Genomic DNA, 72,089 nt, shown 5'->3' with positions numbered 1-72,089 from the left:
GTTCTCAGCTGCAAGCCTGAACCCCATCATTATTGTGCACTGAGTGAGCAAAGCTGGGCTGAGCTCTAAATTAGTTTATGGATAATGTTCCTTTGCAATCCATTCCATCTTTTGCTCCATCTTATCTTAATGAGTACTTAACCTCTTCAAAATAGGTTACTGCCAGAGAGACTAAATACTGGGTATTAAAGACTTGAAAATGATAGGAATGAAAAGTCCCTGCTCAGGTAGCTCTGTCCCATTTAAACACAAATATTTTAGGGTGAAGCTTGCAAAGCTTTCAATTGCACTGGAGAAAAATAATTTCCACTTCAGTCTTTTTAAAACTCTTTGTGATGAGGAGGTAGTACTGGGTTTTTTTATAAATAAAGAGTGGAAAATTATAGTCTGAAAAATGTTATTTTCCTCTGGAAAACTCCATGGTCCCTGTACTTGCAACCTCACCGGGCTGGTTTTGCCTCCTTTTATAAAACATGTATGCTTAGAACCTTTTAAAATTGAAAATGCTACCTTATAAAAGTAGATAACATCTAAATCCCAGCTGGCACTTTTCTGACTTTTGATTGATTTGCATGCAGTGTGGGATAATTCCATCCCACAGCACCTGACCATGAATTGGGCACAGGTTTGTTGCCTGAATCCTACCTATAACCCCAAGCAACCCCTCTCTCCATCCTCTTCTGCTGGAAGGCCATAAATCTGATGAAACATCATTCTGTTTTCCCTGGAAGTCCTCCAGGTACCAACCAGACTGCACCTGAGAGCACCCAGGGGTGCAGCCTCCATTTCAGAATTCATCCAGAGATGCAGCACACCTTATAGAAAATAATTATATCATTTAATCCCCTCATATCCCTGGATAAAAATCCTATTTGAGGAGCTGAGGAACAGTCCACAGACCAGAGAGTTTGTGAGATTTGTGCCACTCCAGCAGCAACTTATAAAACTTAGAGCAGAAAGAAGAACTGGATTTGGGAGGGTACCAAAAGAGGTGCTACTCCCACTCCCTGTGCATCATTTAATGTGCTGCTGGATTAGAGGAAAAATAAATAAATTAGATTTTCTTTTTAAATTCCTACTTTCCTCTGCTTTTTAGCTAGCCTGTAATTCATCTTGGGAACTGCAAGAAAAAGAGGAGGATGGAGAAACTGTCCCCCACACCCTCTCTCCTCTGGAAACTCAGTGTCATGTGGAAGTAATTACTTACCTTTTTTTTTTTTTTTTTTCCTTTTTAAAATACATCTAATTTCAAGCTCAGGTTCCAGCATCTCTGATTCATAGTCATCAAGGTTGCACAACAACAGGATTGTGCAGAACAAAGGTTAATTTCATGCTAAAACATCCCTCCCCATGAAACAGGAATGGAAAACACATGCTGGTTTCAAAGACAGCAGCAAATGCCTGCAGCACTTATTGATCTTTAATTCCTCATTTCAAGATTTAGAAATTCCGGGTGTTCTGACGTCAGAGGAGGCAGAGAGAGAAAAAGCAAAGAGCTTTTGAAACCCTGCAGCTTCTGGCCTGTGATTCTCTTGAGATATTCCAGGCTAATTCTTCTGTGTCACATAACAGCTTTATGACACCTACACCTTCTTCACTTCAACCTCAGAGTTTTTAAGCATTAGCAAAACCCCAAAGCCTCAGATATTTAGAAGGCAGACCTAGATCTTTCCTTGGTTCCAAAACTAGGAGATAGCTTGAAATTGAATTTTTTAAACTGTTTTTTAAAATATTTTTTGATTATCTGGACAGCCTGCTTTCTAGTCCCAGCAGGGACTGGGAGCCTGGTGAACCCAGAGGTCTGTGATTTTGGGAAGAATAACATGTATAGCAGGACCCCAAACAATATTATTAAACATTCTGTAAACATATATTAAACATATAAACATATTATTAAACATAAACAGTGGAAACAGAAATGAAGAAAGATTAAAAACAGAGAACAGGACAGAAAAGCAACAGGAAAGGAACAAAATGGCATTTTCTAACCATGAAAAATTATTCCTGAAGTTGAAGCTAAAGCTGTTCCAGGACTATCTGATTAAATTCTGCTTTGTTCAAAAATGCTGACATGCTGAAATAAAAATGATTTGGGGAATATATCAATCTGATAGGACTTGTTCCTGTTGGGTCATTTGCCTACTTGTTTTACTAGAAACCTTGGCTCCCAGACAGCTGCTCAGATGGGCTATTAGAAAAGCCAGATTCCCAGGCTCCCCAGGATCTCAGTATTAAGAGAAATTAATTATTGATACAAGTCTCTGTTATGCATGTTTGCCTTATCAAATTATCTGTAGCTGTGCCTGTAGCATGGGAGTAGCACATCTGATATGCTTTAATGATGCAAAAATCTCCTTCAAGAGGCAGGGAAGCCAAGCCAAGTAATTCTCCTGCTCTCTGCTCCCTTCTTCCTAAAAACGTTTATATAAGGGGAGAAATTTAAAGTGCTAAACTTCCCCCCAAAACCTTATATAAAACTTTTAAACACTTAAAGCTTCCCCATCTCTCTTAGGCAAATGATTTGAGCCAAGAGCTCCGTCTGCCCCTATGAATGGTGACTTTGTAGTAGAATGCATTTACAGGGTGAAATCATAATATGCTGGGCATTTGGAGCTAGAAAAATGCTAGAAAAACGAAGGCCAGCTCCCTCCAGCTATTCCGTTTTGGGACTGGGATTTGATCTATGAAGTTGTGCAGGTTTCTTCTGCTGGGAGGGAGAGGCAGAGGAACCCAGGGCAGCTGCGAGCTCTGCATTTTGCACCGGAGCCATTAGGTGGTGCTTGGAACAGAGGATTGCAAAAAGGGAAAGCAAGATCTTGTCTTTCAGCTGCCCTGCCAGGGCTGCTTAATAAATATTTTAGTCGAGCAATAAAAAAAAAATAATTAATTAAAATTAAAAAAAAACATATAGAGGAAAACCAGGCACCTCGTCCTAGGAATCAGTGTAAAAATCTGAGTTTGTGTAATCACTGTGATCACTTTAAAAAAAAAAAAAATCAGTAAAAATCTGATTTCTAGGCCTTGGCAGAGCTGAGTAATTAAATAAATAAAATAGTCAACTTCCCTCCTGCCTCAAGCATCTCTGCTGACACACACACACACACACACACACTCCTTGAAATAAACCTTCAACAATACTCCAGTGCTCAGCCAAAGTTCTGCTCATCGTGCCCTTGATCTCTATCTCTCTCCTTGCTTGATAACTGGATTTCCAGTAAGTTTTGAGTCAGAGACTGAAATACTACTTAATGTGCCAGCTCCATGTCCTGGTTTGGGCAGGGGTTTCCAGGAAAAACTGTCCAAGAGTGGCAGGAATACTTTTTACTTGGGGAAGATCTCACTAGCAAATAGGAATAAACCCTGTTTCTGCATGGAAAAGCAATACTTTCCTTCCTTCCCCTTCTTCAGCAAACACCTACAGGCTGTCCTGGCTGATAGAATGCTCTCTTCAGATATATTTAGAAATTTTAATGGCTTCCCTTTAACATTACATTCGTGGAAACTGCTCTGTGATAAGCACCATGAAAAGGCCATCAATCAAATAACTGCATCCTACTGGAGAGAGCATGCAGCCCACAGCACTTTACCTTCATTTTCCCAAGTTCAGCAAGAAATCCTCCAACGCTTCAGTTGCAAAGCTTGCAAGACCTCAAAGCAGCTGTACTACATGTGATCACAGGTTTGCTCCAGCCTCCCTGACAGCTACAGATGAGGATGCTCAGGGAATGCCTGGACCACACTGACTCTTTTCCTCCTGTGTCCTTCCAGCTGATGCCAGCAGCCAGTGCAACCCACTATACCCAGAGCATCAGGTTTGGTAGCCACAAATAAACTCATCACTCCAATTTTTTTCTAACCTTCTCAGTTTCCACCACCACAGTTCATTTATACCTTGTGAGAATAAGCACAGCTTTTATTTCTTTTCAACCAGCTGCCTGAGAATTTCAATTCTTGCATTATTGAGTTATCACAAGTAACCAAACTTCATGTTCTCTGTGCCACTCTTGACTGCACAGCAGCTACATCTGAACAACCCTCACAGCAAAAGACAAAATGGCTGAAGGTAAAATACAAAAATAAACCTCCATTAAATGTTTCTGAAGCTATTTGGAAAACTAAAACTTTCTTAAGTACAGTGTGAAATGATTAAAAAAATACATGGAGAAATCTAAAGATGATTATTGTGCTTAAGAAAAGAGGTTGTTCTGTTTGTATGAGGACTTGGAGTTCCTAAATCCATGGAAGGGGACTAAGGAGATTTCTCACCTGTTCAGAAGTTCCCCTGAGTACGAGGAGGTGGGAGGGAGTTGGACAAGACATAAAAGGAGGCTGCTGATCTGTTTTCAAGTCTCTCTCATTCCTTCTAAGCCTTAGATTTCACATAAATATTTCTTCAAATGCATACATCTATGTACCAAAACTAACATTTGAGAAGCTTCCAAAACTTGGCTTTTAATTAAAGCCATGCAAGTATAATGCTCACATTGAACAAGTATCAAAAATAGAGACAAAACCGAGAAAATATGCAGGCATTTTTCTGGGGTTTTGTCAAGCACTGCAAAGACAATTAAGTTTCTTTTCTTCACTGTACATATAATGCTCAGAAGTGAAAGCTTAATTAACTTGTCAGAAACTCTGGCATCTCTTTTCTTGAGCTGCTGAACCCACCTTCCCCAAAAGACTTGAAGGGAAAAATAATAAAAAAAAAACCACCCTAAATGCTCTACTGAAATACCTGATCATGCATGACATTCCTGTCCTGGAACACAGTTTGTCTGTCATTACCAGAGGCTTTTTTATCCATCTGGGTGAGCACACTCTTCTTTCCATTTGTCTGGGAATGTCTCAGAGCAGAGAATCCCAATTGCTCCGACATGCCGGACGATGTGCTGAAGGAGTAAGACAGGGGGACACTAATTACACACCCATTTATAAAGCAAAATCTGAAAGTTTTGGCAAAATAGCCTCAGTCACACAGCTTCCCCTGCCAGCTAAAGGCCCTGAGGTCTCCCTCTGAGGAGCAATTGTGAAAGGAAAACTTTATTTTACCCCTAAACAACAGAACATCTCCGCTTCGCTGGGGAGACCAAGTGGGTTTCAGATGCTTGAAGAAGCAAGGTCCAGAAAGTAAGAAGCCCAATTTATGCTCCAGCAGCCTGGAGCAGCTCTGGTCTCTGCTGGCTGGCCTCTGGTTTTTTGGAGATATTTTGCATTTCTTCTGGCTGAGGCCAGTGGCAGCTGTGGCAAATAAGTCCCTGTCAGCAAGATCTGCCTGGAATGGTGCTTGCAGCAGCTGGAGGAGCCTCTGCAGCCCCAGAGCAACTCCTGACCCTACTTCCAAGAACCAGGAGGGTTTGGAAGGAGGGTTTTAACAAGAAACAGGGGCTTGGGAGCTGCAGAACAGGCAACACCTCACAGCCACCACCTGGCCCCTCACAGACCCAGAAACAGTCACAGAAGGTCCTTGCTTTTGCCCAAGTTAAGTTAACAAACCTAACAAGAACGCTGAAATTTGGGCAAGTGCAAGAAGTGGCTTTCCCATTTTCAGGCTTTTGATCCAACCTGAGCTCACTTAAGTCTGAAAAATCTTGTACTTTATCCTCCTGTAATCTCCTCTCCGAGGTAGGCACGGTTAAACAAAGTGCAAAGGTCCAGGTGCTTTGCTGTGTTAGTAATGACCCAACATCTCTTCAATAATGCAACACAGAGCAGAGCACAGCAGCTTTTTTGCTTTCTCATTTTAAAAATGTATCAACACTTTTCTCTGTGGGGCCAGGTGACAATGTGAGGGAGTAGAAATTGTGGGGGTTTTTTTGGTTGTTTTTTTTTTTCCAAGGCAGAAACTACTGATGAGGTATTCAAGGGATGATTTTTCACTTCCCATATAAATCACTACTTTTACTTGTCTACTAACTATGCCTCTGCCTTTCCAGCACTGGATCAGATTTTAGTGAGCTCTGGGATTTGGTGCATGTAACTGTTTGCTCAATAGACCTGAAGCCTCTGCAAGTAATTCCAAGCTCATGCAATCCCACCCAACATCTGATACTAAGGAAGCCTCTTCTCTTCTGGCAGATATTAAAAACAAACACATAGGATTCTTAACTGCTCAACACAAACTCATGCTTCAAGTCTTTCCTTTTTTTTGTTTTTTCTTAAAAATAAATTAAACTTTCACATTTTCTCTGTGACAGAGAGCTCCAGAGACTCCCACAGACCCAACCTGTGAGTTTTCAGATCAATCTTCATTAAGATATTTCTCTTGGTACAAAAGGAAACTTTCCTGCAATGCATCAGTGTATTACCAGGCCTCTTTGGGCACTCCTGGTAATAAAAGCTATGCTAGCCCAGTGGGGATTATATGTTATAAATCCCTCTCTCTGTCATTTCACACCTACATTTCATCCTAGTTCTTTGGTTAGGGGGGTGGCAGCTCCCAGCTCCATATAGCAGCCAGGACAAGAGAACAAGTAACTGATGAACACTGGAAATACATCTGCATTTACACCAAAAGAAGTCAATGGGATGAACTTATTGCAATAAAACCCACAGGGCAGACCCCCAAACCTGGAGCTGCCATCATATGAGCTGAGTTTAAGAGGAATGCTTGAAGGGAGAAGGATCTCCAAGGAAAGAGCAGGGTCTCCAGCTCTTCTACACAGGTTTCAGATGTGGTAACTGCAGCAGCACTTTTGTTATGGCCACATCTTTCTAAAAATTGTCATTTTATCTCTTACCTGCAAAAATCCCAAGAGAAAAACGAGCCTGTTTTTCCCAGATGAGAACAATCCCTAAGCCCTGGATGTTAGCAGGGAATTTCCCCCCCCCCTGCTCCTACAAGCTACCATTAGGGCAATAATCCTTCTCCCCATAACAGATTTAGATTAGCAATGCCAACAGTATTAAAAGGAGCCTTTTGAGTAGGGAAACATGTGCTGGTAGTCTGGGAAGGGTGTTTACAACATGTGTTTTGCAGGTATTAATGCTCCTGAGGTGGTTTGGGAAGGCAGAACACATCCTGCCATTTCCCTGGGGCCACCACTCTCTTCCCCACTGCTCGGGTCCCTTCTCTCTCTCTCTCTCCAGAGGCACAATTGAATTCTTAATTGTTACACTACAGGTACAGGCAAAGCCATAAAATACACCAGTTGGGACACAATTAGTGCTCTAAAAGACAGGAAAACCACATCTGGCAAACAAGTGGGAGAGCCCAGGGAGCGTTTGCTTCAAAACTGAAATCTCCACGGGGGGGAAGAAATATTTTCTTAAAACATGTCTGAGCTTTCCAGACGTGTTCTGGGCTCTCCCTCTCCCTTTCTTTTTATTTTTTTTTTCCTGAGAAAATAAACCAATCTCTCCCTGCTGAGATGCTGCATAAATCCTGGTCACATTAGGGCTGGCTCCCATCCCAGGCAGACAAATGCCAATCCCAGCGAGGTCGCTGTGGTCACTGCTGAGGTTTTTCCAAACAACCCTCAAGGTGTTTGCTCAGCAAAGCTGAAACCTCCAGCAAGGCCCTGCTGGAGCAGTGGAAACACATGTTTCCTAATAGTTCAAGCACCCAAAACATTGAAACCTAACCAAAGTAAACTTGGAAGTGGCAAGGGGAAAGTGTTCAAGGCTTGAAACTGAAATGAGCTGGCTTTGGCTGCCTCATATTTTAGGAAGATGGAGACTTTTTCTGCCTGTTGATGCTACAGTTATACCACTGGTAGGTGTGTATATGTGTATCCTAAAACTTTCCCCTTACTATCCTGACCTTCCAGCCTTTTCTCTAAGCTCAAAAGTTACATTTGGTCCAGGAAAAAAAAAAAAAAATGAGAAAAGAAGTTAGAATCAAATAGCTGAATACTGAAATGGAGTGACTGACCTGGATGACAAGGATCTCCTATTCACCTTGCACTGCTTTGGGCACCAAATTCAAGGAATTCAACCCCCAACTATTGCAAATCTGTAAAGAGATCACAAGGCACTTGGGATCTGCCATCTTACTGACAAAATACACACTTATAAAACAGTTTATCTGGGGCTGTAGTTCCAAAGGCTATAAAAGGATCTGTTGATGGAAATAAGTGATAACTTTGTACTCAGAATCTGAAGGGAAGGAGGTTTTGTTGATCTTCATGATTCAGAGGAGGAACAGGAAGTTATTTATAAGGAGGATGCAAAACACTGGGACAAACCATTTCACCAAGTCTTTCTAGTTGCTGGGTTGTTACTTTTTAACTTCATATTTGCTTATATCCACACACCACCTAGAAGCAGTCAGGTCCTGGTCCCCCAGTAGTTTTTTCCATGACAAGGTTTGATTCCTGTCTCTTTATCCCCTGGTCACCCCAGTTGTACCTCAAGTGCCACTCTCACAACTATAACTAAAGTTAAAAAAAAATGTAAAGACACTGTCCTGGGGAGAACCAACAAATCTTTAACCCCCCATGAGTATTTTAAAGAACATCTTTTCCATAAATAAATAAATCATTTCAAATTAAGCTGTCCATGATAACTGATCTGATCTATGGTTATTTATTGATGTGAACAGAATGCTGGTCTCATAACTGTGGTGAAGGAGCCCACAGAAAGCTGTGCTGTGATTTACAGTTCTTTCTGCTGCTGTTGACATCATCAGAAAAGTCCAAGGAGAGCCAAAAGTCTAGAAATGTCTTTTTTGTCTTCTTTTCTTCCATTCTTTAACAGATATGTCACTGAGATTGTGTCCTGGGCTTCAAGCAGTTACACTTTGGATTTCTGTGGTTAATAAGAACATCAGAAACCTTGCAAAATAGACTGACAAGTATCTAAAAATCTTGGTGACTCACAATGAATGTAAAAGTTTGACCAGCTCCTTCATTTCCTGACTCGTTAAAAATAACTGGAAAGAATGGACTTGAATTATTTGGGGCAGGAAAAACAGTTTAAGCCTGACTTTGATTAAACTGTTAGAAGTGATGACTGCACCTAAGTAGTCTGAAATACTGGTGATAAGATGCTTGACGTTGCCTCCCACAGAACTTGTTACAAAACACATACCAGTAAGAGATACACTGAGCTGGTGCCAGTGGAGATCTGTGATAAACAATTAATCCCCAGAATGAAGGGTGTAAAAGGACTTTCTCCATCATCCCTTTTACTGGTAAAAAAAATAAGACTTCAGTGTTCAGTTCTATGCTCTTTACCATCATTATATAGCTTTAGAACCCTTATAAATAGTTGTTTATATATATAATATATATAAATGCACAGTTTGCCTCTTATTGCAGCTGCACAATAGAAGGCAGAAAGTTCCACCTCAACATGAAGAAGAATTTTTTCACTGTAAGGGTTACAGAGAGTTGTGGAATCTCCTTCTCTGGAGACTTCCAAGACCCATCTGGAAGCATTTCTGAGCAACCTGCCCAAGTTTTGGTCCTGTTCTGGCAGAGGGAGCTCCAGAGGTCCCTGAGGAGCTCCAGAGGTCCCTCCCAACCCCTAAATTCTGGGATTCTGTAATCAAGATCCACCAGCCATAATATTTGTATCCAGCTTCTCAGTTGTTGTTCTATGAGTAAAGGTACTTGCACTGAATGATGCAAGAGAATAAATTCTGCCTCACTTGCAGAAAATTTATCTATTTTGCTTCATTTGCTATTGGAGATAAAGTGCTCTGGTTTTCCAGGGAATTCTTTTTTTTTTTTTTTCCTATGACAAGGTTTGATTCCTGTCTCTGTATCTCCAAGTTATTAGCATGCATGTGTAGAGTCGTCCTGGATGAGCTGTGCAAGAGGAAAGGGAGATAAACTTAAATACCTCATAGGAAAGAAAAATTTGTGCAAGCAGCCTATTTTCCCTGAAATAAAAGCCTTTGGCCCAAGCTGGTAGAAGTAAAAATTCCAACCAGCATAGACAATACAGATAAGGAAGAGTATTGTTCACATTTGTCCACAAAACATGTTGCAAGATGCATTTAAAATGCAATTTGTGTGTTGAAGGAGCATCAGGAGTTGCTGTTTGTCACTTCAGAAAACCCTCAACTGAACTGCCAGTTCCAGGCTGAAGAAATCTGCTTCAGACTCACAAAAAGTGACTGAACCAAGACTTTTAAATTGAATCTCAAGTGACTGGGTTTCCCTCAGTAGCCAGCACCCCCCATTCCATGTCGATGCAGTTGGTTATAGGTAATAAGATTACTTCTGGGTTACTGCCTGTAGCCTCTAAAACACTGCCAAGAGTGGATGTGCAACATGTTCTAGGGTTAAGGAAGCCTCACCCAGTGCCAACATCATACTGTGACATTGCCTGCAGAGTGTGAAAGGATTATATCCTGTCTTAACATACCATTTCCCCCATGCCAGAAAATGGGAAAGACTCTAATCACTGAGTAAGTATGCAAGTCACTAAATATAAATCCAAACTGGTTTCTACTGCTAGAATATCAGGTTTCCCTCAAGAGCAGCTCTCCTCTGAACAGTGGCTCTGAAAAGTTTGTGCTGCAGGTTCTCATATTTAGGGCATCTTGGTAATTTCCAGATGAAATCAAATCATAAGTCAAGAAGTAGAAGGTTTTGGGGTGTTGGTTTTTTTGTTTTTTTTTAATAGAGGCCATGCAAACTTACTCCACTTCTGGATTCCCTCCAAGTCATGCATTACTAAACACCAAAGATTTGGCAGCCAGATTTTACAGCTAATTTTTTCTCCTGGCTGCCTTGAGTCACAGCTGAATTCTAGCTCTGCTGTCCTTCCTACCTACTGGGTCTACAGAGGGAAAAGTAGGTCAGGAAAGAAAAAAACAAGCAAAATCAGAACAAAACTGTGGAGCTAGCAAAGGAAATGGCAAATCCCAACTTTACTGGGGGAAAGGATTTGTTGGTCATGTGCCAGAATGCATCTCCTGGGGAGGGGTGTGCAGGCTGCTCTTGGAGCTGAGAGCTCTCAAAACTCAACTCAAAGGTGATGCCAGACAAAGATAGAGATACACAGGGACAGGAGTTGGACTTGATGATCCTGGTGGGTCCCTTCCAATTCAGCATTATTTTCTGATTCTCTCTGATTCTGTGACATGAGAGCAGGTTGAGTGGGTTACAATGAGGCCATTTTTATACCTTTCAGCTTAGTGTTCTGCTCACTATTAAAAACTTTAAAATGGGCATTTTAAGTCATGTGGAGCTGCCTTTCCCAGCTTCTCAAAGGGATGATTCCCAGCACCAAAGAGACCTCATGACAAACCATGTCTAATCTTACCACAGCCTAGAATGACCCTGGTGGATCCTGAAAGACATCCCAGAGGATCTGAGTGGCCACACATCCCCAGGCCAAGGAGATGAGGATCATTTAGGATCTTCTCATGAATGCAGGATATGGGACTAGGGGTTCACCATGCCAAAGGACTGAGGAATTGCAGAGCATCCCATGGAAATGCAGGGAAATACAGCAGGAATCTCAGTGGTACCTCACTGAGAATAATTTAGCAGAAGAAAAGTGGCAGCTCTTTGGAGGACTGCTGAGGTTTACCTACCTTGTATCATGAAAACAAAGTTATTGTTAAAATAAGAGAGAAAAGTGTAGATTTTGTATGCCTTTTTATGCAGGTAAAAACGTTTGGCTAAGGTATGGCATTCTCTGCATCCTGATTTACTTAAAGAGTAAACTTTAAAAACTTGAACAAATTGTGCTAAGGAAGTTTTACTGTTATATTATAAAATGAGCAAACATGTGCTTAGGAAGAAGAAAGGAGACACCTTTTTTCCTAAGTAATGGTTAGCACTCATACTCTTTAATTCTACTTGTAATTCTTAATCATAGAATCATAGAATCATAGAATTAGCCGGGTTGGAAGGGACCTCAGAGATCATCTAGTCCAACCCTTGACCCACCGGAGCAATTGCTAGACCATGGCACTGAGTGCCACATCCAGTCTTTTTTTAAATGTCTCCAGGGACGGAGAATCTACCACCTCACCGGGCAGTCCATTCCATAGCCTGATCACCCTCTCCGTGAAGAAATTCTTTCTAATATCTAACCTAAACCTCCCCTGGCACAACTTAAGACTGTGTCCTCTTGTCTTGTTGAAGGTCGTCTGTGAAAAGAGTCCAGTTCCCACCTCGCTACAGCCTCCTTTCAGGTAGTTGTAGACAGCAATGAGGTCTCCCCTGAGCCTCCTCTTCTTCAGGCTGAACAGCCCCAGCTCTCTCAGCCTCTCCTCATAGGGCCTGTGCTCGAGTCCCTTCACCAGCCTGGTTGCCCTCCTTTGGACCTGTTCCAGGACCTCTACATCCTTCTTAAACTGAGGGGCCCAGAACTGGACACAGTACTCGAGGTGTGGCCTAACCAGCGCTGAGTACAGGGGCAGAATCACCTCCCTGGACCTGCTGGTGACGCTGTTTCTGATACAGCCCAGGATGCCATTGGCCTTCTTGGCCACCTGGGCACACTGCTGGCTCATGTATTTTAATTTTCTCCTTAAACCCATCTTATCAGTGTCACACTTTCTTCTCTATTTTTTCCTTTCAAGAATTAAGTGAATGTTCCTCAAAATGCTGCAGATTTGTACTCAGACTGCAGCTGTTCCTGATAACATCATTTCATTTTCATCTGACCTCTGCTCAGGAAAACAATTTTAAACAATGCCAAGGAATATATATTATAGCACAAAACAAAACAAACCCAATCAGAATTAGAAACTCAAGATTTAAGACCTCCAGCATTGCATCAGACATGTTTCTGTTTAATAGTAAATCAAAATAGTGTCTCCCAATCAGACTTTTAAGTCAAAATGAAATATCCTCAATAATTTGTACTTCTTCCCAGAAAGATTTAAGTTACCCACAAAAGTAAGTTAAAAAAAAAACCACCCCAACAGCTGCAGCAGCACAAAATGCCTGAAAAAGAAACCACAAAACCATGTCTGGATGGAAGGGAAAAAGGCAAATCAATGAATAGACAGACAGACAGAATAGAAAGGATAAAAAATATTGGTGACCTGAAAAGGAAATACACTAGAAGATAACTCTTGGTAGAGAAGCTTGCTACTAAATTAAGAATGGTAGCAAATTAAAAAAAAATCTCAGAAAAGGTGTTTTCATTCTTTGTGAGGTTTTCAAGCAGAAGAAGGATTTTTCTCAGGAGCAAAGTCCCCCTTTTCTCTACAAATCACTTTAAACCCCCATCCTTTTAGAAGCATCAGAGCGAGGTACTTATGCACACAAAGAACAGATTACATTTGTCAATTGTTAAGGTTACACAAAATGGACTAGATCCATTCTGGATCTTTTGGTACTAACCCAAAAGCCTACTAATTTTTTGCTTCAAAAGAGGCTTTCTAGAGATCTAGAGGCTGATCTGTGAAAAGACCAGAAAAAGAGAGGCCTGTTCCCCTCCTAACTCCTCCAACGTGCCCCACTGCTTCCCTCCAGCAGCTCTAAACACAACAAAACCCTCAATTTAAAAGTGATTTAACACTGCATTCTCTCAGTATTTTATCCTTACATGGTAGCAAATCTGCTTCATATTTAGTAACTTTAAAATTCTCTTTATTTTATAACAAAAAACAAATAAATTGAGTTGTTGGACCAGCTCTTGCCACCCAAGTGAAACTTCATCTCTAAAACTATCTCTGAAAAAAACCATTTCTCCCCCCAGAGATAAAGGCAGCTTATTCTTTGATCTTAGTGAAACCAATGACTCAGTCACTGAAATACAGACAAGCCAAACATAAACAATAAATTCAGGATTAATTAAAATATCAATAGCAATAACAGTAACTTGCAGCAACATGTATAATTTTCATGATCTTTTTATATTTCACAGTTCTTTATCATAACTCTTGGAGCCTATGAACAACAGCCAGATCCTTGTGCAAACCCTCACAAACACACAGGATGCAACAAAATTTAAAATCTCTTTTCAAGGATGAGCTGTAGGGGACTTTGGAACGAGTCAGAGACATGAGAAATGACAAAGGCTGCAACTCAACGTCCATGCAAGTAATGGCAGGAAGAGCAAAAAGAACTGCACATCACTTGAGCAGGGGGCCTGATGGCCACACAAGGACTTTATGGAATGCTGCTTGGACTTTAATCTTCTTTCTAGCTGAAGGTGATGGAGGGAGGAGTATGGAAATGTGGCAGCAGTGAGGGGTCCAGAAAATAGCAGGTGTTTGATCAGGGACAGCTTTGAGGTGGAAAAGGCAGATGTACCAAGTGATGGGGATGAGGGAAAAAGAAGTCATGGCTATGAGCAGGTGGTCCCCAGGGCCTGTCAAGTGACTGGAGAGATGTGGAGGTGACTGACAGCTTCTGTGCTGGCTGTCAGGGGGGCTTGCTTCAGCTGAAGGAAGATGCCAGGGACATATGGCAGGAAAGGGATAGCCAAATTTGAGGAGCACGTTGACAATGTAGTCTATAAAAATACCTTCTCTGGAGCTTCTGCTGCCTGGAGGAGCTGCAGGAGGGGTGTGGAGAGGGCAGAATGCCTCCTACTCCAGGGTCTTATTATAATGTGAGACTCAGGTGAGCTTCCAAAAGAGGAAAAACAAGCTGACAGTTCCCAGGGTCACCTCAGGGACTGCTCTGATCTCAGGGCAGCCCACACACATTCCTACATCCCACAGCCACCGCAGCTCAGGTCTGCAAGAGATCCTCCTCTCCCAACTAAAACCCACCTGAGATCCATTGCTGGTAGGGAAAGAGACACAGCAGAGGGTTCCCTGTACTTGGGGAGCCTTGAGAAACCAGGGGCAGGGGTAAAAACCTCCATCCCAAAGGGCAAGATGACTCCGGGAGGGCTGCAGAGAGCAGAGCATCCGTGTAGGACACAGCATCCACGGGGGGCAGAGGCATGGGTGGGATACAGCATCCACGGGGGACACAGCCTGACACTCCCTGGGACCCAGATGGAGAAGCAGGACAGCAGGACACAACCCAAAGCCCCATCCAAGGCCACGAACAGCCTTGCAAGGGGAAGTGGAAGGCATCCTCCTGGGCTGGTGCCAGGCTCCGAGCAGCTCATCCACCATCCCAACATCCACGCAGGCTGCACTCAACCACCTACCCCCCACACACTGAAACTCCCATGGAAGTAGAGACCAACAGAGTTTCCTATTTCTTTTAATTAATAGGATTTGCCCGCAGGCCCTTTTGGAAGTATTCAAAGAAAGGCGGGTGCTGCTCGGGTTCCCACACTTTCCCTTCCTCTGCTGCTTTTTTGCTGTTGCAAAACTCGGAGGCAATGACACCAAACAGTGCAAGCCAAAAAAAAAAAAAAACTTCAGGAATGTCATCATTTGTCCCCAAAGCTGGTGCAGGCCCCTCTCAGACTCTGCACAGCCAGCACCCTCAAGGCTTCCAAATGCCTCTGCAGAGCTGGCTGCTGACAGATCAAGCTGCATCTGATTGCAATGGATATTCTGCATGGATTTTGGATTTTATCAATCACCCAGAAGATAACATCCCAGCAAACAAGAAAGGGGGTTAATGATAAGCTCCACTGGAAGATACTGACTTGCAGATGTTAGATAAATGTCTCAGTGTTTGGACAAAGCATATAGAGGCAGAGCCAAAATGGGCATTTTGAAATTAAAAGAAATACTCATATTACCTTGGTTATAGGGATCTCAGTGGGTGACTTGCATGTAGCTATGACAATCATGTGAATACAGAGATTACATTCCAGGTATGGATCATATATTATTACAGTCCTTTAGGTCCATTTCCTAAGCCTCACCATTTCAAGGGCACATTGAAAATCACACATATATTAGGGGGGAAATATCAGTTTTCTCACTACTTTGTCAGCATTTTGAATCCCCAGACTAAACGCACCTAGCCTAAGTCTCAGAAAACTGGTATTTAAGTTAAACAAAACTCACCAATCCATTTCACTAATCTAAAGAAAGCAAAGCCTACCAATAAATTCTGAACACATGTACCAGGATATTTCACCACCACAGAAGCTGATGGGGGAGCAGTGGCTCAGCGTGACAGATTTATTAGAATGCTGCTGCTGAAGAACTGAAGGGTCTTTCCACCCATAAATACTGATTAAAATATTAACTACAAATAAATGGAGAGAAAAGCCTCTGTAGAGCTGAACATCATGGCAAAGAACCCACTGCTGGTACACAATGGGGGAGCAAACTACCAAGTTTCTCCCTGCAGGGTGTTGTAAAAATATTTCCTCCAGTTTCACTCCATGAGAAAGTCAGTTGAAGTCCCCAAGCCTCTCCTGGGTTCTTGCCAAAGCCATGTGAAAACACAATTGCTGCCTGATTTCAACATATAATATGACACAGACTTGATAAATCCTGGGCTCAAGTTCAGAGGCTTCAGAAAGCCATTTCAGTGCATGTTTAAGAGGCTTGATCCTCTTCCAGCTGAAGTCAATGGACGTTCTCTCATTTACCCCAGGATGAGGTCCCAAAGCCTTGAAGGAATCCAGCCTTGGAGTTATAAACCCCTGTCTCTGGTGGACAGAAATGTTCCAGGCTCATGAAAATCCCTCCTGCCTGACAAAATGCAAATCAGTCACTGGGTGCAAAACCCTTTCAGAGAACAATACAAAATATCTCGTTCCGTTTTGATCGAGTTTGGTTTGGTCTGGTTTCTCCCTTCTTAGATCAAGCATTCCCAGCATTTTCCCTCTGATTCTTTTTAACATCCTGCAGCTGGATCTGCTGGGAAAGGATTGCAAACCCCATGCACACTTAGATAACAAAAGCAACTTCTGAAGACAGGGTCAGGTACCAAGCACAGCAACGTGGCCCCAGTGGTTTGGATTGGATTGTACTTGGTGGGAGAGTTTTAAAAGTTTTAAAAAAAAAATAGATGCAATTTTGAACTGAAGTTAGTTTGAGCTCATTAAAGATTTTATTCTGTAATATAAGCCCATTACTTAAAACTTTAATTTTAGGCTCATATTTGTTGTGGAATTCTTTATGAAGGTCACTCCTATTGGGATGTAAACAAAATAAAACTTTCCTTGGGCCTGAACTTGCATGACACATCAGGTTTGTACCAATTTATCACAGTTTACTGGGCTGTGTTCTCATAATTAAGAAATAAAATTTCTAAAGTAGGGGTTAGTGCTAAAATGTGGTTCAAATAACTTTTGAGAAAAAGAACAGAAAATATCATCACAGAGCCAAGGCTGAGTAGCTCCCCAGTACAGCACCTTGGTTCATGGGTACATCACTTCCTAAAGATAACAATATGTTCAAAAAGAAAATGGCTTTTTAGAGTATTGAATACCTGAATCCTGGGTTACAAATGCAGCCCCCTTCAGATGCAATGAAAACTCCTTCAAGAGCAAGACCTGGAGTCTGACCTTGTTGCCAAGACTTAATGCATTTCACATGAGACATTTAATACCAAGAAGTTTTTAAAGTTCAAACCCTGGTCTGCAGGACTTGCCTGTTTGGACCACAGATGGTACAGATTAGGACACAGTTGCATTTTTTTTCTTTCTTTCTTTTTTTTAAATAAAAAATCTCTGGTGCAATAATAGATCTTGCATTAATTCCTACACCATGGTAAAACTCCAAGAAAACCTTTAGAGTCTGAAAGCAGCCTGGTCTACAGCCTACTGTAGAAGAACAACCTGGGTTATCTGCTTTTTGGCCAAATTTCTCTTAAAACCTGGGTACAGGCCACAGAGAATGCAACCATCTCTTCCATCAGGAGGAAGATTAAATAAAAAAAAAATAAAATACAGAGCTGTGGCAATGGAATTCTGCTGGTCCCAAGGCCTGCCAGCCTGTGGGAGGATGCTCTGAGGATCTAAGAGCCATCCCTCTTCTTTTCTGGCTTCCAGTAAGAGCCAGACATCTCCCAGGCTGAGGCAGCTGGGCACCCAGGGAAGCTGAAGAGCAGAGAAATTTCTGAGTTTTAAAAGGGGGTGGGGGGACAGCCAGGACATTTTCATTATTCCCAGAGTTGAGCTGCTGATATTTTGGTAGTGCAGTTTTGGATTTAGGCACTGAAGTCTGCCTCCCTGCTAAATCCTTTTTTTGGATTTGGCCTTAAAACCTTATGTTCAGCAGCATTTGTTTGATCTTCGAGACTTAGAACACAAGGAGAATTTGGCTTGACTATTTCCTTTCTTCCTTCACACTAGAAATCCTGTGAATTCGTGGGGCTAGAGATGTGATCATCATCTCTCCTTTAGATTGACCACCAAACACCCCAGGACAGGGGAGCTGCAGAGCCAGAGAGAGCAGAAAGAAAGAAACCAGCAATTAAAGGGGGAAAATACATCTCCAGATTTCTTGGGTTTTCACTATACTGCTTAACTAGAACGTAAGCTTCTTTTTAAAAATAGTTTAGACAAGCCATTTTGTAGAACTTGTTAAAGCATATCAGCTAGAGAATAAAAACTATCAGAAAAATGTATTTTCTAAGCTGTGTAGTTATTGGAGTCATGGCTGTGAGACCTGTAACTCAGTCTCCAAAGACTTAAGCAAATTACACGTAATGGGCCAGCAAATTCTATATAATAGGGATGTTTCTGTTCTGGATTATACTTTTTAATTTGTTGCATAAGTGTAACAGAGCAGAAGTTAATGCTATATGCTTCTCTTAAGTGCTTGTTAAAGAGTAAGAAAAATTCAGACTGAAAATACATTCCAAAAGTAACTTGGTAAGAAATATTTACTGGAGGAGCTTTATCCAGTGGCTGCTGAATTAACAGACATAAAATTAGGATGATCTTGTTGATTAGGACAATTTTTTTTAAAAAGCAAAATGAGTAATTATAAATGTGTGGCTATTTGCATTTTATCACTGTACATAAAACCATTTTCTACAGGATGAAGCTGCAGTTGGAGAATGCATTCACTTACGACTGTTATTCTGCAGGGATCTTTGCATATTACAGGGACAGGCAAGAATATACATTTTTTTAGTGAATGTAAATGATTTTTGTTTTTAGAAATCCTGTCACAGATTTTTCACCAAAGCACAGGACAGCAAGATAAATTCAGGATGTTCAGCACTTCCTTCAAATGCTGTGATTTTGCATCCTCAGGAGAGGCAAGGAGGGCAGTAAAGGGTAATTAGAGATGAGTGGACAGATAGTGCAGGAGATGGATAAAAAGAAAAGAAGTTTCTGAAGAGAGACAGAAAGTCTCTTCAGTGAAGTGATGTCTTACAAGAAGGGAGCACCAGATGGCAAACTGGCAGAGTTTGCTCCTCTGCCAAAACGAGTGTGTCAGGAGAAGGAGGAAAGTAGAATTAGACGAACGGAAGGAGATAAGGAGTGATTTGATTTGGAACCACTAGAGCTGTCAGAAGATGAGGAGGAGTTTGGCTGAACTTTGTGAAAGTGAGAAGCATCCTGCAAAAGCAGGGCAACGAGTTTGTGCTCCTTCAGGAAAAAAAAAAAATCTAGTGCTCTGCCTGCTCCCAAAGGTGGTCAGGATGTGCTTTGCTACCACAAGAACTATGTCTGTGCTACAGGGACAAAAGAGAGGAAGTTCTGCCCCAAAATGTGGCTTCAATTAATTTGAGTGGGCTCTGAATGCAGCTCAGCACAGGTAGGTACCCAACACTCCTGGGCTAGGTAAGAAGTCCTGGGTAAGGTAAGAAAACCAGCATGGAAAGAAATGTTACCCTGAACGTAGCAGGAGATGGAGATGTAAAAGAAAATGTCAGTGAGGGTGATGCAGTGATGGGCAGTTCTGTGAAATGTGGCCCATAAACTTCAATTATGAGCAGAGACCCTCACAACAATGAATTAAACATAAATAACTCTAAATATAAACCAAACCTTTCACTGCCCTCATTGTTGATCTTAATACATGGGCTAAGTCTGGTAGAGATGCCAGACAGGGAAGACAACCATTGAGCTGAACACAGAGGAGATATTTTTAGTGTTCTGCATCAATTCAATTCAGCAAACCTGATGCCACCCATTCCTCTTAGTGCAGGAGCCACATGAGAGCTGTACTCCAACATCCACTGCCTTCCCTAGTGCTTAGTATCAAAATATCTGTGAAATATGTGGGCATTCACCCACCCACTTCATCTCCCTTAATAATCTCTTTCCAATATTAGATAGCATTAAGCATCTCACAGGCATATTAATAGACATAATATACATTAATAGACTGGATACACAAAGCTTAAGCACTGAAACAAAAAGAAAACCTGAATTTCTTGACAGGAAGCAAGTGCAGACTAAGGATATCAAAGAGGAAAAAAATTATTCTGTGGTTGTTCAGCACTAAATTCTCAGCTTCTTGAAACAAACACATATGCAGCCTTTAGAACCTCTCTCCTGTTTGTATTTAAACCCACAGGATCATTTAGGTTGGAAAAGACCTACAAAAACAGCAACTCCAACCATTAAGCCAGCAGTGCCAAGGCCATTACTAAACCACGCTTGCAAGTGTCACAATATCTGAATTTTCTTATTCTTCTCACTGGTGATTATTTATCCTAATAGTTATTTATCCTAAATTAAAAAAAAAAAAATCCCTTTTGAGTTCCCATGAGAAAACTGTTTTGTAACAATGATCGGATTTAAATTTTACACAAGGAGGAAGAATAATGGTGAAAGTGTAATGTTTAAAACTAATTTTAGGAGATGTTAATAGAAATTCTGTCTGAAGTAGAATAAAATCTCCACCCTGTTCCATGCTGCTAGATACCAACGCCTACCAGACAAACACCAAGGAGAAGAATGAAATAAAACACTGCTCAACAAAAACTCACTCCAGAGCACAGAGAGTGAGGAAAGTCTCCTTTCTGCCACTAGAATTGCAAGGAAAAAAAATAAATCTACTAATAGTTTGTACCTATGGCTAACAGGCAGCTTTGAAAGCACATATTTCAAACCTGGTTCTCTAAGGTTTATTCCTACAGTGCTATTTACATAATCCTGTGCTGAAAGTGATAATTACAACTGGTTTAGAACAGTAGAATCAAATCCTCACTTGAAACTATCCCAGTTTTCATGCTGGAAGAAATAATCAAGTACCTAGTAGATAAATCATTAAAAAAAAGCCTTACTATTAGGATAAAAATAAAGTATGCACATGTCCTATTACCTACTGATTTATAACCCAGTCTTTAGGGATTAGTGGTGGAACATTCCAAGTTTTGTATCACCTAGAAAACACCACTTTGAGGCAGCAGGGAATGAGGAGGTGACTTTTGTGGGGGATAAATACCAGAATGTGCAAAGCTGTGGCCCTGGCTGCACTGCAGTCATCAAAGTTGCCAAGTTCAGATGTGGATCTTAGATTGGAGCATTTTTAAGAAGGTGAAAAGCACACTTTTACTCCCCTTAGAAAAACCTCCAGTCTTATTCTTAGCTCTACTTTATGTCATGCAAGTTCACACACAGTTTGTAGCTGAAAGGTGGAGGGGGAAAAACCTTTAATCAGTATTACTGTAGATAACAGTGTAAAGATTTCTGTAATTAATGGTCCTTTCTGGCAACCAGTGCCACTGTAAAATTAGCTCCAAATTTGTTCTGCCATGTTCATGGGCTTCAGTTCAAAAATCTATGAAGTGTGGAATATTTTACAAGCTCCTTCAGCAAGTCAAAAAAGCAGGTGGTTGGACACAGTATGAGAAGAAAATAAATGCAACCATTTATCTAGAACAATTTGGGAGTCACCAGGAGAGCTCAGACACCAAAGGAGTGACAAGGTCAGGATATCCATCTACCAGCACAGCTACAGATATCCACCAGAAATCTGCAAAACAATTACAATACCAAGGGGAAAAAAATGTGTATTATACACACACACTCACTCTCTACTGCATCCATTACTCCCAGGTCTGGAGCATCATGGATTTCCATCTCTCTTGAATTTTCTTGCCAGGTTTTCACCAAGCTCTCTGCTTTTGACTCTGTTACTTAAGTCTGACAGCAGCTCTGCAATAGTTAAGTAACTAATTAATTGCTTTCCATGCCTGAGCAGCCAGGAAAGCAATGGCCAGGGCTGACTTTGTTTATCCTCTGAACATAAAGCCAGGGTCTGAGCTGAGCATTAGTGCTCATTAGGAGCTGCTATCTACATAGGGACCAGGCACTGGTGAGCTGCTCCTCCTCTCCCCCAGATAATTTCCTCATCCTGTTCCAAGTCCAGAGCCATGGAAATCATTGAACTACTGGGTTGCTTCTTCGTGAGGCACTGTAAGGGCAGAGAACTCTACAGGGACCAAGGTGTCAAGGCAAGATGAGATTTATTTGCCTGTTTCAGCTCCCCAGCTCTTAGACTGATGTCCAGATGCTGCCAGCTTTCCCATCACCACTTGATGAAGTTTTGTGGGTTTGGGGTTTTCTGCTTCAAACAACCCAGCTGGCTGGAGCTTGTTCTGATGCTTTCCTCCAACGTGACATTTTCCCCATGAAAGAAAGCATTTTGCCTGCTTCAAACACTGCTTCAAAAAGCTAAATTTAGGTCATCCCCAAGCCACGCTCACACATCACTATTATTCTTCTGCATGCTGTGCAGGTGCCTTCACGAGGAGGTTAGGCAACAAGATGAGAGCTCAAAACTGCTGTTAGAAATCCCTGACACCATTCTCCAGAAATCACTAGGTACAGATGCAGGTGCAGATGCAGGTCCATCAGGCACAACTGAGAAGTCCTCCAAGGCTTATAAAACATTCAGTACAGCTGTTCCTAACACAGCTTCATGGCTTTGTCTCACTATCTGTGAAAAATCACACAATAACAAGGCACAGATGTATTTTATTTCTCTAGGCATGCATCTTTTTTTTTTTGGTTGGGTTGGAATATATTTTTCCTTTTTTGTTGGTTTTTTTTTGTTTGTTTTTAAAGTATTTCTCAACACAAAATCAATTTACATTAATCTACTGTTTAGTTTACTAAGCAAGCTGCCTTGACCATTCAGCTCTCTCCTAGCAGCACTTATAACATCTTCAGACCCAATTGTTCTCAGAATCTTTTTTTTCCATGAGGCACGGAGCCTCTTCCAAACTTTGCTCCAACTTGAAGCTGTTGGGCTTCTGTATTTGCTCCTAATAGAACAAAGGTAAAGTTGGGACAGAAGAACATCTTCCTTCCAGGCCCTTGGTAAGAATAGCCTCCTTGTCTCTTATTCAGCTCCTACTATCATAACACTAACCTCACTGGGGTGGTACTCTTGTGTTTTAATGCAAGCAGTTTGTTTCTGGGCAAATAATGAGATAAGGAAGCCCAAACACCACGTTTTAATCTCTCCACTTTTAAGATCCTTCATCTTGGACATAGAACCATAGAATAACAGAGTGGTTTGGATGGGAAGGAACCTCAAAGCTCATTCAGTGTCACCCCTGCCATGGTCAGGGACACCTCCCCCAGCCCAGGGTGCTCCAAGCCCCATCCAACCTTCAACACTGCCAGGGATGGGGCAGCCACAGCTTCTGGGGGAACCTGGGCTCAGCACCCTCACATCAAAGAATTTCTTCCTAAGATCTCCTCTAAATCTCTCCTCTTCCAGCTTAAAAGCACCACCCCTTGTCCCCTCATTCCATGCCCTTATCCAAGGCATTTTCCATTCATCTCTCCATTGTTCATGTCATGCACCCATAATGATGCTCAGATGCTGGATGTGGGAGATAAATGTTATTTTTAACAGCTTCTGCCCTAAGAGAAGAACAATATTTCTCTGTCACTGGCAAGTCCCTCCTTAGGCTGGCTCTCAGCAGGGGGGACAGCAAATTCCTTGTCTTACAGGGCCCGTTTCTTGAAGGATATTATGAAAAGCTCAGAAAACATAAACTTCAACAGGTTCATTAAGAATTAAAGTCCTTAACAAATTAAATGAACAAGTAGGTCATTGATACAGCCTCAAGTGACTTCCTTGGTATAAGCAACCAACATTCCTTTCAGCACTAGGAAATTTAGGGTCTACTTCAAGGAACAAAGTCTGCAGTCCATATGCATAGGATGGGGGATTCCTAGGAGACAGGGACTCCAAAAACAACCCGACAGATATTGTGGGTGGGAAGTTAAATGGGAGCTCCCAGTTCAGTGCTCACTCTGAAAAGCCCATCCCTGGGTTTCTGAATGTGTAAGAAGAGAACATCTTTTGTAAACCAGGACTCTGCCCTGGCCATGTCTCCTGGAGAAATTATACAGGGAAATAATTAGCAAAATAAACCTTTCAAGAACACAACTTGTGTGCTTCTGTGTTGTTGTTTTTTTCCTAAAAAGAGAAATAAATCATCTTCTGGAGGCTATTCTTATAATGGTGCAAAAAAAAAGCTTTCCTAATATAAAATGAGACTAGCATAGAAAAATCCTGGAAAGGAAGTAATGATACAATTCATCTATAATTAGAAAGATGCTAACACGTTTTTACGTATCTTAAATAACAGAGATTGTAATCAACAATCTGGTTAAAATGAAGATAGCCTTGCACCATCTCGTAGTTTTTCATACTCCATGAGATTAAATTTACTTATTCAAAATTCTGCTGTACACTTGAGATAACTCCTGACTTCAATAAGCTCAGAGCTTTTTTTTTTTACTCAGGATTCCCACATAACCCTCGCCTTTTTCTTCCATGTATCAGAAGATGAAAACAAAGCATTTAGATCATACTTTGTGATTACTAATGATTAAAAATCCAAATATACAGCCTTTGAGTTGATAAACTCGTTTTCTCTGCATTGGGAAATAGACCTCAGACATTAATGTAGAAGAGAGCAGGGATTAAATAAGCTCCTATACACCCATCCATCTATCAAATCAATCAACATACATATGCACACACACAAATATATTTCAGACTCTTCTGCTAGTGCTAACAAGTTTTGTAGGCAAGCCACATTCCATTTCAAAGATTTAAGTTTTCTAGATCTCCATTCAGTGTCCTCTTGTAGGAATGTACTTTTCAATTAAATCTGAGTAGTTTAAAACTCCTCAGTTGTTTTTCTTTAAATCAAAACTTTCCTCACAACTGCTACCAGCCTTTTTTTTTTAATCACTAATACAAAATGGCACATTTGGGACTTTTGTCATGGTGCTCTGAAACTCAATATACTGTTCTTTAAGGCCTTGGGTGGGGAAAGTAGGGACTGGGAGCCAAGATAATGTACTTGGGGAATTGGGCAGTGCACAAAGATGTAGGAAAAATGAAGCAGATGTAGGGGCTGCAGGATATTGCTGAACACAGGGTCTTGTCATTAAAACTTGATACTGCTTTCAAACAAAATTTGCCATCAGCTTTAAAAGGCCCAGGATGTGAGCAGAGTACTTACTTTTATAACATACCAGTGAAAAAAAAAAAAAAAGGAAAATTAAAAGCACAATATCCAGCAAGCATTGCTTACAAAAGCTTGTACATTACTTCAGTTAATAATTATGTTTGGGGCTTTGAAAAAGCAGTTGGATCATTTCCTTAATTCTGACAATACTCCAGTTACTGTATTCCTAGATATTTATGTTTCATTTCCAGAGTAGAAAAATGTAATAATAATAAAGAAATCACTTCAAAGGTCTGCAAACATTGCTAACTTGGACTCACATGACAGCACATCATTTTTCCAGTCCCTTATTAAAAATACTTTTAAAACAAAAACCCAACAATCCTTTTATGAAAACTCATTGTTCAAGATGAAGAAAAGAAAAAAAACCTCAGTGTTGTTAAAAAGCCAACATCTTTACTTGATGAAACTCCACTTGTGTTCTCCATTCCTCCTCACAAACTGTTGGAGAGCATAAATATGACACAAACTTCCAGTTCATTTTCAACTTCTTGAGCTTTGCTTTTCCCCTGCCTCCAAAGGCAAAACTCTCCTTTCCCACTTGAGAAATCACCCAGGTAGCATCTCCCACCCCTCCAACCCCCCCTTATTTTTTTCTCCCTGGAAATCCTCCCTGCTCAGAGAAAGTTCTCGAATGAAATATTTGTCACAGCTGTTCTGCAGACACAGTATGTCTGCTGTCTACCCTGGAGTGAAAACAAATCTCAGCCAGTTTGCTGGTCACACGTTCCAACTGGGATTTTGCCATCTGTCATTGTGTTTGCCGAGCTATTTAGATTTCCAGTTCATACCAAACAAATTCCACCTCCAGGACCACGAGGACTTCAAAAGGCGACCGGAGAGGATCATGTAGATGGGGAAACGTGCCCCAGAGTTTGGGGGCTTGCATCTGTTCACAGCTTTAAATATTGTTGGGTATAATTGCATTAAAGGCTCCTGGAGAGGGCTGGGATCAACGTTACCGGAGACGATGGAGCAATAAAAGGAAAAACTCCATCGTTTCCTGGGCTATTAGCAGCCCCCCTCTCTGTTGAGGTATGTTAAACTGCCTTAAACAGATCACAGCTTTACCCTGGGTGTAAAACTCAAGTAAAACCATACTGATCTTAAACACCAATAATTAAAGGTGTTTGCAGTTAATTACGCCTGAAAACGGAGAATCGCAAAACCTTTTACAGACGTCTGAATTCTCCATGGGTTTTTGTGTGAAAGGGATTAAAACGTGAGGGTTTTTTCCTCTTTCCTAGGGCTCTCTCAACAGTACTTCATTTCCTAGAGCGTGCTGATGGACCCTGGGCAGAGGAGAATTGACATTTTCTGGCAAAAAACTCAAAGGGAGGCTGATTTGACGCCTATTTAATCTCACCAGCCCTCGCTGAAGAACAAACTTCAGCCCTTGCTTGGTCCTCCTCCCCCAAAAGCAAAGCTTGTGTGAAGCTGCCAACTCTCATTCTTTTGCAATGAGACACTCTCATTTATTGTCTCAATTTCAATCTGCCCGAGGCCGAAAATAAAGACAGTCACCATTGATTTCAGGCAGATATTTAGAAACACATTCAGATTCTTTCTAAGTCAATTAGAGGATCATAAATTGGCAACTCAATAAATTTCCTGCTGGAGATGAGCTTGTTACACCAAAACCTCCTACTGCCTTCACCCAAACTTCAACAGGTTTTGACAAATAGTCTGTCAAAGGGGGTGGCACTGACTGGTGAATGGAATAAAGAAAGAGAGCAAACTCTCCGTAACAACCCACCAGCTAATGAGAATGACCCTAAAAAATGTAAAATGTTCCTAATTATATTTTGGACCAACTTCCCCTGAAAAGAGCTTGGCCTTGAAACTTGTCAGGAAGCAAAAAGCAGAACAAAATAAATTTGGATACACCAGAGACTGCCCGTTGAAATACTTTGATGTGTACACAAACAAGTGGCATGCAGATGCTTGGCTTTTTCACTTGCCAGCTAGTTGGGAGCAGATGGGTTTGAAGGAAGACTCCAAAACTCCTGCACATAAGTAGAGAGATCCCCAGAGGTGCTAATAATACTAATTTTCCTCCACAAGATGCTGTGGCTCAGCCATGACTACTGCTCCCAAGGCTGTTTGATCAATAACTTTACATCTGAGAAATATTAAAATCTAGGATGCAAAGCAGCTTCTGCTCAGGCAACTTGGCTGCTGTTTAAAACTGGTGTTTTAAACAAATAAAGGCACTGGAACAAGAGGACTGAAGAAGAGATCTGCGTTGCAAGACCAGGGATACTTGGAGATACCACTTTAGCAAGCACAGAGGCAAAAAAGGGAAGGGAACAAAAGCAAAAAAAAAGTAGAAGCACTTTGAGAAGCAGCCCCAAATCACCACACTGTATTTTTTTCATCTAATAGGCAGCATGCACAGGTTTGCAGGCAGGGATGCCCAGCTTTGTACCCAAATGCTCGAGTCTGTGCCTCTTGATACAGTGCTAAAAAAATGTCTATAAAGTGACTTCAGCAATTACAGCCAAGGGCACACTCGTGTTGAAGAACTAAATCAGTTTAATAAACAGCCATACGTGTCCTGCTCTTGGCTATTTATGGTTAAAATTCTTATAGTGCTTTTAAATCTCCAGGTCAGTGAGTGTAAAGTTTGAGTAGACCCCAGCAAGACCCCATCTATTCTCCCCCCTGCAAGCAGAAGACACTTTTTAAGGCAGCATTTGCCTGACACCAAGGAGGGAAATGTGGTGAGTGCAGAGCAGGTTTTAGAGCTGATAACCCACAGCTTCCTAGGACACCCCATCACATCAGGTGCATCAAACTGAACCAGCCCCCATTCTCCTTCCAGAGGACCAGCTGGGAATGGAAATCTGGCCACAAATCCTAAAGACCTCATGGGGGTAATTCCTACCTATCACATGCATAAACAAGGAGAAAAACCAAAATTCTGGATTTCATTTGTTATTCAATTTTGTGAAGAACTTTTCTTTGCTATTTTAATCATGCCTACTCTAGCCTTATTTGATTACACTGAGGCATAGATCCTCCCTGCTTATTTTCTAAGCAGATGCTGCTCATGATTTTCCTGTTCATATTTGATCATTTCTTCAAATAACAGTTACAACTGAGAAAAAAATTAAGCAAACATTCTGTGACAGATTTTGGTCTTCTGGATTAACTGAAAAGCATAATCTGATACTCGAGTTGTGCTGTCGCCTAGGAGTAATTTGACACATAATTTGCTTCAAAAGGGGTTTATTTCTTGCCTGGATGACTGAGCAAACATTTCTTAGTGGACAAAATCACAGCCAAATTCAATCCACTGCTGTGCAAGGGTAGAAGTTGCCTTGTCCTGGCTCAGGGCACTGATGGTTCTCACCCAGGGTTGTACCCTCAAAAGCAACACACCCAAACAAATGCAAGTTAGTTTTCCCCCAAAATTTACATTTGTGGGTTTTGACAGTATTAGTAGCACATGGAAAGTGGCTAACAGGGTGCTGGGAGCCCAGCAGGTAGGATAGGAACGGGATACACATTGTCTGTAACTCTGGTATTATTCAAACCAATAGCAGAGATCAGATTTCAACAGATGACAAACTCATTCCAGAAGAGTTGATACTGTGATTAAATATAAAACTGAAACAAAAACAGAAACCAAAAGGAAAAATTAGCTTAAGATACAGGCTTTTTCCTTGAGTGAAATCAAGCTAAGGGCAGGAATTCCTGTTTGCCTAAGCAGAGTCAAACATAATTCAGTACTTTCTCTTGAAAGCAAAAAATATTTTGCAGGAACTGGAGATAAAATATTATAATACATGAAAAAAAAAAAAAAGACCCCCAATTAGATTCCTTTATCCCTAGCATATGGTATAGAGATATATGTTATGTACTAATGTCTTCTCAGTGCTATTTTAAGCTCATATGAGGCTGCAATCTGAGAGGAGTGGTGACAGATACGCCGGCACAACTGGGTTACATTCATCATGCATGCAACTTGCTAACTCCTAGCAGAAAGGAACTTCACAGAAAGGATAATAGACTTCCCTTGCCAGCTCTAAAGCTTGTATTCCTAACATTTTTTTGGAAAATAAAGAGGGCAGGAGAAAAGGTTGGTGGACAGAAGTGAAAAAGTGTGACCAGTTCATTGGCTCTTGATGAACAGGGATGTGGCAAATGGATCAGTGACAATTGATGCTATGAGGTGCCTCTTGATCTTTTTACACTTTTTTTCTCTAATCAGATTAGATATTCAGGTTTAAATATTCAACTCTTTCATGCATTACTGTATCTGCTTGAGTACTGTATTTATTTTTATTTTTTTAAATCTTAGTTTAATCAGCAGGGAGAACATAATGAACCCTCGTTGCATCAGTGCTACCTCTAACTGCTCATAGCTGGCACCACTGTGGCAATACAGTAATGGAAGTATCTGAGCTATGGATATTCCATTTACACAGAAGTACACAGATTATTTTAGAGAAGCAACTTCAAAGCCTTGTAAAAACATGCAAAAAAAAAATAAATAGCCAAGTTCTTCAGCAAACAACAGGCAATTTCCCAGTGATTTCAACAGGGACAAGATTTCACAGTGATTTTCTATTCTATATATTCTGTTGGCTAACAGGTCTGCTGGACAGACCTAAGTTTGCTATGGTAAATTTGGTTTTGATGGAGGGAAGGAGAAGTCAGGTTCTCAGCAATGGTGAGAAGAGGGTTGCAAGTAGTGATGGGCTTGCTGGTCTTGTCTTTATGATGGATACACAGCAGAGGACTTCACCTCTTTCTGTATTATTCCTCTTCCTAATAACCTTGGCAAGGACAAAACTTTCCTCTGCTCCCTTGTTACTTTTTTCAACAGGGCAACTCATAGCCCATCACAAGTCTCCATCTCTTTGGTTAGGAACGTATTAGAAAGCAAAACAGAGATCCTATTTCACCCTCAAACATTTGGGTTTAAATACCTTTAGAGCTCAGAGCACTGGAATGCCATCCAGCTTCCAGGAGCTTACAGCAGAGGAGAGGGTGGATATCTGCAGCTCAGGATGATCAAGTAACAGAGGGAGAAGCAAAAACCTCATTCCCCCAAGCCCCTCACAGGCTCCTGACCTGTTAGCAGCTACCTGCTTGCAGTGATGGATGGGGAACAAAATGCCAACCTTTTCTCATGGCTTCCCAAGGAAGGATGAAGCATTTACAAAACAGGTTCTCCTGGAGCAGCAGCTGCACTCAGACACATACCTCTGGGATTTGAGGGTCCAAAGGCAAAGATTCAGAGAGGAAAACAAGGCAGGATTGCAGGCTGCCAGGTACTGAGCACTGCTTGTTCTCGTTGGGTTCAGTACAAGATGAGAACATCAAGTGGCAGCAGGGTTGTGTTGAAAAGAACAACAACATTCACAGACAAATTTGCAGAATATTTCATATACAATAGGAATGGGTAATTTCCATTTGCTTCTGTTGAATAACTTGATGGTTATTCTGCCTGAAACAAGTTTGAGGACAGCCTAGGGAACAGTCACTGTCAGCCAGGATGCCCCTGCCCTGTGCCTTTTTATGATTTGCAAGCAAATATAAATAACTAAATAAATAAAAAGTCAAAATGTGAACTGATACTACATATGAGAGTTCAGAGGAATAAAACTGCTCTTTTATTTCTAAATGCAAACTCCCCACTTTATCTTCTATTGATACCAGTGAGTCACATTCTGTGCAACCATTTCAAAAAACATCACAACTTTAATTGCAAAATAATCTTTTAAAAGGCAGAGTTGTTACAACTGCAGTTATCTCTCTCACTTCAGCTCCCTAGAGGGTACTTTCTGGAACACTTTGCATGGCAGTCAAAGCATGCAAAAATTTATAAATACCAACACAGATGCCAGCATGTTGGGAGAGCTGTACTTACAACATTTGAAAGCTAGGAATAAATTAATGCTGATCCTGATTGGAACAGTCACTGTATTTGCAGTGTTCAGTCATTGCAAAGACCCAAGAACATAAATTTAGTTTGTAGAAAATACTCCATGTCCCAAACTCCATTTCTTGTCCCCACCATGCCCATGTTACAGGAAGAGAAGAAGGGGATGTTGAAAACACTTCCAGGATTTAAGGCTGAGCTGACATAACTCATTGCTCCATCCAAGCATTGCAGATTACAATGGAGGCATCAGCTCCAAAACCTGAGGCTATGGAAGCTTCCTGGTATAAAAACACAGGTCCATCTATGTATGAAGGTTGAAGGAGCTTTTCTGTATAGCAATTCACCCAAAAGATTTCAAATACTCCCTAGCTGTTAATAAATTCATTTCCTAAGAGAGCACTTGGTGGCTGGGGAAGTGATGAATTGATGGAGGGTTGGACTTATGGGATTTACTGACAGAACCAAGGGCAAACTTCTGTTAAATGCCCCTTAAAAGATACAGAAAACCCAGCACCATGCAGAAACCTTCTGCTCCAAAAGAAGTTCAATCACATCTGCTCTGCACTTTCCTCAGATTAACTAAGTTTCAATTTGGCATTTCTAAGCTCTTCCCCGTGACCCTACAGAACTCTTTCCTTCCATTTTAAACAAAGTGCACATAGAGTCACACACCTGGGAAAAGAAATGTGAATCCTGACCCTTAATTTGCTACCCAGACACATGAACTGTTCCTCCTTGGCAGGACTCTGACATTTCTGGGTTGTCCCCAGTAGTTGTGGCTGCCCCATCCCTGGCAGTGTTGAAGCCCAGGTTGGGTGAGGCTTGGAGTAGCCTGGGCTGGTGAGAGCTGTCCTTGCCCTGGCAAAAGGGTAGGACTAGATGATCTTGAAGGCCCCTTCCAACCCAAACCAGTCTGTGGTTCTAGGATTCTTCTTAGTTGGGTCAGCAAGAGCTTCACAGTTGGTTCTGCAGCCCCAAAGACCTCTCACCCCATAGCAATGGGGAATCCTGCAAGGGACTCAACAACATGTGCTGGGTAAAGTTGGCCAGATCGTGCCTCCTGCACACATCAAAAAACTAAAAGGAACAATAGTTTGTGGGTTTTTTCATTAATTCAGCCCTCATTTTTTGCAGCAAGCAGAAGAAGGGGAACAGAGCTGAGCCAGAGAAGTGTCAGGACACATTAGGACTCATTAGGACTACTTCAAGCCTTCCAAGACTTTGCTTTGCTGAGTGGGTGGCAAGGGTGAAAACTTAGGTTTGCTTCTAATTTCTCATTATCCAGCCTATAGAAGTCCTCTGGGTAAAGCAGGGGGATGCCAAACAGAGATCTAGGAGGCTTTTTTTTTCCTTTATCCATTTTATCTTTGCTGTCATCACTGTCCCTCTCCAGTCTTAAGAACAGCTTGCAGAGCACACATTAAGAGATGATTCAGATTTATCAGATTAAAGCAAAAAAGCATCAAAACTTCCCTCCTTTGAAGAACAGTTTCATGTATTTTGGAAAAACCTGTAAGTTTAGGTGTAAATACTTTGAAATCATTCTGATGAAGAGACTTAGATAAGGGATCATGCTGCAGAGCAGCCTGAGATACATTATCTGTTTTCCTTCTCCTGTCTGTGTGAATTGCTAAGGAAGATAAATTAAAAAAAACAGCTGATAAAAACTGCTTAAACTAGATTTGCAATCTTAGCCACACTTGGAGCTCAGACCTTTGATACTTCACACATGCAAATTGCCTTTCTGTTTTGCTCTGGGTTTTAGGGAAGCTCTGTGGGGCCAGGGACTGGTTGGGGACAGGGGGGACCAGCAGCCCCTGGTACCCTACAGCATGGCTGAGGCAGGGATCCACAGCCCCAGGATGGGCTGAAACAAGGTCCTGGGCAGGAGATGGAGGGAGGGTTCCCAGGGCCACTACTACATTTTAATATTAGTGATAGCATGATAGACCCTTAAAGGATGAAGGATTGAGCTGGCCAACTGGTTATCCCATTGGTAGAAGATGACAGATCAGAGGATGGCTCCATGTGCCTAATGCCATGGTCCCTCTAATGCTATTTCTTCATAAAAATCTTTATAAAAATAAAAATACCATTTCCTTAATGGATGTCATACCACCAAGGAGTTTGTTCAGCAACTCAGTTGGTCCCAAAGAGGAACATCTACAGACTCCTTGCTAAATTAAACAAGCAACTGGAATAGTTCATACAAAAAACTCCCCGAGATCTCTGCTAAAAGGGTTTCAAAAGCCATTCATAAAGATTATGACTTCTACATTTTCATCAATACGTAAACTGCTGTGTTTAAATTTAAAAAGCATCTGAAATAAATGGCCTCCACATCTTCCCCTGAAAACGTGTAAAAACAGAAATGAACTTTGGAGTGCAATATCAAGGGTTTGCTGTATTGATTTTGGAAGTCATTCTGTATCTACTTTTCTACAAACGTCACATATTTCACAAAACAACTGCTTTATGCTATTTCCATTGCATTAGAGACAGACAAATTGGTTTGGACAAGATGTGCCAGAGCTAAAACAAATGTAAGGTCTTAAAAAAAAAAAAGTTCAGTTAATTTTTACCTCACACATTTCTTGCCTGTCTCAGGTCCTAACATAGAAATACCATGAAGGTCTGGGTTTCCCTCCCATTTGATTACCAAAAGAAAAAGAGAACAAGTCAAAGAGTTCAGAGTTGGTCCTGGGTCTGAACTTCAGAGAGATTTTGGGTTCAGATCCATTGAAAACTCTGAAAGCATTAGGAGAAAACACATCCCATGAAGTGCTCTGCCCCTTCTGGCTGCCCTGAGAAGTTGGGTGACTCTGAAGAGGCAGAGCAGCTTTTGAGATCTTCTCCATGCCCCAGAAATCAGCAGAAAGGGTCTGTTGGATGAAACCCATCTTTCCAGTCACACCCCTGAACATTCCTGAACATTCACATCTGAACAATCACATCACTGAACATTTCCTAGCTGCCAAACAGTCGAAGGGATATACCCAAACCCCAACCCTAAAAAGGAATCACAAAAATCTCACCAACCCCCTGGCTTCAGTCCCCCAAATGGCATTTTTTGTAAAACTCCTTCAAGTTCAGCTTTTCCTCAGGAACATCTCTGGTGCTGGGAGGATGAGGATATCCCAGAACAGGGCATCCCCACCCCTGATGGTCAACTTCTTGCTGTCTTGACTGCTCTGACCTCAACCTTGGTTCAACATATTCACCTCTGCCCACATCCAGGGGCCATCCAGACCAAGGCAACTTCCCCAGCAGTGATCCCAGACAGCCCACTGCCCTCCTGAAAGGCTCTGAACAAATATCTACTAATTAAGGAGAGATACTACAGGCAAACTATGGCTTGTAAATCAGGCCAACCCAGCCAGCAAAGTTTCCAGCACCAACCATGTTACCCTCTAAATAAAGTTTTCATCTCAGTACTTGAAAAACCATGGTACCATATGCTAAAAGACACAAATAGCTTGTTCATCTTTATAATTAACTGTAACTCTCTTGAACTGTCTGTCTGCTTGCTTGGCTTTGGCTGCTCCACACCAGCCTTGTGCAAACCTATTTTGAAATCTCACCTTCCCCAAGGTCATCCACATCCACATTTCAGGGAAAAAAAAAAAAAAAAGGCACTGACCCCACTTGTTTCCCCTCCTCACTCTGATTTTTCTCTTTCACTGACACCCTGGGTTTCATCTCCATAATCCATCTCAATGGCTTTTCTCCTAAGCTATTTTTACTCTTTTTAAAAGCCCCCTCAGTCTGTTGTGTCCCAGGGTGCCTATTGCTCCTTTGAAACAAAGCCTGGAACAAGGCAGCACTTCTCTTCTTATCTAGATAGTCACTGCTGTTGTTATTTGGGGCAGATTAAATAATTATTGATGGTTTTTTTCTTTTCTTCTTCACTCTCAGTGAAGCCACCCACAAATACCAAGTTTATGGCTTTTTCTGTTCCATATTCATGGTTCCTCTGACCTAAGCCTTCTGGTGGCAAAGTCCTTGTTCTCCAACTCCCAACAGCTCTGCCTTCAGCCCCAATTCTCCCAAAAAAGAGCGGGATTGGCCTTGGTTTTAGGTGCAGTACCATGCCAACTGCAAGCATCCTTCCCACTCCTCAAAAGCCCAGCCTGAACATAACAAACACAGAACCTATGTTGGACTGAGTATTTCCACTCTTCTCTTCAGATTTAAAGATTTAGCAGAGCTTTTTCACTGAAAATACTCATCATCAAGCCAAAAATCTTCTATTTTATCATTTACTTAGAAATAAACTGCATTTCAGGTTGTCTTCTTCTCTCTCCCCTTACTTTACCCCTAGGGTCCTCATTCCCCATTGCTGAACTTTCTCATTTTTTTCAGAGGCAAATACATGAAGAAGGAGAAAAAGAGGTGAAATAGTGCCCAAACCAAACATTTGGAATATTTTTTCCCCTTGAAATGGCCAAAAATAAATGCTTTCTCCCCAGTTCAGCAAGAACAACAAAAGGCAAAGCAATTGCAAATATTCAAGAATTGTCACAATTTCCTCATTTTTAACCATCCCTAGAAAATAAACGGGAGCTATTCAGCCATGAGTACATTTCACTGAAGTGACACTTCACAATCCAAAAATATGGCATTTAGTTTTGCATTTCTCTGAGCAGCAGATAATTTGGTGGGTGGCTGCTGCAGCAGCTGCACTGGTCCACAAAAATTCATTGTCTGAGAGAAAAAAAAAGGGGGGGAATATTGCTGGAATTAGGATTTTAAATAAAACAATCAGATTTTCACATTAAAAAGATGATGAAAATTAATTTTTTATGGAAAAATGATATCAAAATATAAGTGTTTTCTTTTTTAACCTCTGAAAGTGAAGATTTTATTGACACGACCCTGGATTCTGTCACCAAAAGTGGCCCTGAAATTGCTTGGGAAGGGCTGGACACTGATAATTTCTGCTGACTCTGCATTTCGAGGTTAAGATCCAACTTTTATCAGCCTGCTGAAAACAATGCCATGAATCCAAGTCCAATTCCTGCTCTGCCAGCAACATCAATCATTTCACCCGTTCCATGGGAGATTTTACAGAATATTAAATCCTCCTCTTCTGTTTCAGACCCTTTTTTTTTGTAGGCAAAGAAGGGAAAGAGAAGCAGAACCTCAAAGCATGCACAGCATTCTGCTGGCACAGCAAAGGATGGATTTCTGGGCTGGAGATACAGCAGGGGAAAATATGTCTTTTTCCCAAAACCAACGTATCCCAGTTGGCCAAAAAGACCTAAAAAGACATCACACAGTTGCTGGCACTGGGGCAAATCAGTGCTGCCAAACACAGGAGACACATTTCCTTTCCCCTTCCCAGGATGGGACTGGAGCCCCAGCATTCCCAGTAAGATTTTTAGCTAGGTGGTAAAATAAATAAATGAATATTGACACAGGCTGGCAGGGATGGAGTCATGGTGACTGAGTGGGCAAAAGAAATCCCCAGTTGCTTATCCAAGCAGTCAGTGTATTAATTCTTTAGGTGGTTCCCAGCTCCATGAAAGGCTGAATTTCCACTGCCTATTGTAAATAAAGTGCATTGGGGAACAGAAGTGTTGCCTACACATGCTAAGAATAAAACCTGAATCTTTCTGGTTACCTGATCCCATCCCAAGCTGCATTTTGTGTGCCGAGCATCGTGACCTCGTGCAAGAGGATTCTCAGCAATTGAAGAAAAAAATGGAAAGCAAAAGAATCATTTTAATCCTATGAGGTGTGAGGTCTGATTTATGGTGCTTGTATGAGCTGAAGCTTCTAAATGAGACAGGCTTTATCATGATTCTTGAATACAGAGGAGAGATGAAGAGGGGCAGCAGTGTTGTCCCAGTCTGCACTCATCTGCAAAAGGACAGCCCCACATCACCACCACTGGTCTGAACAACATGGGTCATCTCCAGTTCTTATCCAGGAAAAAAGCTGCATAGAGAATTAAAAAACAAACAAAAACCAAACAAAAAACCAACAAAAAAACCCAATAAAAAAACCAACAAAAAAACCCTAAAAAACCCCAAAAGCCACAACACCAAAGCCAACCAAACAAAAAAACCCCAAAACCAAACCAAAACAAACCACCTAAGTATTAAGTACATGTTTATTAAATAATATGCCCTACAAATACCAATGTTACCAAGGTTCAACAGTCTGCAACCTGTAACTTTCTTGTCTACTAAAAAATAAACCCCTTTTCTTTTGGAAAACACAATCTGGTAACTGCTTTAGAGAGTAGCCACAAAGGTTTATTTTAACCTTCATCCCTTACATCTCATTTTTGGTTTACTTAGATAATATTAAATATTTGATGGCAGAAAATGCATTCTTGATCTGAGAGATCTTTAAAGTCTCTCCTTTTTCTGCCCAGTGTCTATATCCCAGTACATTGGCCAAGTTCAAAGACAGTCTAAACAACTTCCAGCCTTTACCATGCATTAAGACAGCTGCCAGCCCTGGTTTTTTTTCCTCTTTTTCACAGGTCCAACTGCCTCAGAAGCATCAAATTTCCAGGCATTTCTGGTAGCTAGGATGTAAATAGTAAAATGGTCCATATTTTTTTCCCTTATTGTCTAAATATCTTTGCTAAATGGAGCAATACATTCAATTTCCAGTAAAAAAAAATAAAACCTGCAACAATGTCTGTTATTCTTTTACAAAGAGTATATTTTATATTATATTTAAGCGAAGATTATTTCCTGGAAATCAATATTCCACTGGGGAAAGCTGATGGTCTCTGATACATGGGAGAATCACTGACTCCAGCTGCACATGACATGGAAATGAGATGGAAAAGAGTCTACACAGAGGCTAAAAATAAAAGGTTAAATCTAAGGATTTTTATATGCACTCTGCAGCTCAAAACTCCCATAGATTGCACGAAACAGAAAATTAATGTTCTCTACATTTCCCAAACAACTCAAAGTCAATTCCATGGAAACTCTTTCTCAAACTCTTGTATTCCTGCAAAATATTGGTAATTTTTGCCAATACTATTTACCTAAGATGAAAAACTAAATTAAAGAAGGGTGAAAGCAAATTAGCAGGTTACTCTCCTCTGTCCTGCTTGCCTCACCTGCTGAAATAAAGAGTTGATGAGGCAGTGACCAGATCCCAGAGTCAGGAATAAGATGGAACAGCCCAAGGCCAACTCTAAATTATGCACTAATTTATTTTATTTTATTTTTTTTAATTACAAATGCTTCTGTATTGGGAAAGTGGGACGTGGCCTGAGTAATTAACTCGTTTGGGCAAGTTCAAGGCCTTTGCTAAAAAAACTCCACCTCCTTTATCTGATGCACACACCCCCTTGTGTGCCTTCAGTGCTGCATGGGGTGTGTGGGATTTCTTGTCTGGCAGATTCCCAGTTTTACATAATGTGAACTAAAGAGCTGCATTCAGCAACTCTTTGGCTCCCCTTTAAAATTGCTTTAAGACCCAGGAGTGCAAGGAAAAAAATAAAAAATTTTTTAAAAAGGGAAATAAATAAATAATCCTTGAGTCACAGAGAAAGAAAAGATATTAAATCACTTTTAAAAGAGAAGTTCTCCAGGGTGAGGGAAATACATAAGTGGAGTAAATTCCAAGAAAGAAGACTTTCTGCTGTTTAAAAATAACAGCAAATTCAAGCAGCTGAATGCAAAATGCTCCAGCATCATGTGCAGTGATGGCTGCTTTAGTGACAGTGGAAATAACACTTGGCCATCACCCTCCAGCCGGGCAGGAAATTACCTGGGATGTCACTGGGGAATTTGAAATTTTTTTCAGATGCTTTAAAACCCTAATTAAGTACCCTGAATATCCACACTGCTCCCTCCAAGGAACCTCCGATGCTTTTTCTCCCCTTGCACGGGGAGGACGGTTAGAGAGAAATGGAAAAGTCCAGAAATCCTGGGCACTAAGCTGGCTGAGCATCTTGGTAGCTCCTCTGCAGCCCCAAGCAGAAGGAAAGAGAGGAGAGCAAAAGTAATAACAAAATTCCAGTGAGGATCCCTGCTGCTGAAGAGCTGAAAATTGCAGCCTTTGCAAGGATACTCCCTGTGCAAAGCCAGGATCATTTTAATTATCTAGGTGTTAAGGCACCCGAGTAGGAAATGCAGTCACATCTCCTGGCTCTTCTCAAAAGCCAGACTGAGGTTTGGGGGTTGGTTTTTGGGTGTGTTTTTTTCCCTTTCCTTCCCCCATCCTCTCTCCCAGCCTAATGAGTTAAACCCGGGCGAAACGGCTCCTTCCTTATTAAGCCAGCGCACAACAGATGGTTGGACACCTGGCTGGCCTTGGCTTTTGGGACCTTTTGAGTGACAGCAGGTTGCTACATGGAAAAGAGAGAGTCCCCCAGGATGTAGGAGGGCACAAAGGATTTTATGGAGCCCTTTGGAGAGGGCTTGGTAGGAAAGACACGTTGGTTCCTGCAGACGGGAGCTGCCCAAGCTCTCCCAACCAGCGCCTACGTGCCCGTCCTGCTGCATCCCATCTTTCCAGAAACATTATTAGGAACTACATGAACTCTATAGATGATAAAAACATTAGGAGATGCCCACAGACAATTAATATTCACTTCTCACCCAGAACTGATCCCTCTGGGTCCTTCTTCCATGTTTTTAAGCCACCGCTTTGGCACCCTAACATTTGTCTTTGGCACTTGAGATATTTCTGCTTTTCTCAGTGCTGGAAGAATTTTACCTAAAGAGTGGATAGAAATCCTTTTTTTTTTTTTTTTTTTCCCCCTTTCCTTTTTTAACTTTCCATAGTCTTGGCAGCAAACTGTGTCATGATGATGTTGGCAACAACATATTTGTGGCAGAAGGAAGAAAGAGAATCATAAAAAATATGAAGAAAAAAAGTTGACATTTTAATGAAATACCTTGTAACTTCTTGGGAAAGTTATTAAAATGCATTCAGTTTATAGCTGCTTGTACAGATAAGGGAGTAGAACACTTCATCCTCAAATCTTGAATAAAAATTGCTTGTAAACCAAGAAGTAATAGTGGCTAGAAATAATTTTTAAAATTCATTGCCAGAGTGAATTTTAGGTTTGGGACATTCTGGGCTTTTCAGAGAATACATGGAGATTTCTGGCACCATAAATCAGGCCCCGGATTAAAAACCCATAGGATTAAAATGACCATTCTCATTTTGCCTGATACTTTTTGGCCTAAATATTGCTGACAAGGCATTTGTCAGTTCCTGGGAGTACAACGTGACTGGTTCATGAAAAGAGAGTAAAGAAGGATGGAGCATCCAAACTCAATCCAAACTCAATCAACTGGCAACCAAATCTGAGACTTATTTCTCACACAGCTGCAAAGAAATGAATTATCATATAATCCCAGACTACTTTGGGTTGGAAAGGACCTTAAAGCTCATCCAGTGCCACCCCTGCCATGCTCAGGGACACCTCCCCCATCCCAGGGTGCTCCAAGCCCCATCCAACCTTCAACACTGCCAGGGATGGGGCAGCCACAGCTTCTCTGGGAACCTGGGACAGGGGCTCAGCACCCTCACACCAAACAATTTCTTCCTAATTTTCCATGTCCTCTCTACCAGTTTAAAGCCATTCCCCCTTGTCCCATTCCTCCTTGTCCAAAGTCTCTCCCCAGCTTTTCTGTAGCTCCTTCAGGCTCTGGAAGATGTTCTCAGGCCTCTCCAGACCCTTCTTCTCTCCAGGCTGAATGAATTTATCTTCAATGCTACTTTGATCAATTACAGTGCCAAATATTCCCAGACCCCAAAGGTTTTGTCTTTCTTTGAACAAGGAATGATGGTTGAGTACTGCAGGAACTTTTTTCCCCTGACTTTTTTCCCCCCAAGCTGGGCTGTAATTTCCTTGTCAACAAAGCAAAAAAACAAACAAAAAAAGGGAAAATATTGATCATCCAACCACATTGGACAGGCACCAATTAACATTTCTCAAAAAAAAAAAAAAAAAAAAAAAAAAAACCAAAAAAACCCACACAAAGCAGGAACTGAGAACAGAAATCTCAGAGCTCTCTGTATCATAAAGTGCTTTCCAGACTCAAACCCATCTGGTTCTGTGCCTTTCCCTTCATCTTATCAAAAAATAAATTTGAATTACAGGTAAACCTTGGGGAAAATATACTTCTAGTTGATTTCACTTGGAGCTGTAGGAAGGATAGGTGCTGAATTTCTGGAAGGACTCTAAGATTTTGATTTAGTTCCAAGCCCAAGAAACCCCCCAGCATTCAACCAGATTTCATAGTAAAAAAAGAACCTCCTTTTTAGGAGAAGTTGAGATATCTCTGACTGAGTTTGATACCATAAAGCAAAAAAAAAAAAGAGTTTCAAATGTAATAGTCATCTCATGAGCAGAACAGCAGGCAGTACTGCAAAACTTTTGTAGGGACACAGTGTTTTATCACAGCTGAAATTTCCCTTCCCACCTACTCCAGAATTATCCTTCAGCCTCTGCCCACAGGGAAGAAGCCTTCCCTTGGACTCACATTTGTGTCACACAGACTATGAAATTGATCCATGATAAATGCAAACCCCCCCCACACAAAGAAATAAAAAAGAAAATAGAGAAAAACCCCAAGACAAGCTGAATTTGCAGGATGCCTGGAGCATCCCACTGAAGATGCCCAAGCAGTTCCTGGGCAGACCCTTGAGCACAAAGCTCAGCAGCTCCCACCACCAGCTAACACTGCTCTCCTTAGCTCAAACAAGCTTTAGTTTCAGCTCTGACAGAGAATGTAACCTTAGCTGGGGCTCCCCATCATTTTAGGACACCTTAAACCCCAGAGGCAGGGTAATTAATCACGAAGCAGGGAGAAAAGAACTTCTGGTGGAATCCCACCCAGGGTACTCTGGGTGGGAGCAAGACACGAGGCTCAGCTCACCACGAGTCAGTCTGAGGGGAGAAAAAGGGGACAAAAAATTAGGGTGTTCTTGTTCCAAGGCACTTTGGGGGTTAATTAAACAAGGTGATCCTGTAGAAAGCAGCCTGAGCCCTTGGCACAAGGTCTACGTTTCAAATTCTCCAGCAATTGTTCCTCAACGTGTGTGCTCAGAGGTGAGGAGAAAAGGTCCCCAGCTTCATCAGGGAAACCACGACACTCAAAACTACCCACAGAATCCTTCTGGTTGGAAAAGACTTTTAAGATCCTCTAGTGCAACCAGAGATCATCTAGTGCAACCAGAGATCATCAAGGCCAACCATGACCATCAAGTCCAACCATGATCATCAAGTCCAACCATATGTACTGTGTCAGCTGCTGCCACAAGACTTTGGTGTACACGGATTTGTTGTCATTCTTAGGAGATAGTAATTCCAAAAATTATCATTCAAGGTTTCAAGGATGATGATTCTTCTAGAATCAGAGCAGCTGAACATCCCAGACATAGAGATACTCAACACTGGAATACCAAAGTGTAACAAAGCACAGACTTTGGGATTCTGTTGATACTGTTCCTGACTTAAGTAACACAGATTAAAAAAAAAAAAGCACATAAAAAGTAGAAGAGAAGCCTGATCAATTAGGGGCCCTGAAGAACACAGACTGTTTTGTCAGATCATTTGAAAATTTCACAGCTTGGCAAAAATCCTCAGTAGCAAAATAATTTTTTCTTGTATTGGCAACTAATTACAAAGATTTCAAACCTTGGCCTGGAGAGCTGGGAATTCAAATGCACAATGACAATTAAAAGTCTGGGTCACAACCAGCATGTAAGGGAACACTTGTCAGTTTTCTGTTATTTATCTTCTGTTTAAGAACTTTGTTATTAATTAGCATACAAACACCAGTTAATAATCAATTCCTGCCACAATTATCCTATCAGTCAGATTGTCTAATTAACAACTGGTGAGTGACTGCAATTCCAATGCAGGCACAGGCTGCAATCCTGAACAAATACAAGCATGAAGTTACTGAACAAAATATTATCTAAGCTCTGATATCTACTGGCAAAACTCTCTCCCTCTGAATCATTAGCTTCCAGTCCTATTATTGCATAGAAACGACCAATTTCTGCTAATTCTTAAAGCTAATTCCTTTAAGCCATTATTTTGTATACATTGCATTAAGGCTTTTCACTTGTTTAAATTTGCATAATTATAGCAATTGTCTTCTAAGCTTACTCTACTGAAATCATTCTAAATTGGGATTTAGCCTATTTTTAAAGATTACTCAACTTCTATAGAGCAAGGGATCTGGAATTCTTATTGCCTAGATCTTCATGTATTTCAGCCCAAGTAGAAAGAGGCAGTTTGGAAGGGCCAGAGCAGAATATCAGTACACACACTGCTCAGCAAAAGATCCATGAGTACCAAGCAAGAAATACAGAACCTACAGGATAATCTTTTTAAATTCTTTCCTTATGGATGTACTACCCCTCTGTTGATCTTTAAAGAAATGCTGGACCAGAAGTTGTTTTCCAGCTGGAAGAGCAGCACATCAAGTCCTCTTTGGAAATAATTTGTTGTTTTGCCCATCTTTCCCTAGGAGGATAAAAGAGGCCTTGGCTCAGGTGTAGATGATACAAGGAGAGGCTGCTCAAACTAAAGGTGGTAGCTCTTGCTTTCAGAGCTCTGGAGTGATCAGATTAAGGTTCCCAGGCTCTCCCTGCAACCCATGTGGGAAGGAGAAGCTCCCAGAATCTCTGGCCTCCTGCCCTGGCAGGGTCAGCTTTCCAGTCTGAGACTGCTCCTTAAACATGTCACAGACTCACTGACTGGTTTGGACTGGGAGGGACTTTAAACATCACTTAGTTCCAACCCCCTGTTACAAAGAGGGACACCTCTCACCAGCCCAGGTTGCTCCAAGCCCCATCCAACCTGGCCTTGAACACTTCCAGGGATGGGGCAGCCACAGTTTCTCTGGGAAACCATTTCCATCCCTGTCCCACCTGAAGAGCAGCTCCAGGCCAGAGCCATCCTCAACCTCCCCTGCAGAGAACAGCACTGCAAACTCATCCCACTTCCCCACCAGGGCCTTATCTTCCTTAAATGCTCCTTTTATCCCTTGATCATCTATCAGTCTGACTGCTTCTCTGGCAAGCTTCCTGCCTCTGATGTGTTCAAAAAGGTTTTTGTTAGGAGCTTTTCCACGTTCAGCCACTGCTCAAAATCTCTTGGCTCACCTTTGACGTTTAAATTGAGAATTGACTCTTTCCTTCGAAAGAAAAAACCTAACTAACTCAAACCAAACCTAATAGCTCCTTTGTATTTTGGTTTATATTCTTTTTTTTTTTTTCCTGGCAGATCTTTAAAATTACGTTGTGCATATTTGTGTTGAGTAGTAAACTAAATTGTTGCCTTGAAAGCACGCAAGCCGCCTACAAACATACTCCCCTCTTAGCTGCTCCTTTAATTTCCTTTTAATTATCTTCCTTATTATCAGACAGTTCCTCTGTAGGTGCACTGATTTCTTTTATTTTTTTTCCCCCTCCTACAAGGATGTTCAATGCTGTTATGACTATTCTGGCCTGGCTTTTTCACACATACTGATTGAAGTAGATGAAGAACTGCAGTGCTCAGAAAGAATTATTCTTCCTGGTGCCAACTGTTTTATTTTCCAAAAGCATTTCTGGAAAGAGGGACCTGGCTGTGGCACTGCCAGTCTGAACAGGGATAAACCAACTTATTCTCATTGTGCTGTTTTATTGATGTTTTATCAGCAGGGCCATGAATTCTCCCATTGCTGAGGAACTTATGTCCTGAATTACAGTGTTTATTTTCTGTGACACCTGTTACAGCATCCCCTGAGCTTTCAGGCTTCTGCTGCTCATATAAAAGCATTTTCAAGCCTGGTTTTTACCTCACTGTCTACGTCCCCAAGGCTGTCACAATTCTTTATGATTTCCTAACTGAGCTGCCTTTTTTTTTTTTTTTTTCCCTGAACAAAATTTCCATGGCTTCATCTTTCCAGGATGGTTTATCCTGAACCTCATTCACATCCTGGCTTCCTTTCCCCTCTTATCTAATTATTCATGCCAGGAGAACAGAGCTCATCTCTGCTGTAGGTTATCTATATTTCAAAAGCTTCTCATCCCAATACCTAACAGACCCTTTTCTCTGCCTTCTGCCTGGCTGCCCTTTGAAGCATTTCATCTCACTTTCATCTGCTGCCAAGACAACTTACTCCTTCCATACCTATGTTCTGAAATACGCTGTTGTACATACACAGATGAGATAATATGCACTTATTAAAACGAAAGCTATCAAAAGGAAATCAGCAGCACTCACTAACACAAGGCAGAGTCCCCAGATTTCTATGCAAATGAGATACTAAGAAGTTTCCTTTGAGGAAAAGGGTAAACTACTGTTGGGGATACTGTTTGGATCTCCTCTGTGTAGGATGCTCTTTAAAAAAAATTAATTAAAAAGAAAAAAAAAAGGCAAATAAGAAATCCCCATGATTATATATTAAGTATGAAAACCCATCTTGTTGTCTAAGAATCCACCGTGGTGTAAATAGCCACACTCTTCATAAACACCACTTGCAGTAAGTGCCATTTTCCCTTCACCCTACTATGACAAATGGGATCATTAAGCTCTGTTGGATCAGCCTCCTAAGTTTTCTTTGCTGATTTCTTCTTTTCAAAAGAAAAAAATTCTTATTACTGCCCATTTCAGTTACCTGCTTCTCACCAAATCATTGGCCATGTAATAGGCACAGGCTAAAACACAGGCTACATCCTCACGTAGTTCATTTTATATTATTTCAGGAGAAGGAAAAAAGGATTTAACCTTTTGCTAGCTGCCCATCTCTGCAGTAAGCAAATCAACAGAATGATGTTTCAGAGTACAGACAAGCCCTGGTGTGCATTGCTCTGTGTTCTCTCCAAGTCTAATATCACCTTTTTAAGGGACTTTGCAAGATTTAAATGCAGCACCTCCAATAACCATCATTTCACTTATCTAGGACTCAGAGGGAAATGTGCTCACTTTTTGCATACAAAACACTCCTCAGTGATTTTTTTTTTTTCAAAACAAAACATCAAATAACTGGGTTCCTTCAGATGTTGCAGATGAATGCAGCTTGTCACACTGCCAGCGTGGGAGCATCGCCTCCCCAACCCTCTGCACCAGCAGAACAAGGGAATTAACCCTCTGCACTCATTTTAAAACAATTTTGCTTTGTTTCTGCTGTGCCCAATTGCCTGGTCAGAGGATCCATCCCCTCTCTTCTATCCCTGCAGGGCCACAGGGCATCAAGGCTTTAAAAGCTTGTCATGCATCCAGGATTTTTGCTCCTCTTCAGCTTCAGGCAGTGGCAATTTGTGGAGGTGAGGGAGGGGAAAACCTCTAATGGATTTCTGTAGTGGGTTAATTTCTTTAAATTAGTATCTTTTGAAACTAAGTGGCTGGGAGAGATAAATAGTGGGCAGAGGACAAGGAAGTGCTCGAAGGTACATGACAGGCACATGTCCCACAGAGCCCTCAAGTCTGTCACATGGATGTCACTTCCAGAGGGAGGGGGGAGGGAAGTCAGCCAAATAATTTTTTCTCTTCAAATTTTTCCAGATGAATGAATAAAAGCAAAATTTTCTACTAAATCCTCTCTTTGTCAAAAAAAAAATCTCATTTCAGCAGAGGCACATTTTAAAAATTAGAGTGAGTGGGGGAGGGAGCAATTCTCTAAAGCTATAAGGATGAGTTTTAGGAATTAGCTCTCTGATTCTACCAGAAGCCTATTGCTCATGATCAGAAAATGATTTCTGAACGAGTGTATAATGATGCAAATGAATCCATTTGCAAAAGGTCTGCTCTGATATAGAACATACAGAGCAGTAAAATATACATGAGTTACTCTGAATAGTAACTATGCAGTTAGGCGAAACAAGAAGTATAATTATCATCCTGCAGTACTTAAAATACAAATTGCCATAAAATTCTGGTAGCTAGTACCAATGTAATGACAATTTTGTTTAGGCACAATACTTTTTTTTGCCTCTGAATGGAAGATAAATGCAAAATGCAAACTCTCCTTAACTTCTGATTTAAATGTCCTCTGTGGGAGCCCAGCTCACGTTGCTGTTAGACTTATGAGTACCTCTCACTTGCCTCTTGCTTTTGTGGAAGATAAAGGCAAATAAAATTAGAATTCTATTATATTTTGTATTATACTTGTACCACTCGGGAAGGTAAAACTTGCTGGATCCCATGTGTCTGCTGTTTGGAGACCTTCACACTTTGAATAGAAAACTCCAGAGTTTTCTTTAATCCCTTAACTTTTTAATATTTTACATCTGGTACATGAAGTGACCAGCTGCTTGGATGGAGACAGGCAACTTGAACCATATGCCAGACTTGCATTTGATATTAATGAACTATTGATTGTAAGAAAGGTTTCCTTTTTTTTTTTTTTTTTTTCACATAATGGGAAAATTTGGTATGAAAAGCCCTTGCAAAGATTACAAAGACCTGCTTTAAATACACTTACATGGTTTATAATGCTACTGGGGACATTCACAATTTCTATTCCTACTGGATTATTTATGCTGTAGTACCATGTAACATCATAAATGAAGCTGTATTTATCATTCCCATATGGATTTGGAAGTCCAGCTAGTGTATTTAGGATGACAAATACCAGCACTATATAATGATATGAGAAAGAGGAGCTAGGCTGCAACTGGGTGATTAAAGGCAATGCTGACGAGGGCAATTGCAGCCTGGGAGCTGACATCCACAGAAAGTAATCATCTGGCTAACATCAATAATTAACAGATGATGGGGGGGGGGGGGATATCAACAAAACAGACCAAAAACCCATGTTAAAATGGCATTTTCAGATTCCAAATGAAGGGAAACTGCAGTAAGCTGGATCCTAGGAGTGGCTGTTTCTGTAGATAATTATTATTACCTGAATTATTTTATGTCACATGCCCCTAGATTGTAACATCTCCATAGCTTGGGCTTCCATGGGATTGCTTGGAGCTGAGGAGCAAAGATTACTGTAATATTAATGACCTGCAAATTGCACTGAGAGAACACTTCACCTGCTAGAAAGAACTGGGATGAAACTTCCCTGGGTGGCTGCACCAGGGAGAAGGGGATGTTTGTCCTGATAACCACACACAGAGCATCCAAAACAAAGCTGGAGAGGGCAGCTTCTTGTTAATCCTTCTGCCACCAAGGAAACCAGGAAGCATATTTGGCTCTGACAGACATCAGACTGAGTCAGGCTGGAAATGCTGACCCTTTCTGCAACACGCCGGCGCTGGAGCAGTCGCACAGATTTTTCAACCATCCGGCTGAGCTCTAAATTTAGGGAAGTTCTGCCCCTCCCACCTCGAAGTAAAACATGAGGAATTGCAGGATCCAAAAACGGGAGTGTGAGCCAAAAATTGGAGATGGGGAACACTTTAAATTTCTTGAGCTAAAGAAAGTCTTGGGAAGTCTGAAATTCCGCGGATGCATCGAGACGAGGTTGGGATTTACTGAACCTTTTGTTGAGGGATGAGGAAATGATCCACAAGTTCCCTGTTTGCAGCTTTCAGGCTTTGGAATGAGGGACAAATTGGGCTGAAAAACCTCTGTGTGAAGCATTGGGTTAGCAGATTTACCTCCTGACCTGCTCATGGGTCACTCAGCAATCCCTCTCCCAAAACGTGGATGTTGGAACCTTGCACAGAGACCTTTGCAGCTCAGAAAAATCCCAGAAACCTCCAAACCTGACCTGCTCAGTGCAACCAAAATCTCCCTCTGTCTACACAAAGGTTACGTTCAGGACCCACTTGACCCAAAACACCAAGTTTTGAGAGGATTCAGTGTGGCAACAAGTGACACCATGGATGTTTTTGTTCTAGGAAGCAAATCCCTGCAGGGCACCACAGGCTGTTCTCATGAGCTCTGTTCAATTCAGGGTTTGAACAGTAAAAGTAATTTTTGAGCAGTAAAAAAAAAGTGTTTGAACAGTAAAAAGTAGTTTAGCCCTTCCACACACAAACAGAACAATCTCAGAATGCAGCATAAGAACTTCTTAGGGGTTTCTGCTGTTTCTACTTGTACACATGTCTCAGCAATTCTGAAATTCCAGAGGGAAATGAATGAAATTCATTAAATGTCTTTTATAAATCATGTATTGTTTCAGTTCCTTGGATGACTGACTATGCTCAAGAAGTTAAAAATGAAATGAGTGTACTTTGGCAAGGCTGCATATGGGTACCACCTAGTTCTGAATAATATTGGCATCATTTGAGAACGGGCCATTCCATTGAACAGAAAATGGGAATTTATGGTTGAATTAAAGAGGATGGAAAATAATGAATGCAGACACACTGAAACAGCTAAGGATGAAGGGCTAAACCTGCCATCTTTGGGATTATAAAAACTTAATTTCATGTAGCTGCCAAACAAGCTGACTCAGAAGACTAAAAAAAACACTGATTTTTTTTTCCCCCCCCCCCCAATTGAATGCTTTTAATATGAAGGTACATCAGAGGCTTGAATGCATAATACCAGATAATCAGGAAACTAGTAGCTTTCTAAGTCAAAAATCAGGTAGTAGGAAAGGTTACAAAAAGCTATAAATCCTTTTGTGAGGGCATGGAGCTCCTCTTCTTAATACCACCCCAAATATGAGACAGGTTCCTATTTTTTACCAGGACTTCCAAGGCAACTACAGGAATGTGCCAAGCATATTTCCAGTGCCCAAATTCCCACTGATCTCTGGACCCTTGTGCAGTTCCTGATGATGCTGATATTGCAAGTTCAGGCCTTTTGTTGCTATTTTCTACCAGCAACACAATGGCTTGGGTCAGATTCATATTTTAATTGGCCTGAATGAGAACGACTGGTTAAATATTTTACTTTAATAAAAAATAGAAACCAAAGCAACCCCCAAAACCCAAACAAAACAAAAAAACTTAATGAATTTAAAGAAAATATTTCATTTTGCAAGAAATAATCCATGCAGGGGGATTGGAACTAGATGATGTTTAAAGGTCCCTTCCAATCCAAACCATTCTATGATCCTATGAACCAGGGATTTCTCTGATTGGGAAAATAACTTCAATTGCTAACTTTTACCTTAAAAAATAAATAAATCAGAATTTGCAGACTGCTATCCCACCAAGACACTTCTCAAACTTGGACTCTAAGTCCAAAAGCTTTTGCAACCTCAAAGTTGTGCAAGGTGGATACTGAAATGACACCCAAGGTACTCAGCCAAAACCAAAGCCTTGCTTGAGAAGAACCTGGGATCAGTTTGGATGAAGTATCTAAGACCACAACCAAGTGGGATATTGCTCATCCAGAATAATAAAATGCAATCTGATAATCAGAGTCATCTGGCACTGAAGCCAACGTGTGCTACAGCTGGGAACAGGGTGAGGGACTCAGTTGTCATCACCTGAATTGCCAACTTTCAGCAAGAAATAATCTTCCTATTTCCAGCCAGCAGGCATCTTTGTGTACTGTAAGGAAGGGAAAACATAACAAGCAACCTCTGAGGAAAGCCTGTAACAGGAAATTAAGAAAACCCCTTTAACTATGCACACATATTGAAAAGGAGAGAACACAAGACTCAGCACATAAAAACCCTTCATGAAAACCAATCTGTGCACATGACGTAAAGAATAAATACATTTATTGTGTTGGGAAGGGGAACTATAACCCACAGAAAGTCTGGCCATACAATAATACAGGTGTTGCAGCTGCAGCTTGACCTAAAAAAAAAAATTAAAAATAAAGCACTCACTAAAGGGGAGAAAGGTTTCGGATTCTCAGGTGATAACTGTTAGATATGGGAGCTGCTTTGTCAGTTTTATGTTGTAACCCAAAAGATAAGCACCTGTTGCCTGAGGAAATACAACCCATTTCTTAATGCAAGGACATTCCATGCTCACTGAAATGAGCAGCAAAGAAGAAAAAAGTAAATGAAAAATGAAAAATGAACATGCCAGCTAAGGGCTTGTTGACTGACAGGTAAAAAAAATTGGAAAATACCAGATTGTCTTATGTGTAAATGAGGGAACTAAGACAAACATGGAAAATGATCCTACTTTTAAAACATAAAAAGAACCATCAGAAAGATGAAAGGAGATTGCTAGAAGAGACATTTTTTTTAAACACTGTTTATGCTTCTGCCCATCTACAATGATCACTCTTGATTTATTGGTGCAGAATGTATTGCTGCAGCAATTGAAGTGATGATAATAGCCCAGGAAAAATGTTGATGCTGTTAGTTTGATGATTGATAGAAGCACTACTGCACCAGCCAGGGGATTTATTGATGTGCCTCTGAGCTTTGTAAATGATGCTGCTGGAAGTTTGTAAACAAACTAAACTGGGAAAAAACAGCCAGGGCCTCCCTCTGCTGAGCTGCACAAGGGCTCACTTAGGGGAGTGTTTCAATTAGGGATGATTAACTGTAAGAATAATAATATAATAACAATAACTGGAAGAATAATAAACGCATTGCTACACTGAGGCTGATGGGGCTGGTCAAAGATGGGAGATTTAATGCAAAAACATCAAACTGGGCTCTTGCAGCCAGTCCATCCAAGCTGTTAGCAAAGCTGGATGAACACAAGGAGGGTCCTGAGGTGTTCTGAAAAAGCCATCACAATCAGCCTGGCCATAGCTGGGATGGAAGCCCATCACCAGTTCCCCCAGTTCCCAGTCTTTCCATACCAACCAATTGCCTTTACTATGGCAATTATTCCTCCAAAAACATCTTAAGCCTTTGCATCTCCCAAAGTAAAAATTCTCTGATCACCATGGCTACTTATTTGTGTCTGTGTGAAACGTTGCATGAGCAGAAACAAAAAGTTTTACTAAAATTAGTAAAGAAAAACCAGTCTCACCACCCATTCATTCACTCCATGGAGTGGAGCCCACAGTTTTACCCAGCACCCACAGAAAGTTCACACACTTGTAAAACTCTTTACTAGAGGTAGAGAAATGAAAAAAACAGAGGTGAAACAGCAGGTTTACCACGAGAAAGGTAAAAAAATTGCAGCCATGGGAGGATCCTTGAGGATTTAGAAGCCAATGTGCTTGTAAATCAGCATTTCTGAAATTTTTTGTCCTTTTTTCTCAACTAGAGACCAAGGCTTGAAAAGATGTAACCTGGGCTGTTCTTAATGGCTGATTCCTCCACTGACACCACCACAGAGGGAGGGCTGACTTCCAGCTTCTAAATTCATGTCAGAATGTGTGAATCTCAGTTGTTGTTTTTATTGACACTGGCAGATAAAAGGATAAAAATAATCCACAGAAGTGCTAGAACAAGACAACAAATAAAAGAATCCAAAAAAAAAAAAAAAAAAAACAAACCAAAAAAACCTTCCAACTGTGGGTAGGCTGTCAGACAAATGTTTGAGCTGACAACAGATGAATGTTGTATTTCATTAAACAGGGACCCTTCACGTTGTCAAACTTCCTAACAATGCAGATTAAACCAGATTAACAAGGCCAAGGAATCTCTGCTCCTTACTGCTTGGGGGGCTTTGTTTTAGACTTCTGAGCTGAAGACAGGCTGGGGCATTGGGGCTACTGCTGGGTGTTAAGAAAGCTCCACCATGAACACGTGTAAATCCTCTACACCTCACAAGACAGCAAATTTTGGACATTCAGGTCCCAGAAAGCAAGGAGCAAGAATTGCTCTTTCCCCAGCTTGAGTCTTCCTGCCAGGCAAAACCAAAGTTGAGCTCACAGCCTGGTGCTGCTGGAACCCAGAGCTCCTCAGCTCTTCCCTGCTCTCCCCACAACCTCCTGGGCTTCTCCCATGAACCAAGGCAAAACACAAGGCAGTGGAGAACTAAAAATGGAAACTGTTCTCTGCCAGGTTAAAACCACGAGTGAAAGATCTGACAAGTGCTGGAGCAGGGAAAGAGGAAAAGAGAGAGGAGGGGAAGGGGAGGAGAACAGGACCTTGTCTTCCTTGGGGGAGAAGTGGTAGGATTCAGGTTTCCTTAGCTTGAGCAGACCCCAAGGCTGATCTGAGCTGCTAGAACACATCTATCTCATCCAGCATTTGTTCATTTTAATTTGGATGTCTCTAAAAAGTTTTTGAGCACACAGCAAAGACATCTGATGGAGGAAAATTCAACCAACCCAGCTGTATCTCACCTTATGAGAAAGAAAACTGTATTTCACCTTCTTAAAAGGAGAAATCTTGGTATTACCAGCAGTTCTGAAGCAATGAGTGTGGTAGCCAAATGGATTAACAGAATGGATACCAGAAAGCCCCTAGATTGGGTGGAGAGGAGGACTGAAGAATTAGCAGGAATTATTATACACATAAAATAAAATTTTGCATTTCAGTACCATGCTAAGAGCTTCCTTGCAGTTTACAGACATCCATCCATCCACTCAGCTGTTTTAGGTCCACCTGAAGTTGCCCAGTTTGTAGACAAGATACCCAGAATACACCCATTAAGTTACACTGTCAAATCTAGGGCAGGAAATGCAGGGAGCTCTCTCTTCCAGACTAAAGTAGGATGGGAAGCAACCTGCTCTGTGACTTTTGCTCCCCAAATGTGCCTTCTTCCATCAGCAAAGGGACAAGAATTCCCACTTGCCATTGAGTGTTCTGTCAGGGCACGTTTTGCTGCACTCAAACATGTTGCAACAGACCTGACAAGAGCATTGTCATGATATATCACAACTAAACAAAGCTCAGCACCATCAGCAGTCAGATGCCAACTTTCCTTCCCTGGCCAGAACGATTGTCACCCTGGGTAGGAAACAGCTCACGTGGATTTGAAAGCAATATTGGCTAAAAAAATCCTGGGATTGGCTAAAAAAAATCCTATGAGTCTGTCAGAAATCCCCTGTTTGCTTCTAGCACCTCAAGTTCCCTGGGTGGGAAGAAGGGCAAACTCTCAAGTTTGTTGACCCAAAAATCTACTTGCAAGCCTAAACTGCTCCAGAGTTCCTCCTGGATTCTCATCGTCACTGATAACAATCTTTTGCTTCTATTTTAGAAAAAAAAAGAAGATGAAAATAACGTTGAGTTAATTTGAAAGGAAAAGCAGCCTCCATTTACATATTACCTGATGTTCAGGAAATGGCAGGTTTTACTGGAGGGAGCTGAGAGCCTGAGGATAAGTAAACAAATAGGCACAAGTGAGGAGATTAAACGCAGAGGGGTTTTTTCTATATATACATACAAATGATTTACAAGAGGCTCCATGAGAGAAATATGCCTTTGAGTCTGAGTCCCCAGTGCAGGATGAAACACAGATGACTGGCACCTCAATTATCCAAGGTGGGCACCAGGATCCTCCCACCAGCATCTTGGAGGCATCTTGCACTCTCTTTTGGTGCCAAAATGCCTTGGCATGGTTCTACAAATCAATGGCAAGAAAAGGCTCAAAGAAAGGAGCAGAGGGGGTGGAAGGAACCTGAGGTGAAGAGAAGATGAAAGAAAAAGAGGGTTGAAGCAAAGCTCAGATAAGAAAAAGTCCAGCAAGAAGAAAAGAGGCTTCTCCAGGTGTCTTTTGCAGCTCCTCCCACTGATAGAAATTTCTGTTGGCTTCTTCTCGAAGGATTTTTTTCTTAGTTTGTTTTAGGGCTTGGGGTTTTTCAAGGTTTTGTTTTTTCTTAGCAGAGCTCATGAGGTAGAATGTAGCAGAAAGGAAGGCACTTTTTAAGATGCCCTTAGAGAGGGATGTGTGGGCTTTGTTCCAAGACTGATGGAAGTAGAAATGACCAAAGCCACTCCACGAATCTGTCCCCTGACACTGCTTTCCTCCTTCATCCCTAAAAAATCCCATGCTTTTTGTCTTCAGACAAGGGCCTGGCTCCTTCATATTCTTCAGGTTCCTTACAGACCACTTTATCTACAAAATCAAGATATTTGTTTCTTCAAGCCTGCTGTGCCACTTAATGTCACATTTCTGAATGCACTGAACTCTCAATTTTAGACTCTCTGCCTCTCAGTGGAAAGATCTCCACCATCTGGAGGTCAAGTGTGAACATACATGTCACCATGTGTTCATGCTTTGACAAATTAAAATGTTAAGCCTTGATACAAATGAGAGTCAAGCACTTCAGATTTTTTTAAGGCTCTGCCCTGATTTCTTTAGGGTGTGACATTTCTATGCATCCTTTCAGAGCCCACCCGGGCAGAACTTTAACTGACATTAAGACCTCCATATATTCCATAGAATAAAACATTCTTGATAAAAACTGACTAAAGGAAAAAACCCACCTGTTTATTGTTGAATAAAGTAATGTACTAAACTCAAATCTCCAACATTCTAATTTCCATTTGAAAATACTAAAAGCTTTGAGCAGTTCAAAAATAATTGTCAGTAACCTACCACACCTTCCCCCCATGACAAATCTGGAGTTGAAAAGTCGTGCCATTTTGCTCAGCTGAACAAATTTCCCCACTTCAGAAGTGACAGAATTATGTTTAAAACCAACAACCCCAACCAAGGCAGGAAGCTGAACAGGAGCCAGCAGTGTGCCCAGGTGGCCAAGAAGGCCAATGGCATCCTGGGCTGGATCAGGAACAGCGTGGCCAGCAGGTCCAGGGAAGGGATTCTGCCCCTGTGCTCAGCTCTGGTGAGGCCACAGCTTGAGTCCTGTGTCCAGTTCTGGGCCCCTCAGCTCAGGAAGGAGATTGAGGTGCTGGAGCAGGTCCAGAGAAGAGCAAGGAGGCTGTGAAGGGATCCAGCAGAATTCCTGTGAGGAAGGGCTGAGGGAGCTGGGGGTGTTGAGGCTGGAGAAGAGGAGGCTCTGAGGAGACCTCATCACTCTCTCCAACTCCCTGAAAGGAGGTTGGAGCCAGGGGGGGGGTTGGGCTCTTTTCCCAGGCAACTCTCAGCAAGACAAGAGGGCAGGGTCTCAAGTTGTGTCAGGGGAGGTTTAGGTTGGAGATGAGAAAGAATTTCTTTCTGGAGAGGGTGATCAGGCATTGGAATGGGCTGCCCAGGGAAGTAGTGGATTCTCCGTGTCTGGAGATCTTTCCAAAGAGCCTGGATGTGGCACTGAGTGCCATGGGCTGGGAACCACGGGGGGAGTGGATCAAGGGTTGGACTTGATGAGCTCTGAGGTCCCTTCCTCCCAGCCAATTCTATGATTCTAAGGCCCACCAGGTTCTGCTCCCTTTCCCCTGCAGCACAACTCAGGGTGCACCAGCGCTCAAGGGGTTAAAGTGAAATGGTTGAACTTGTCAAGAGCTTTTTGCATTGCCTGGAGAAGTTGTTTGTTCTGTTGTAGATGCTGCAGGGTATCAGTCACTTTGAAGGAGAGGATGTCCAAGCAGTCCCACAGTTAGACAGTGACTGGCACCACCAGTAAATTGTTTTGTCAAGGATTTCCTTCTGCAGCAACGCAGAGGAAATGGTGTGATTGTTTGAGATGAAATGAAGCATTTGGTATTTATCAGCATGCCAAGCCCACAATAAAATGATCAATTAAGGCTTGATAATTCTGAACAACAGTTTGGACATGAGCTTTTTTCAGACTTGCAACACTGGGGGAAGTTTTGACAGCCCAGCAGATCCTCTCTCGTTTTAAGTGGAACAGAGGTATCATTTCTGCTCAGTGATATTTTCAGTAACAAAGCAGGGAAATAAAATGCTTTTTCCACATATTTGTCTTCATTCAACCCAAGCCAGCATCTTCTGTCAGTAGCTCTGTGCACACAAGATGAATGATTTGTGAAACCAGCAGAGAAAAAGCAGTGTTGCAGCAGTTGTGGTTTTCTGATTCTGGCCAGGTCCTGCCCAAAATAACCAGAGCAGCAGGCAGTGGATTTTAAAAGTCTTAAAAACTGTTGAGTTCTTTGCATGTCAGTCTCTAAAGAAAGCAATGTTTTGGTGCAATAGCAAGCTCTCACATTTTGCTGGTTAAAGGCTGCACTTTTAAACCTGCCATAGACATTCAGAGAGTGTAAGAGGATGGGAGGGACCTCTGGAGATCATCTCATTCAACCCCAACCCATCCAGAAATTAAAAGATAAATTCAGAATAACTTGCAGAGCATTCAGTCCTTTCCTGTTATTTCCCAATTAGTATTGGTAAAAAATGTTCACACCACCCAAAGCACTTGACTTATTTCTGAATTACTGACAAGTTTTCTGGGACTTGAGGTATTCCAGAACTGTGTGGGAAGTTGGGCTGAATCCTGCCCTTTCCTGAGGTCCAGCTCTCCAGCTCCCTTCTGGGAAGGATTGGTAAAGCCAATGGAAGAGCAGGAATGGATGAACAGCAACAATGAACAAGTTTTCTATTAATTGGCTTTAGATTAACAGTGGGGTAAGATTTCTAAATCTCCCTCTAGGCAAAGGGGAAGAAGAGGAATATTAGATTAAAAATCAGCTTAACATGTAGAAGCTGGTGCTGTGGCTAATGCTCTACCATGGCAGTGATTCAAACTGCATTAAGATAGAGATTTCAATCCACTTTGAAATCAGTCAATGATAAACACTCCAAATGACAATCCACAGACAAGCCAGAAGATTATGAAAACAGAAGTGAGGATAATTATTTCAGATACACACCAAAGCTTTGCAAATATTTAGAAACTTATGATTATCAGCTCTCATTGATAACAAATTGGCCTCCTTTCCCTTGCTGGGGTTTTCCCAAAATTTAGGCACCTAACACACTTTTGGAAAGAATTTTAACCAGAAAGCTGCTGGCAAACTAGGCACAGAAAAATAAATATATCAGAGGCTACAGGGGTGGATATGGGAGGAATAATTAAAACTATTTCAATTAAATACATATAGCCAAGCCAAGCAATACCTATGGGCAATATATCTGTCAACACACACATGAGGGATGTAAACAGAAAGAATGGAAAGGGAAGATTTAGTGCAACTTACTGGGCATAGCTAGGAGTGATGTGATTAAATTAAGAAAGATAATTCAGGTTGAATCTGAAGAACAACTTCTTGACAGTGAAATGTTTCAGCTTCAAACAATCTCCCAAGTAAGCAGTTAATCCCCACTCTTTAAAACATGACTGGGCAAGAGCCCTTGTACATGCAGAATGGGGAACACTGCTGCTTTTGCCAAAAAATGGATTGGAAAATGAAGTAAGCCTTTAATTTCTTTAATATCTGTGAATCTACCATCCCGATGGGGATGGTGTAATGATTAAGCTGAGAAAAAAAAAAAAAAGATGGATGGAAGGCAGACCCTAAACACAGTTAATTGGCTTTCTTAGAGCAAGTACTTTAATATTAATACATAAAATATATAACCTGATGGTAGGGAGAGAGGGTTAAAATCCTGGGTAAGAGCTCATCATACCCCAAGTCATTTCTCACTTCCCCAAGGTTTCCAAATAGCTGTGCCTCAGTCTAGGGCAGCACATCTTTCCCCAGATCACACCCTACTGCTTTTTCTCCTTCAAGCTGCCCTTCAACACAGGGTCAAGCAGCACAACTTCATCAAGACTCAGTCTGCATAAAGCACTTTTTTCCCTTCCCTCCCCCTGCTCCCCCAGGTGCAGTTCCAGCTGCAGCACACACACTCCTGACTCCATCCTCAACCCTCTCTCCACCCTAGCAAAAAAAATAAAATTTAAAAAAAAAAAAATATTAAACTATCTGTCTCATTATCCTGCTACACAAATTAAATCAACTAAGAAGAACAAACTTAAGAGCTTTGCCCAAGGTTACAATCATATTCAGAGGCAAAGCCAAGACTCGATCTGGAATCCTGCTTTCTCCTGTTATGTTTAGACTACAGCTCCTGCAGCAAATGTTTTTGCACTTTATACTGTTTACTAACTTCACAATGTCTGCTAACACGCTGCTCTGCCTGGAGGAGCTACAGGAGAAAGAATTTAATCAATAGCAAATGTAGTTATTAGGAATTACACAAGGGCTGGGCTCAGCTGGGCCATTCCTGTTGTTTCAGGAGAAGGTCAACAGTTCCAGTGTTGCACAAGCAGAAAGTAAGCCAGAAAATCACAGGGATTATTCAGGCTTCACTTGGAAAGTACTAGAAGTGCAAAGCACCATCCATCATCTTTATAGTACATCACATCACCCAAGGCATGAAGTAATCAGCTAAAAATGCACCACGGTGCATACGTACCCTGGTGTATAATCAATGGCTTCTGCAATCAGAGAACATTAAAAAAAATCTTTTATTCTACTGTCACCTTGGTTGTCCATTATCAGACTGGCACAACTGAAGGATTTACCTGCCACAGATTGAAAAGTAGCTCAGGGCTCAATAAATCTGCACATCATCACTGAGAAGCTCCCATTGGCTCCATACCTCAGGACTAACTCTTGGAGCATCAAAGAGCCAGGCTCAGAAGTCACCTGTGTGCTTGCAAATAACACTTGCCAACTTCATGTTTATCAACATGCATTCAGAAAGGAAAAAAAAAAATAAAGTAAAAAAATGAAATGCTGCATTCCTGCACTACAGCCCCAGTGAGCACCAGCTCATGCTGGATGCCAACCAGCCAAGGAGGTCAGAAAACTGCACAGGCTGAAGCAATGACTAATGCTGAAGCTTAAGCACATTTTTCTGTCTCTGTAATTCTGTTCACACAAGCCAGAAGCTGTTTCTCAAATAGACATCCTCAGAAATTGATAGTTTTGAAGGACCTGAAACAGCACTTAATGATCCATTCAAGACAGGTCCTTGGGAACATCATGTGGCAATGTCCAGAGTTCCTCAGGTTCATGGCTGAATTGCCACAGACATGGAGAAAAAGGAAAGATTTTGGAATACACAGAAAAGGATCCTACACATACATGTAATTCAGGCTGAAAATTAAAACCACTTAAAGAATTATGAGTTTTTACTGCAGCTCACTCAGGAGTGCTGGAACACAGGTGACCTGGATTCAGGGCTTCATACAACCTCGTGAGGCCAGAAAACTTCTGTCAGCCCCTTACCAACCTTATCCAATGGTGTTTCCCTTCTGGAACTTTTTTTACACATGATCAAGCTCTCTCTCTCTCTCTCTCTCTCTCACTCTTATTCTTTTTTTTTTTTCACTCTTGCAAAATACTCCCAGCTTAAATTGCAGTCTTTGGAGCCAACACGTCTGGCTGTAGCTGCTCTGTCATTCATAACCTTATTATGCAAATAAAACACAGACAAGCTGTAAGTTCCAATTGAATCCAAACACCCTGGAGCATCCAATAAATGGAGACATCTAAAAAACATAACTCCACGGATGACACACATTTGTCATCCAGCTGAGAAATCTTAGATAGAAAGATGAATAAGAGTGAGCTCACAAATGTCAAGAAGCTTCAGGATCCTTTCCCCTGTTTCTATTGCTTCGGGGAAGAGTTGAGACCCAGAAAGAAAAACCACAACCCTCTCATGAAATGGCAAGTTGTGTTTGCACTTCTTACTTTCCCTGAAAGTTTATCTAGGGAACAACAGGCTTAACTTGACATTTATTATTTTTTCAAATATTTCTTAGATTCCTAAATCAGAGGTGAAGAACTTCAACAGAAGTGTTTCCAACTACGCTTCATCTGCTTCTTTAAAAGAAAACAAAAGTCAAAAAAAAAAAAAAGTTGGCAAAATGTCTGCATTTAGTTAATCTTTTGAAAGCATCTTTGTCACTGGATCATGGACTGAGACCTGAAGGTACAGAATACCTCTGCAAGAACAAATATGTTAGATCATATATGTTTCAGGTGACAAGCAAAATTAACATTATGAGCCAATGGAAGAGATTCTAATCAATATTCTTCATTTAGCAATAATTTCTTGTTTATATTGGTAATATTAACGAAGAAGTCACTCATTTCTACTTGGTAATCTTACTGAGGTCACAAAGGCTACAAACAATAAAAGACACTGATTAAGAGCATGGATGTTCCCTTCAGCTTATGGAAAAGCCACGTTCAATGTCTGGATTTATTCACCCTCTGCTCAGCCTTTCTATTACTGTAGCAGGGGTGCAATGAGTATTCAGAAGCCCAACATAACAATTTAAGGTTTGAAATGCAAAACTTTCATTTTGCAACTTGTCTGGAACACACTGGGATGTCTCACTAGCACAGACTGGTCCATAAATACCATCGATTACAATGATGCAATGCTAAATGCTGCTTTTGATAAGCAGAAGGTAAGGATGAGGTGTTGAGAAAGGATAGGGATGATGGCTGCCATGAAAGGATCTTCACAGAGGTTTGCAATTGCTTCTGGATCAAAGCCAATGGATCTATCAGCCATTTTCAAATCACAGAAACATCAAGTTTGGAAAAAACCTCCAAGATCATCAAGTCCAACTGTCAAACCAACACCACCATGCCCTCTAAACCATGACTTAAAGTTCCACACCCACATTCCTGAGCCCTTCCAAGGATGGTGACTCCACCACTGCCCTGAGCAATGCCTCACAACCCTTTCAACAAAGCATTTTTTCCTAATTTCCACTCTAAAAGTGCAGCAGATGGAACCTCTTAAGGAGGTAAAACAGCAATGGAGGTGAGCAAGCTGGGTCTAACCCAAGAGTATTGAAAGGTTTCATGTAAATTCATTGATGTTTTTAATTAGACCTGTCCTGGGACTTATTCATTGCAGTCTCCATAGCTCTGATTCCAGGGATGGCAGAGATGGCAGGGGTCCCCAGGATCCCAGGGCTCCTCACCTTCCAGGAGCCTCCCTTATTCTTCCTTAGAGATGGAAGCATCTTATTAAGAAATATTAAGAAATTCACCTGTACTAGTTTGTTCCTGCTGACTGAAGCAACATAATAAATGATTAACAAGATTAAGAATTACAATTTCCAGCTCCTACAATAAACCAGCACAGCTCCAAGTGCTTTGGAACCATCAGCTCAGATGACCCCAAGTGACAGCACTGGAAGGCTGCTCATCCTGGACACCTCACAGGTCAGCAGATAACAGGAGGAATTGTTTTTCTCACACTTTTGTTGTTAGTTTGTAGTATCACGTTTACCACAGTTAGCATTGCTTCCTAATAAATGCAAAATGAGGGCCAGGATGTAAACATGGAGGTGAGAGAAAATCAGATTATATGATTTACTGTCTCCAGTGGCTTGCCCACTAAAACCAGTCTCTTAGCATCTACTGATGAGGGTTGCTGTGCATTTCACTGGTAGGAGTGACAACAGAAAGAGGTGCAGGTTGTAGCTTTACAGGTATAAATAATAACCAGCATTACAAAACCATATGCATCTCTTCAAGCCCATTCCATGTGGAGATGCAGGAAGGGAAGTTTCTTCTCTGTCCTTTTACTGGAAAAGCGTGATGGACTGGTCCTGAGAGCACTTTGTTTTGCAAAGCCTGAGCTTAGATATAATTACAGTGCCAAAGCTACCCTCCCTTGGCCAGGCTCCCTGCCGCTCCCAGGCAATTTGGGAATGCTTCCACTCAGCCACAAGATTTTTATGGATCCCAGAGTGGTTGTAGCAGGAATTCCAGAGCAGCGGGGCTGCCGCAGCCACCACCCCTGCTCCTGCAAGGGCCAACACTGCCTGCAAGGGTGGTAGCCCAAGGAAGCCCTTAAACACCAATGCTTTGGGAAAGAGCTCCAGAGGTTTGCATCCAGCTCCACAGCCCAAGAACTGGGTGTCTGATGGCAGTCACTTATTTTCTGAATGAGATTATTTAATCCACCAGTGACCCAGTGTTGCAAAACAAGGCTGAGAGCAGCAAGCTGCATTGCAGCTACTACAGATTCTTGCTTTTAATCATCACAGACTGGTTCAGGTTGGAAGGGACCTTCAAGATCATCCAGTTCCAAGCCCCCCTGCCATGGTCAGGGACACCTCCCACAGCCCAGGATGCTCCAAGCCCCATCCAACCTTCAACACTGCCAGGGATGGGACAGCCAGAGCTTCTCTGGGAACCTGGGACAGGGGCTCAGCACCCTCAAACCAAACCATTTCTTCCTAATTTCTTATCTAAATCTCCCTTATTTCAGTTTAAAGCCATTATTCCCCTTCTCCAGAGTCCCTCCTCAGCTTTCCTGGAGCCCCTTCAGGCACTAGAAGGTGCTCTAAGGTCTCCCTGGAACTTTCTCTGCTCCAGGCTGAACACCCCAACTTTCAGCCTGGCTCCAGAGCTGCTCCCTCATCTTCATGGCTCTCCTTTGGACTTGCTCCAACACCATCCATATGCCCCTCAAGAGGGGAAGCTACACTTCTCTTCCTGCTCTTACACTGCATTAGAGAGCAGCTCAAGGACCCCAGAACCAGAAAAGAAGGGTCTTTTTTCTTTTTCACCTTTCATCAACTCCTTTTTCCCTTCTCCTTAACCAATACCTTCCTTCAGGAGCTAGGACACTTTTCCCTCCCCAGCCCACCCAAACCATCTCACTCTTGCCATCTCACTCTTCATTCCACCACTCTGCTGCCTCAGCCTCACAAGCCAAACACTTTCTGAATAACAGAGACCATTTATTACTCTGTGTTTGCACATTGCAGACAGAGGACCTACTCTCCCTGGCTAACTTGGAGGTTATTGTCCTAAAATAAGCAGCAAGCAGTTACACCAGCATCAGGACTCAGCTGAGTGCCCACCCAGGGATGACTTCATGCTGTTACCATTTTCTTTAGGGCCAGATTATCCCATTCACTTCACAGAGTATCATGTGAGGTCCTTGCTAAGAAGTGTACCAAAGATGACAAATAATATTTAGAATACTGAATGAAAATAAGTAAAAAGGTGTTTTATAAAAAAAAAAAAAAATTAAAAACACCTTTTCTTTGATTTCATCAACACCTCATTTAATGAACTCAGAGATTCCTGCCTGTGATTGACAGAAACTGAACAATTTCCTTGTGTCACAAATGGGCTGGATGAAAGTTTAAGGTATCATTTAGAATGCTGAGTTTTCAGAGTTTCTCTAGTTTTATTTTTTTTTGATATTTTCCCAAAGAATGCTGAGTTTCATTAATATTATATCACATTTACCCAAAAGCAGCTATTTATTGAGTCTGTTTGCCCTTTCTGGCATGAAAAATAGAAAGCTTGTCTATTCCCTTTGCTGGGTGAAGATGCTTCATAAGTAACCCAAGAAGCTGCTTTCCTGTTTGTTCAATAAGTATTTCAAGATGCTGCTATTTTGATAACGTGCTGACTGATACACAATTCACAGCAATGCAAAGCTTAATAATATCTTCAAACTCAAATATAAAATGAGCTCTCAATCCTGAGATGCTAAATCTAGTTTCTAAAGCATCCCATTTCTCATTTGTTTTGTAAAACGATACAGAACCACTCTCACTCAACGTGATGCACGTGGGGTTTTTTACACCAAGGCATTATAAATATCCCTTAATTCCTCAAGACATACACAAACAGACCTCCTAGGAAGAGGAGCAGATAAAATGGTAATCCCTGATGGAGAAAACCTCTGCCCATTACCCAGGAAAAACAAGAATGAGTTGCTGAAGACACCATTCCCTCCCACGAACCCCTTCACCACTTCATTCTCCCACCTGTAGGAATTTTTGACAAGGAAATGTGTTAAAGGGATCACAAATGGCAATGGAATTGTCTGAGAGACTGCACTCAGCAGATTTTTTTCCTTTTCCCAGCAGTTCTGGTTCTTAAGCCTGCTGGAAATTCTGTTCCTTAATAAAAGACAGAAGAGATTTATCTACCTTTAAACACTTGCCTACTTAAAATACCTGAGGCACTGCCTTCCCCTTTCCCTATTACTTCAGTTTCTGAGATTCTTGGAGCCTGTTGTGTAGTTTTTCTCACAGTAGACTGTGTGGTAAGAAGGTCTTGCTCTCCACATTTAATAGACAAAAAACCTGGCATTTGGGAAATTTGCCACTTCCACAAAGTCAGAACATTTCTCAGACAAGGTTGAAACTTTGCCAAGAGCTACCAGAACCCAGGAGGCTTTCAGAAGGAAATCTGCCTCATTTCCAGCCAACTTCATCTCCTGGAGGCTTGATAACTACCAAGGCATTACCAGGCATGGTAAGAGACTCTTTCTCTCTGTCCCATACTAGAACAGTCAGCATCTGATGTTATGCCACAAGAGGAGCAAAACTCTAGCACAAACAAGGTAAAAACTTTTTTAAGGTTTTTAATGGAAGCACTGAGGATCTACAACAGCCACAGGCAATAATACTTCATTTTCCAGCCTTAGCTTTGCCCTCCCAAGCACAGCATCAGTGTCAGCTCAGGGTTGGGAAGGATCTGGGAGATAGGAGATGTTCTGGGTTTGGCAATTTCATCACAGGTGGCTTTTGCCTCTCTTTTTGAAGTCATGAAACCCCATCTGGACCTCCCAGGCTCCATCTGCCAAGGGGAGATGATTCTCCCCTGCCAAGTGCAGATCTCAGGGAAAATTCTTTGATGAGGATGCTCAGATCCACAGGAAAGGCACCACAGAGAAGAACAAGGCATCACTAAGGCATCACACCCATAGAATGGTCTTTCCACTTGGGACGTGTTTTGCAAAACATATTTGCAGAAAGTATGAAAGTGAGGGTAGAAATAAAGCAGCAAAACTCAAGCCCCACTACTTTTCCTTCCCCTTGTCCATAATTCACATCATTCTGCTTTTAAGGGACTTGTATATCCTCTCATCTACCTTCAGATTAAATATTTTCATTTGTGGAAACAGAATAGAATGTTCAGATTATTCTGAATATTCAGAATATTCTGATTTCTGGAAGCAGAAGAGACTTTACCCCATTGCTACAGCCCTTTTTCCTTATCTCACATCTCTCCCATTGCCTTTCACCAATCTCAGTACAATAGAGCTTAAATAAAACCAGGAGTTAAACAACCTCATAGCAAGCAGGGATCTTGGAATAGCACTTGGAATTGTGTGGCATTTATAGGCCTACAAAAGCAGAGTTCACCATACTGCAGTGGGTTTCCAGCCAGCACAAAATGCTGACCTCAGTGGAAATATAGCAATTTCCACCAGCAAAAAAAAGAAGTCTGTTCCATCAAATACAAAAATTCCCATGTTCTCAATCCATGGCATGTAATGGACCTTCCTGAACATTCCTGATTGCTCTATCATAACACCTCAATGTTACAGCCTCAAATAGTCCATAAGTACTCTTCAAGACTCTTGAGCCTTCAGAAACCATTTCTAGGGTATCAATCTCCCTCTAGCTTTACATTATGAATGAGCAAGATGTAACAAATTAGAGAGTGTTTTACAAAAATGAAAATGCCAAACATATTTTTCTCCTTTGAAAAAATGCTAAACAAAAATCTGGGGCTTCTGCCTCTCTGCCTGCATCACTGCCAACAACTACAACCTGAGCTGTAACACCAGGAAATTACTAACAGCAGAAAGGAGACAAAAAAATAATAAAAAAACAAAGAGAGAGGAGAAAAAAAAATAAAAAAAAAAAACAGAGAGGGAAAAAAAACCAAACCACAACAACACAAAAAACCACCTGCCTTGAATGAGACCTGCTCTCACTCTGAATAAGCACATTTAAAATGTAAATAGGAGCAGCATAAGGACAGGGTTATGAGGAAACCAGATGATGACAGAGACTTCAATCATTCATATAACAATTTTTTCAGTGTCACAATTAAATGAAACCTAGTTTTCCAGGCACTCCAGTAGTCATCTACTCTAAGCAAACCTTCATAACTTTATACCTAAAGCACTGTAAAACTACCTAGTTTTTCTATAATAGGCAGGAGAAGCTATCTGCAGTATGGAAGGAAAAAGCAAGCCCTGTGTGCCCTTCCCAGCCTGTGCTTTGCTGGCAGTGCTGGGTGGGATAAATCCCTCCTCTTCAGCTATCTCTCTCCCTGCTTCCTGTGCTTATCTTATGCAATAAACACTAAAATAAGTGAGGTTGCTTGCCCTTTCCCAGCTGCCTCTTCCCAAAGACACTGAACTGTTGGGCAACATCTGCCTTCTCGTAAACCTCATTAAAAGTAAAGAAATAAAAAATAAAAATAAAGGGTTTTAGCCCACTGGAAGGAGCTACACACTCCTCAGGGTGAGGGTTGTGCACATGGAGCCAGGTTTGGGATGGTGGCTCACCTGACCCCATCCAACCTCAATTGGTGGAGAATGGTAGAGCTATTAATTAGAGAATTTAAAGCTATTAATTAGAGAATTTAAAGCCCCACTTGATGGGATTTTCAGACACAGGAAGCACCCAAAGTTTTCACACAGGACATGAGAGTTCAAAAGCCTAAAATGGTTTGCATCAAGCCAGGTGGGAGCTTCTATGGCACTGAATCAAACCTTCAGAACCCTTGTCCAACATCTGACCACCTTTTCCCTTGGGCAAACTGTGTGATGATGTCCAGTAGCTGTAAATGGTACTAATTTATTTTTTTTTTCATTTGAAATATAAGTTGTGGTAAAACAAATAATCCTGCCATGTAACCAGTGTCCACATAGCTGAAGTTCTGGTATCAGGAAAAGTCTATTTAGATTTATTACTGTCAAGACATGTGTGGCACATCTAACTTAACTGTGAAAACACACATCCCACAATCACCTTGCTGTGTGCCTGGCCTGTTCTGGTTCTTTTATTTTTCTGTCTTTTGCAATAGACAGGGAAGGACTTTTAGCAAAGAACATAGCAAAAGGTCAAGGGGAAATGGTTCAAGCAGAAAGAGGAGAGATTCAGATATTAGGAAGAAATTGTTTGGTGTGAGGGTGCTGATCCCCTGGCTCAGGTTGCTCAGAGAAGCTGTGGCTGCCCCATCCCTGGAGGTGTTCAAGTTCAGCTTGGATGGGGCCTGAAACTAAATGATCTTTAAAGTCCTTTGCCACCCAAACCAGTCTGGTTTTCCACGTTAATTTAATCTCTAAGCATTTAATGCATTTTCTCTCCAGGTCATCGTGGTGGGGAGCAGGTAGAAGCCTCCAGAGGAAAAGCAGATGTTCTGCAGCTGTTGCCCATCACTGCAGCCATGGCAGCTGAAGCCCAGCACAGGCAGCTGTCTGCTCAGCAGTCACTTCAATTACCAGACCCAAAAAAAGGTTCTGGACATCTTAGCTGAGCCAGCCATTCTTAATGTCCCTGCCTGGGCCTTTCAGACTGATTCCTGCCTCCAAGATAAGAGAGATCTCTCCTTAGCCTTGTCAATGATAGAAAACCAACCTGGAGATTAATGACAAGGAAACTAATTGGTTAGTCAGCCCCTGAAAAACACCAAAATCCCATTCTTATTTAAAACAAACCAATGTTTGTTTACATTCAGGCTTGTTTCTCCTCTCTTTATGTCTCTCTGTAGTTTCTGCTGCCAAAATAAAGCCCAGATGCTTCTTTTCCCTTTGTTACTTTTGACAAATTTGCATTTCCAAATGCAAATTCCTGTACTAGCAGCTTTTGCTATCTCATTTATTGAAACAAAATGACATTTTGTTTGAGAGATTAGGCAAAGCAGCCACCTTGGGTAACACCTGGCAAGGCTGAATTCTGCCAATGCAGAGTGCCCCCAGCAGCCTGACCTCCACATCCAGCAGGGTGGCTGCTGCTCCCCAGGCCTAGCAGAGCCCAGAACCCATCCTGTCTCTCTCAGACTACTCCAGAAAATCCCTGGCAGCAAACCAGCCTGTCCTGCTCCAGCTTGGTGGGTATTTCTACCTATTCTGCCTCCTGAAGTTATCTTGAAAGCAGCAGAGTGTTCTCCCCAAGCCAAGCATAGGGGGAACCCAGCATTCCATCAGCTCACCTTCTCTTTGCCTTCAACAAACCAAAAAGCTGTTTCAGATGGATGGTTATCCAAAGAAAGAGGCTGCAAACACCTACTTGGCAGCATTTAGCAACACCAGGCTGAGTAATTCTTGACTAAATTCTGGATGAAGCAGTCTCAGGGCTGAGCAGCATCAAGGGTACCAGGGATGGATTCCCACCACCACCTGCCTAGGCCATGAACAAACAGCACCTTGCCAGAGAAAGCTGAGCCCTGTGTTGCAAACCAATAATCCTGTGCTTTCAGGAGAGTAGCTGCCACACATCTAAGTGCCTCCTTCAGAAATTCTCCTTATTTTGTAGATGGATCAACCTGCTTAGCAATACAGGCTAATGATAAGCAGGACTCATTGTACAGTTTGGTTCATGCTGCCTCGTGGTGCTCAGCACTTGCTCGGCAATTCAGGAATTCTGGAGTCCCTGATACATCTCATCTGCACACCTGAACGCTTCAAAATGGCACATTAAGACAAAGATCAGACCTGGATCTCAAGCTTCAGGGTGCATAGTGAATCATTTTTAAAATCTTCTCCTTAGAGACCTGTGAACGCTCCAAGTAAAATGAGGGGGAGGAGAAGACATTCAATTTATTTTTTTTTTCCCCACTTTCTATAGTGAATTTTCTGTCTTGTTTTCCTTTCTCATTTTTATTACTTAGTAAGCATTCAGGAAAACTGGATCTTTGCTTTTGAGATATTCTGCACCTGCTGTCTAGCCTATAAAAATGCTGTTTGCTATTGAAAGCAATAAAACATTGCAATTAATCTAAATCACATCATTAATCTTGGAGCTCTGGCTCACAATATTGTCCCCTTCTACCTCTGTGTATACCACTTATTTTCCAAAAAAAAATTATTTCAAAATGCATTTTGCTATTTTTACCCCTTTCTAACAGTTATTATTCTTTATTTTATTGTTTGCATCAGGACTCACTCCATTTAAGATGAGATGGCCTGAAGTTTGGAGTAAATGGGAAGCACAGAGCCCTGCCATAAAGTTCAGCTGGAGACACACTCCTGTGCACAGGGAAATCAAAAGCTGGAAGAAACACCATGTGTACCCAACTCCTACAAGAGTCTGAGAGTCAGAATAAGTCAAAAGAGGCTGAACATCAGGCCAGGCTGCAAGAAATCCCTGCAGCAGCCACCACACAACCACCACCACCATAAGCACTGGCAAGGGACAGGGCAAAGAAAAAAAGAAAACAAAAGGCAAGAGTTATTTCCACTGCCATGCCTGAGCAGCCATGGATTCTCTCAACAGGCAAGTTATGGGCTACAAACCCAAAATATGAGCAGCTGCATCCAAATATTGATCCCATGGTGGCATTTAGCAAGAACATTACATCACGTCCCATTAAAAACTACACGTGCCAAATAAAATGAGCTTTTTTTGGCTGTTCTCACTTGGTAATTTCACACAAAAATCAAACAAGAGGTAGCTTTTGCTTATATTTACCAACTCTGGAACTTCATACAGAATGGTTTTGCTTTCTTGCAATAAATTAATTAGTTAACTCCCATGTTTGCATCTTTTCATCAAGCACCAAGATTTACGAACTCTGGTTCCTGCTGTGACTGAGATACAACGTGGGCACCAACACCAACCTGCACTTCCATAATGTACAGAGACTAGAAACAGGAAAAGATTCCACAGGAATTTCCATTTAGCATCTCCAACAGGAATTCTTCAGAGGTTTAGAGTGCCAGAGCATGTTACACCTGAAGCAATCCCAATCAACACTAATGATACAAAGGCACTAATTGTGGCTGCAGAGGAGGATGAATCATTCATTTAATCAGATTTCTTCTTCTGACTTTGAGTAAAGTTTGCCAGATTGCCTGGAATCAAGTACAGTTATCATTTTTTATTCTGCCCTTCTGGACATCAGCAGGAATGAAGAAGTTAGAAATTAATATTAAGGTACTAATAAGCTTAAAAGCTGAAGCAAGAGACAGACTAAGCATTAATTACTTTGCAAGTTCCTGTTGAACTGGGGGCTGTGGCCAAGCTACATCCTCTTCCACCCATCACTAACCAACTCTTGCCAGACTTCAACTCTTAATATTGTGAAAAACTGTTGAATTCTGCCTGTAGTTCAGGTGGTATCTTCCAAAAGCCCCTCAGGAGGTGTAACTTATCTCCCAAGGCAATTTTACCATGGTTTTGGCAAACCTAGGCCCTTTGAAGGAACCTGTGACACATCTTCCATCACTGTGACAATTCTCACACTCGTTATGGCAAATAACTTCTGGGGTCTCTTTTCCAGGTCTAACAATATTTTTGGCATTTCATTTTTCCCCCATAATGACTAGAGAGAGCAGGATGGATACAAAAAGCTCTGACTAGTGAGGAAATCACACTTTGGACACTGCCAAAACGGGAGGAAAAATAATGTCCTGAAAAGCATGAGAGGAGACACCTCAGTGACACAGAGGAAATTAACTTGCCCCAGTTGGCCACATTTTGTTTGACAGTCTGTGCTGACACCTTGTCAAGAGACCACCACACCATGTCCAGAAGTGTATTACACAATTATCCTCTCATTTTCTTTCCACTTTCTTCCTTTAATGACACCAAGGCTCTTCTATTTCCTCTGTTTTCCAAATTCATCTCCTTCCCAACTATCTCAGGTCGCTGAACTGAGCCTCTCCCATTCAGAGGAGAGACCACATGCAGAGGAAAAATAGGTTGCAGAAGCCAAAACTAAATAAAAAGAAGCCTTTAACTACTTTTTTTTTTTTTTTTTTTTTTTTTTTTTTTTTTTTTTTGAGAGTCTACTGCAATCTGGAAATTATTTTTTTTAAGAAATATTGCAGTGCTGTTTAATTATTCTCTGGATCATTAACACCATCAAGAAGAAAGAATGCTGGGGAGATTTTTATTTCCAAAAGAATCAAGTTCCTCCTTATTATAGCCTAAGAATTTAGGGGAAGTTGTTAGAAAAAGAAATCCATCTGAAACACAAATTCTAATGCATTTCTTTCCCATCGTGTCTGCATGCCCAGGACTGACTCCTAAGATTCCCAAACCATTTTTATACACAGATTCACTGCTGATTTCTGAGATTTTTTTTTTTTTTCTCTGGCTGAACTCTCCTTGGCAGAAGATCAGAGGATGGCAACACCAGATGAGGTGGCTTTAAACCACCCATCTCTTTGCATTCTAAGGAACATTAATACATCCAGAGTGTGATGGACATCTGTACAGCTGCTGGTCACTGGGAGACACCAGGAAATGGGATATAGCCTCTGTATTTTGGGGAATTGAGGATTAAAGAGCTTAAACTGCTGTGATAAATTCTCTCCTGAGTCTGAGCTCAACTTGGATCACAACAGAGCAAAGATGACAGTGAGAGAAACAAACAGGAATCAATTATTTTGGCATTAATGTTCTTCTTTTTTTGGTTAAAATTTGGATCTGAACCAGAACTGCAAAACACTCAAATATT

The sequence above is a fragment of the Calypte anna genome, chromosome 7, assembly GCF_003957555.1.
Source record: "Calypte anna isolate BGI_N300 chromosome 7, bCalAnn1_v1.p, whole genome shotgun sequence".
Taxonomy (NCBI): domain Eukaryota; kingdom Metazoa; phylum Chordata; class Aves; order Apodiformes; family Trochilidae; genus Calypte; species Calypte anna.
Note: the sequence above shows the minus strand (reverse complement) of the source record.